The sequence below is a fragment of the Giraffa tippelskirchi genome, chromosome 8 (genome assembly GCF_054371585.1).
Source record: "Giraffa tippelskirchi isolate mGirTip1 chromosome 8, T2T-mGirTip1v1.2.pri, whole genome shotgun sequence".
Lineage (NCBI taxonomy): Eukaryota > Metazoa > Chordata > Mammalia > Artiodactyla > Giraffidae > Giraffa > Giraffa tippelskirchi.
Window position 1 is genome coordinate 14,970,105 of NC_137282.1, and position 72,089 is coordinate 15,042,193.

A 72,089-nucleotide genomic window follows, 5' to 3' on the forward strand; every position below is an offset into this window, starting at 1 on the left:
AGAAGGGTTAAAAGAAATCACACCCTTTTGGCTCATTCTTGAAACCCTATTGCATCCTCTTTTAGGATGTACATCCCCGATACCTTCTGCCTTTTTTGCCGACTAACATCGTTTAGAGGGACTCTGAGAAAAGAGAGGAGATCAGCATTGAGCTCAAGTCACTTCCACCGACAGAAAGGTCCTAATCTTCTCTTTATGGAAACTTGTTGGATGTGTAAGAACCTGGAAAGACATGAGACTCACTGTACATTCAAGGAACCAGAGCAAAGTTGCCTCAGCTGTGCTGGAGAAAACATGGAGTGGTAGAAAAGATCTGGCCTGGGAACTGAGAAGACTAGACCACCTCTATCATCATCGCGACGTCCTTGGCATTCACAGGACTTGGCAAATAGAGTGAGCTAACATGGTTATTTATTTATTTTTACTGATGTATAGCTGATTTACAATATTTTGTTAGTTTCAGGTATACAGCAAAGTGATTCAGTTTTATATACATATTTTTCTCAGATTCTTTTCCATTATAGGTTATTATAAGATATTGGATATAGTTCCCTGTGCTATACAGAAAAGGACTTCCCTGGTGGTTCAGTGGTAAAGAATCTGCCTGCCAATCCAGGAGATGCAAGTTTTGGCCCTGGTCAGGAAGATCCCCTGAAGAAGGAAATAGCACCCCACTCCAGTATTCTTGCCTGGAGAATCCCATGGACAGAGGAAGCTGGCAGGCTACAGTTCAGTTCAGTCGCTCAGTCATGTCCGACTCTTTGTGACCCCATGAATCGCAGCACGCCAGGCCTCTCTGTCCATCACCAACTCCCGGAGTCCACCCAAACCCATGTCCATCGAGTAGGTGATGCCATCCAACCATCTCATCCTCTATCGTCCCCTTCTCCTCCTGCCCCCAATCCTACCCAGCATTACGGTCTTTTCCAATGAGTCAACTCTTCGCATGAGGTGCCCAAAGTATTGGAGTTTCAGCTTCAACATCAGACCTTCCAATGAACACCCAGGATTGATCTCTTTTAGGATGGATTGATTGGATCTCCTTGCAGTCCAAGGGACTCTCAAGAGTCTTCTCCAACACCACAGTTCAAAAGCATCAATTCTTCGGCGCTCAGCTTTCTTCACCGTCCAACTCTCACATCCATACATGACCACTGGAAAAACCATAGCCTTGACTAGATGGACTTTTGTTGGCAAACAGTCCAGACACAATTTAGAGACTAAAATAACAACAGCTACACAGTAAATTCTTGTTGTTTATCTATTTTATATACAGTAGTTTGTTTTTGTTCATCTCATATTCATAATTTATCCCTCCATTCTGCGCTCCCTTTAGTGACCATAAGTTTGTTCTCTATATCTTGTCAATCTGTTTTCTGTTTTGTAAATATGTCCATTTGTATTATTTTTTTAGATTCCACATATAAGTGATACCATATGTTTGTCTTTGTCTTACTTCACTTAGTATGACACGGTTGCTTATTACTATCTTCAATGTAGTTAACATGTATTGAGTTCTTTCTATTTGCCAAGCACTGTGATTGTTGGATTGAAAGTTCCAACTCTCTCTTTGTGGATGGTTCCCATGGTGACCAGTCCTGCCCTGACATTTTTAGGAGATTTCTGAAAGTCACCTGATTAACAAAACTCAGTTGTGGTGGAAAGGGACTTGTTATGAATACAATGACACCCATTTTACCTTTTATGGCTCTGAAATGATTTCAGGAACTGAGAACAAGAGACCAAGTATTGTAAGAAAAGATTCTCCCACTACTTTCATGGTTGAGGACATGCCAAGGGTGTGAAGAGCTGTGAACCAGGAAGCATGTATTAAAGCTAAATATTCATTTCTTTAAATCATAAAATCACAGGGGCAGAGAAGTGCGAGGATGCTATTTTTGAGAAGCTGGCCCAAGATGGCATCTCAAAGGAAGAGTATTTGATTTAGGAACTGGATAAAATAAGAGCACCAGCAGCTCTCTGGGGAAAGAGTGTTATTGGGCAGCCAAGCGCATGTGAGGTGTGTTCAGGAAATATGGTGAGTCTGAAGCACTGTAAGGGGAGGGTAGAGGGAAAGTCGGCCAAGACTCTAAAGGGCCTTGAAGGCCAGCTAAGGACTTTGTCCTTGCCTAGGGCTTTATCATATATTTGTCACTTTATGGGGTATTGAGTTCTCTTATAAAATTAGGAAGCTATAAATGTACAAATGTCCTTTATAATTTTTATATCCCACACATCTACATTTAAGCACTTTGTCAAGCCCATGATAACCCTGCTTTCCAATACTTCTTTGAGAGCTTGGATGGCTTATGGGGAGGAAGACTTTTCAGTCAAGCTAAGTATATGAAAGTGTTAAAATACCCTAGTTTCCAAATATGCATGCATGCATGCTGAATTGCTAAGTCATGTCTGACTCTTTGTGAGCCTATGGACTGTATGTAGCCCACCAGGCTCCTCTGTCCATGGGATTTCCCAGGCAAGAATATTGGAGTGGGTTGTGTTTCCTTCTCCAGGGAGTATTCCCAACCCAGGGATGGAACCTGTGTCTCCTTTCTTTGGCAGGCAGGTTCTTTACTGCTGAGCCACCTAGGAAAGCCCCATTTCCCAAATGTAGGTAAAGTTAAAATGTAACATACACTGGCATGGCTGAGCCAAGATGGTACCCAGGATAGCACGCCCAGAACATGATGCTCCATAGGGACCTGTCCACTGTGGCCCCAGGTGAAGGCTGGAATTATCCCCCTTTTTCATATGTCATCAGGAATGACTGAGGACAGAGGGAGTTTGCCCCAAGCCTTAGGTTTGAAGAAGTTCTGCCAGCCACACCCAGAACTCAGAATTTACCTCTGACAATGTGCTTGTATGAGGAGTGGGAACAGAGTCTATGGTGGCAAGCAGCTGCCAACTTTGCAATGAAGCCCATCTTAGTCTCTGGCCTCTGGAGAACTGTTCTGATTGGTATTACAATCCAGACTGGCTCCTTTAAGTAATGAGAGTGAAAAAAAGGGTTATATGTCCTTCTAAGTTAGAAAGGGCAGATTGGACGAAGGTCAGCTTAGCAAAATGGAAGTAAGACAAGCATTTTTTCTTTAAAAAGGATTTATTTTTGCCCAGGCTGTGTCTTCTTTGGTGCTCTCAGGCTTTCTCTAGTTGCAGAGAGCGGAGGCTACTCTCTGGTTGCAATGGGTGGGTTTCTCATTGAGATGTCTTCTCTTGTTGGGGGGCACAGACTCTAGGGAGAGCGGGCTTCAGTATTTGTGGTGTGTATGCTCAGTAGTTGCGGCACATGGACTTAGTTGCTCCACAGACAGGTGGGATCTTCCAAAACCAAGGATTGAATCCACTTCCCCTGTATTGGCAGGTGGATTCTCAACCAGTGGACCACCAGGGAAGCCCAAGACATGCTTTAAATAACATCTAGGCTTGCCTTCTGGTTCTTCCACTCCCTCGATCTACCTGGAGGGCATCCCAACATCTTGGATATAAGGTCCATCATCTGTTACACCTTAGATAATGAGTCACCTTATATATAACTATTCTAAGTGTCACAATAAATACATGTAAAAATGTCTGATCCTTTAAAAATGGCAGATTCTGCTATTAATATCATTGGTGATGAAAATGATCAGTACTGTATCTTCCTATGGCTAACGAACAAATTTTAGACCCTGAGAAAAACCTCCTCTTTGAACTTAGCCTGCCCATGGCAACACAGCATGGGAGAATCTAGGGTCTCTACCATGGATGTGTATTCTTTTTCCTTTGGCTTGAAGTTTTAAGCTGCTTACAACATGTGGAATTCAAAGCTGCAGGCACACGACTGTCAGAACTGTCAGGAAGATTAACAACAGGTATTTGAAAAGAAAACAGTAGGCAGTTAAGGAGCTGTTCTTGGAGTATGATTTATGAAGGTTCTCATGACAAGACCATGGTTTTGATGAGAAAACAGCACACATTTCATGAAACTCAACTATATGGGTGTTTTGATAAACAAGTTGCATTTGACCAGTAGATGCTATTCATATACCTAAAGCATCCTTGAGAATAAACAGTCAAAGGAAATACCAAAGTGATAGAGAGGCAACCCTGAGGTCTAACAGGATAAGCTTTTTGTGTCCCCCATTTTATATGTCATCTGGACCACGGGTGATTACAGGGGTATCAAAAAAATCAGCCTGAAGCCATGCCTTGTAGAAAGTACCCACAGTTATTTTATTAAGCGTGGCTGTAAAATAACTGATATATTAAAGGTGAAAAAGCCTCATAAAACTGTATTTAATATATGAAGGCACAAGAAAAAGAAAGAGTTTAGCGTTATAGGTCACCATGATGATCATAAGGATTATTCATTCATTAAAAAGGCTTAGTCTCACAGGATTCCCCCTAGCGTATATTTCGTATGACATTGAACTTGGTGCCATTAGGAGGAATTATACACACAAATATATAACTTGAACAGTATCTGATGCTTTCACTTTGTTTTGCTTCTTCCTGAGAGCCTTATGGGTAATCAGCCAACCTGAACCAATTTTGGGATGGCATCTTGTGGCCAGAGGTTTCTCCATCATTGTTTCCCACCACATTGCCCTCCATGGCCATCAGGAGCTCTCTTACCCGAGCCTAAGGCTTCAGTTGGCCTCTGGTTCTGCCATATTATTCACCCGCTCCTTTCCACTCCAGAGAAGCAGTTACAACATAAACCAGGTGCACCCGCTGGAATAACTTGATTGAGAAGATTATATCTAAACAAGGATCAGCCATTAAGTATCATCAAGCCACATTTTTGCTCTATTTCACAGAAACAGCAGGTGAGTTAGACTGGTTGCTTGCTAAAGAAAATCACATTAAGAAGGTTTAAACCTCGAGCAGGCATGGGTAGAGAAGTGTCGTTGGTGATAAAAATCTAACCCATAGGACATTTCCTCAGCTATCATCTAGACGATTGAGATGAACATTACTGTTTTAGGTTTAACATAGAGGATTTCATGCCTCGAGGGGTGTTTTTGAATCCCCAAGCCAGGACCCAGCACCACTGAAAAATGTCTCTGCACGTTCTGTAGCTACATGGAATCTGATGAAAATATTTAGAGCATACGTCTTTGGCAATGGGTGCCTGGCTGCTGCAAATATATCAAAATGACTGTACTTGGGCAAAAGGGGAGAAAGGAAGGAAAGTGATAGTTTAAAGAAGATTAAAAAACCAACCAACTTTTAGGAAGATTAAAAAAGAGAGAGTCAGGAGGATCATTTATAAAAGGAAGGATGTAAATTCTTTACAACCTGATTGGTTTTCCCTGGAATTTTCTTGGTTTAATGAAACTGTTATTCCTGAAGGACTGAAAGCCCTTTTTTAATGTGAATAAAGCAGTACTAGGGGTTGACATATTGTTAGTCTTTGGCCTCAGGAGACTCTCTCTGAAGACCTAATTAGGTTACAAACATGTGAAATGAGTTTAGTAATCCCTGTGTGGGAGCTTTCAGGGTGGCTGATTTCTGAATGTTGGATGCTGAACGCTTCCCAGAGTATCCTTTGTGAACTCTATAAATCACTGCTTTTCTGACTTTCATACAACAACTAAGTCATCATCAAAGACTCATATTCATCAGATGACCTTTTCTACAGTGAAAAAATTAAAGATGTCTTGGGATTTTCATTGACTTCCTTTATGAGAGTGTCCCTGACAAAGCTTGCATATTACCTAAGGTTTTTCTTTTTTAATAATTTTTCTGCCAAATGGAATAGCGAGTTTGATTTATGATTTTTTAAATCAATCATTCCAAGGAATTAAAAAGCACACTCTTCAATTGAATGAAATGTGGTTTGAGCTTTAGGAGCTAAAGCTTTGCTGGCTAGCAGCCTCTAATAGTGAACTGAGGACAAAGTTTTATCAACTCAGGAAAGTCAGAGGAGGCAAGTGAGACAGAAAAGAGAATGACCTTTGGGGTCACAGGAGGGCAAACCACTCAAACTTGTTGAGCTTATAACTGTGCAATGGAAATAATGATATATACCTCATATTGTTTTTCTAATGAATGCGATAACATAAGAGAAAGCGTTTTTATCAAAGAGAAAGTATTGTACAAGTAGAGGATATCTTCACATATACAGAACCATACAAATTCCTCTATGGCCAGTATGTGTGTTCCTAGTAGTTAAATAATTCACGGAAGTATTGACTATGAGATAATAGATTTTATTACAAGTCGGCCAGTTATAGGCAGAAAGAGAGCATTAATATTGGCCACTCCAGTTAAAATACATGGCATTACCCACCAAAATACATGTCATTATTCACTAAGAAGTGAATAGTACCCACTACTGGAAATCCCTCTAGTAAAAGATGTGTGGTCTCATCATAGTCCAGTTGGTCAGATGATTCAGTATTAAAATTAAAAGAAGGACTTCCCTGGAGGTCCAGTGGTTAAGACTCCAAGTTTCCAGTGCAGCAGGCATGGGTTCAATTCTTGGTCAGGGAACTAAGATTCCACTTGCATACAACATGGCCTAAAATATAAGATATGTATATATGCACACATATGGGCTTCCCTGGTGGCTCAGACAGTAAAGAATCTGCATCAAATGCAGGGGACCTGCGTTCAATATCTGGGTTAGGAAGACCCTAAAGGAGGAAATGGCAATCCACTCTATCCTGGAAAAGCCCAGGATGGCGGGCTGCAGTCCATGGGGTCTCAAAGAGTCAGATACGACTGAAGCAACTTAGTGTACACACACGCATGTACACACAGACTCAATACCCTAACTAATATGAAAAGAAGTGATTAAAAAATAAAATAATATTATAAAAAAGGGGCAGTTGGTACCTAATATGCACTGAGGTTTTTAATCTCTAATAGGTTGTGTTAATAAGAAAATTAATCAAAAATGTTCACAGCGCCAACTGTGTACAAGACACTCCACTGAACCATATAAAGGCAAGTAGAAGATACAGCTCCTGCATTTGAAGGAGCTTAAAGATCCCATCGGATTGATATCTGTGCAGTGGCATTTCCTGATAATGTGTGCTGTGCTTAGTCACTTACTTGTGTCCAACTCTGTGACCCCATGGACCATCATCCACCAGGCCCCTCCATCCATGGGATTCTCCAGGCAAGAATACTGGAGTAGGTTGCCATGCCCTCCTCCAGGGGATCTTCCCAATGCAGGGATGGCACCCAGGTCTCCCACGTTGCAGACAGATTCTTTACCATCTGAGCCCCCAAGATGGTGTTTTAAAAAGTAGTTGGGCTCAGTTTGTCAGGTAAGACTTCAAGGTAGAAACGGAATTTCAGCTGCCTCTGAAGGATGTGAAACAGGAATGAAAAGTGCATTCTAGTAAAGATGAATATTATAAAGACAAAAAGAGTAGAAACATACAAGATGCATTTGGTAAAATACAACAACAATCACTAGAATAAAGGAGTATAAGACCATAGCAGGAGATAAGGCTAGAAAAAATAGTACTCTTCAAATAAAATAGTACTCTTTAATATTCTTTGAACTTGAAGCATTTAGGGGCTAGGCAGGGACAAATTTCTGAATAAAAAAAAATAAAGGGCTATGGAAGCCTGCAAAGAATCGGGCAGGACATTTTCAAATTAATAAACTTAATGAAAATGTTAAAATCTATTTTTTAAATTGCTGCACTGACCCCTAAAATTAGTTCTTCTCAACAGCCACCATTTTGCAACCAGTAAATAAAGAATAAGAAAAGTACATGAAAGTAATACTGGAATGGGGTAGCCATCCCCTTCTCCCAGGGATCTTCCAGACCCAGGGATTGAACCTGGGTCTCCTGCTTTATAGGCAGATTCTTTACTGTCTGAGCCACCAGGGAAGCCCACAAATAAGCACAGTTTGAAATAAATCAAGTAGAAACAATTAGCATAATTAGAGTCAATTGTATATATTTACATATACAGTTCCAAAGTTTTCCTGTTACCAGAAAGAAGTACAAATCAATTTTCCAAAGCTTAAGTTATTGTTTTAGGTAGATTGTTCCCTGGTCTCTAAAATTTGAGTAAGCTAGACAGCCTGGTTTACAAAGTTTAACATGCATGAGAATCACCAGGAAAGCCCAGTGAGAATCCATCCTCAGGGATTCTGATTCTGTAGATCTAGGGTGGGTCTGAGAATTTGGATTTGAAACTAGTTTCCAGCAGCTGCTGATACAGAGGCAACCCTTAGAGAACCAAAGGGTCCGAAACAAGCCCTATTACCTAGACACCACTGCTACCACAATTTTCCTTGTAAGGGACACCAGAAAAGACCATTTCTCAAACCGAACTGTTCTTTGAATGACTTCCAGATATTGTTGTTTTGTGCTTGAGTCACAACTTTGGTTAAACTTTTTTTATGTATGCAGATTGAAAATACATTCTAAGGAGAACCTAGACTTGACAAGTGGAAGTGGAAAGCCCTCTCTCCCAGGGCATTCTAGTAAATCCCACAATTTTCAAAATATAAAAATCTTACACCCAGCTTGGCTGCTGTTAAAACATATTGCTTAGATTTAATTGTAGTACAGGTGGCTGAGTGGTAAAGCATCTGCCTGCCAATGCAGGAGACGCAAGAGATGTATTATGTTCAATCCCTGGGTTGAGAAGATCCCCTGGAGAAGGAAATGGAAACCCTCTCCAGCATTGTTGCCTGGAAAATCCCGTGGACAGAGGAACCTGGTGGCTACAGTCCATGAAGTTTCAAAGAGTTGGGCATGACTGAACAGTTGAACAGGCACACACACACACACAGCTACACTCTAGGTATCTGCCAGATAGTTCAGTCTTAAAGTCACCCAATACTATTTTTAAAAAGCCAAAATAAATTTTATTTGTCAAGCACTGTCTGAAGGATACCAGTCTACACATTCCTCTCCAGGTAATTTGTGTGTTGGTGGCATAGCAGAATGTTGCTGTAAATTGTGGAATATATTCAGTTTAGTTCAGTTCAGTCACTCAGTCGTGTCTGACTCTTTGTGACCCCATGGACTGCAGCATGCCAGGCCTCCCTGACCATCACCAACTCCCGGACTTTACTCAAACTCATGTCCATTTAGTCGGTGATGCCATCCAACCATCTCATCCTCTGTCATCCCCTTCTCCTCCCATCTTCAATCTTTCCCAGCATTAGGGTCTTTTCAGATGAGTCAGCTCTTCGCATCAGATGGCCAAAGTATTGGAGTTTCAGCTTCAACATTAGTCCTTCCAATGAATATTCAGGACTGCTTTCCTTTAGGATGGACTGGTTGGATCTCCTTGAAGTCCAAGGGACTCTCAAGAATCTTCTCCAATACCACAGCTCAAAAGCATCAATTCTTCAGTGCTCAGATTTCTTTATAGTCCAACTCTCACATCCATACATGACTACTGGAAAAACCATAGCTTTGACTAGACAGACCTTTGTTAGCAAAGTAATGTCTCTGCTTTTTAATATGCTGTCTAGGTTGGTCATAACTTTTCTTCCAAGGAGTAAGTGTCTTTTAATTTCATGGCTGCAATCACCATCTGCGGTGATTTTGATGCCCAAAAAATAAAGCCAGCTATTGTTTCCACTGTTTCCCCATCTATTTGCCATGAAGTGATGGGACCGGATGCCATGATCTTAGTTTTCTGAATGTTGACCTTTAAGCCAACTTTTTCACTCTCCTCTTTCACTTTCATCAAGAGGCTCTTTAGTTTTTCTTCACTTTCTGCCATAAGGGTGGTGTAAAGCTATTTATTAATAATGAGAGTTAAGAGTGAAATTTGCAAATGATTTATTTAAAACAAATAATTAGATCAGATGTAGGGTTATCTCTGAAATGTTTTTTTTTTTTCCAAGTTGAGAGACAGAGCTTGGGGATTTCTGAAGTTTATCTTACATGTATCTTTAGCAGTGCATTCATCATGAAAGCATCATGTACCTAATATTAAAAAAATTGAAACTATCACTTAGGTGCTCTTAAATGTGACCCTCATTGGAATGACTTAGAATACACGTTAAAAATGCATATTTCAAGGTTCTCTCTGAGAATTCTTGAACAAGAATGTCTTGGGTAGGTAGGGGGTGAGTATCTGCACATTTTGAGCTATTCAGTTGTTCCTAATGCCAATCGAAGTATGAGGCCACTCCTTCCTGCCTCCCTCCCCAATTCTGGGCCCCTACACAGCTGCACAAGTGATATATTGTCCTACTTTGCAGGTATTTCAAAGAAATAATTAGCTGATCTAACACTGCATCCATTCTAAAGACGCTGAGGAGGAGTTCTGTGTTATATTAAATCACTTACGATGATCCCCAGAAAAAAAAATTCCACTTTCAGTATTAATGACTGTTCTTTTGCTTTGTTTTTGCTCAACTATCAATAGTATAAACCATAGTATAAGCGAAGTGTTCTCTTTATGGAGGATTATAATTGTTAGTAATTCAGTCGTGTCCGACTCTTTGTCACCACATGGACTGTAGCCCACAAGGCTCCTCTGACCTTGGGACTCTCTAGACAAGGATACTGGAGTGGGTTGCCATTCCCTTCTCAAGGGGATCTTCTAGATGCAGGGATCGAACCCAGGTCTCCCACATTGCAGGCCGATTCTTTACCATCTGAACCACCAGGGAAAGCGGCACGGTTTTTGTGTCCACCTTGGGTGAGGAGGATGCTGGTGGATATTTCTGTCTGAGCTTCCTTCCTGTCCCTACTTCACGTGTCCCTTGACTGATGTTTTGTTCATTGCTTTCCCTCTTTCACCTTCTACTTTCCGCCATGTCTTTTTATCTGATGTAGCTGTTGTATACCATCTTAGACATTTAGTAGAACAATGTGGTAAATAAACCTATGTGAATGTGTGTATAGTGGAATTTGGAAAATGGCATATTTTTCTCTTGAGAAACAAACAAAGGAGATTTGGAGCCTTGTCTGAAAAATGTTGTCATTTTAGGAATATATAATAAAATCCTCATCTGGTATTAATTCAGTAACATTTAGCCCAGCTTTTCTTGTAATTTACTTTTAAAACAATGTGTAAAAATGGTAAAGAATACTAGAAATTACCTGCTGAGATTCTTACCAGATCAGTGTGTGTGTGTGTCTGCTTTTGCCTTCCCCTAGATGTGTGTGTTTAGGTGCTGTGATCCTCTCCCTACATTCTGTAACTTTACTTTGAAAAATTTGAAAACAGAGTTTTAACTCAGAAAAATCTATAGCTAGAAAAACAAACTAAATGCTAAAAAATAATTTTTTTCTGGAAATATAATATGTGTTTACACATAACCATCACAGGATCTCTGAAGTTGATCTCCCCTTTCTTACCACCCACTTTCTGAATATGTACATGTGATATTGTGAGAAAAACTTAGCTATCATGGCCAAGCTTCCAGCTGCCTTAAACGAAAGGAACTGATTTGAGAAATTGTGTTTCTAGGAATTAGTAAAGGGCCAGTACTGCAGGGAATGGGCCAAGTCCTAACTGAGCCTTGATGCTTGGAGCAGAGAAAAGACAAAATTCCAAGAGGGAGACCACTTTTTCTGCCAAATGTTTGAATAAGGAAGATAAGTAGAAAAGAAGATGTAAGAACAAAGCTTTTGCAGGTAAAATAGAACCACCACAGCTCATATTCCTGGAGCGGTTTAAGGTGTGAAGACAGAATCAGTTAACAAGAGAAGTGAGTTTTAAAAAGCTACTGTCCAGGAAATTCCTGGTGGTCCAATGGTTAGGACTCAGTGCTTAAACAGCCATCAGCCTGAGTTCAATCCCTGGTTGGGGAACTAAGATCCCATCAGTCACATGGCAAGGCCAAAAAAAAAAAAAAAAAAAAATTTACTGTCCACTATTGTAATCTCACATGGGGGTAGTTTAGGATCAGTTCTGCTAAAGGCTCTTAGTTTGTAAGAAATAACAGTAAACAGTGGTCTCTGTTTCAAACTCAGTGATCTGATCCCAAAACACTCTTCCACATCAAGGCAGACAATTACTAGAAGTCATTGTACCCCAGATCTATTCCTAATCTGAGGAACTTTCACATCTCTGTCACATTTTTGTCTGTAAAAGAGAGCAAAGTAGTCACGAGATTTAGATTTGACCTATGTGTAATCAATATATAATTAAAAATTAGAACAAAAAGAGTGAAATCTTTAAAAAAAATCAAAGGATTAACAACAATTAGGCAAAAAAGAAATGGTGTTGACGTATATGATTAGGGTTTTTACATAGTTTAGGAAGTTGGGTAATTGAAAGGGGTTGCTCAAGTTTTTGACTGTTAGTGAGGATTAAAATATCCTTTAAATTGAAATTAAATATTGATTTGACTTAATAGTAATTGCTAAGTTCCCTACCTACTTCAATTTGACTTTATACAATTTATGATCACCATCTCTGTCTCAGCTTTCCTTCTAATGAAACAAAAGCAATAATTTATGTCACACACCTTTAAGGTTCCTCCTAAGCAGTGTGATCACATATATTTCAAGCTCAGGTACATGATTCTGTATGATGCATAAATAGAAATATTAAAATTTGGATACCCTGCTGTTAATATGCCAAGTCTGCATATTATTTACTTACATATTTATTATTTCTACTCCTCTCCCGTCAACACACACTAGAATGGATGCATCTATCAGATGAGGGACTTTAACCATCCTGTTCAACTGCTAAATCACCAGTGCCCAGAACAGTACCTGGGCATAAAAGATACTCCATAAATATTTCTTGAATAAATTAATAGGAAGCAGGCAGTTAGAGCATGTATAAATCAGATTGTACCACTGTTGACAGTGATTGAAATCCAGGAGATAAAAAACAAGTAAAGGGTGTGTGTGTGTGTGTGTGTGTGTGTGTGTGTGTGTGTGTGTGAGATCAGAAAAAGCTGAGGAAGGAATAAAAGAAGGCAAGCCAATCATGCCATATTACCCTATCAGGTTAAATTTATATGATCCTTCCCAAATTCTAGCCTCACTGTTTCTTACATTCTCTTTCTTAAATTCTCTCATCCCATAGTTTATCTTCAGGGACCTTCTCCTTTTAGACACTAAATTACATCCTATCTCTTCTGGACAAAGACACGACTCCAGCAAAAATGCCATCTCTCTTGCCTGAATCAGTTTTTCTCTGTTTACCAGATGATCATCATCAACATATTAATACACACCCCAAACTTTCTAAAAACCTACTCTTGGCTCCTGTTCTCTGTCCATCTGCTACCCGATTCCTCTGTTCTAATTTATAGCAAAACTGGTATTGAGTGGTCTCTACCTGAAATATTTGATTTTCCCCATTTTCTCTTTTCTTTAATCCAAACAGGTTTTCACCCATTCACTGAAAGTACTCACGTCAAGGTCACCAGATTGTTCAGTTCAATGCTCAAAATTCACTGTTGATCTAATTATACCTTCTAGAACATTTGACCCAAGTGATTATCCCCTCGTCCTTGAACATTTTCTTGTTGGCTTCCTGGACTACTTTTTTCTTGTTTCCCTCTCATCTGTTGCTCTTACAGTCAGTTCACTGATTCCTTCTCATAGTTCTGGCCTTTGGCTTAATCCCTAAACTCCTTCTCTTCTTTGCTTACAGCCCCTCCCTTGGCAACCCAATTCTGTCATGCATACTCTGATACCTCTCTAATTAATGTCTTGAGTCTAGACCTCTCTGCTAAGCTTCTGAACTTCAAATTCATGTATCTAAATCAACACCTCCAATAGGATATCTATTAAGTAAATTAACTTCAACATGTGCAAAAATGAAAAAATGAACCCCTGGCCTTTCTCACTAGCTTTTTAGAGTCCCTGCCAACTACACCCCCCTTATGTCAATGAATTGTAATTCTTCCGTTGCTTGGACCAAAACTCTTGCCACTGGCTTTACCTGCTCTCTTTCTCGCAACCCCACATCAAATCTGTCAGCCAATTCTCTTGCTTCTATTTTCAAAATATATCCTTGACCTGCTACTTCTCTGATCCAATCTACCACCATCTCTCACCTGGAATATACTGTGATGGCTTTCCAACTAGTCTCTTTGCTTCCATATTTATCTTCCTTTACTATCTGTTTTTATACAAAGGTGAAAAGAGTATTTTAAGACTTTGAATCAACACTCATTGCTCTAGTCTAATCTTCTCAATGATATCTTTTGTTACTCAGGGGAGGAAAAGGTATAGTGGTCAACTACCTCTGTTTTCTAGCTCTTCAATTATTCCATGCTTTTTTTTCCTGCTACTCTGCCCATCCATCATGCTATTCTAGCCACCAGCCTCTCTATGTGCTTCAAACAGACCAACTGTTCATCTACCTCATTATGTCTATCTGGAACACTCTACATAGAAGTCTTCTTTCAGATGAGATGCTTCAGTGAGACCTTCCCTGACCACTATGCTAAATATTGTCTTCATATCCTCGCCTACCTTCTATTGTTCTTCCCTGCTTTATTTTTCTGCATTTACTTACCACTTTCTAATATATAATATAACTTCTATATAATCTTGTTATTTGTCTCCTCTCTCTAGAAATCAGGCAGGAAGGATGTTCTTCCTCTTTAGTCTAACTTCAGAGTCAATGTGATGCTTAGCACATAGTAAATAATCAATGTTTGTTGAATATATGCACAAATGAATGAATAAGTGAATAAACAAATGAGTAAGTGAATAAGATATTCTTTAGAAGTTTCAACTCAGGAGCCTCAGTGTAAATGATAATTGATACCAAAGTGTATAGTGAGAGTCTATAAAGCAAACATCTCAAAGTAGATTCAAAGAATCAATAGGGAAACTCATGAACATCAAATGAGTAAAGGATGTTGGAAACGTCAGGAATTCACAAGAAGGATTTGGGGAGGGTGGGTGCTCTGTTACAAGTCCTGTCTCCTCAATCCAAATGGAGAAGAGGGAGGAGGGAACTGTGCTTCTGCTTTCACCTTAAGTCAAAAGAGAAGAACTTCATCAGGATCACTCATAGAAGTTGCTATACATTCTCCAAGTTTGAGAGTAAGTTGAATGAGTGAGTGAAAGTTGTTCAGTCGTGTCCGACTCTTTGTGATCCTATAGACTGTAGCCCACCAGGCTCCTCTGTCAATGGGATTCTCCAGGCAAGAATACTGGAGTGGGTAGCCATTCCCTTCTCCAGGGGATCTTAATGACCCAGGGATCAAACCTGGGTCTCCCACGTTGCAGGCAGATTCCTTACTATTTACAGGGAACTAATATTGTTCCTCGTAACTAATGTTTACAGGGAACTAATATTGGTTCCCTGTAACTAATGTTTACAGGGAACTAATATTGGTTCCCTGTAACTAATGTTTACAGGGAACTAATGAACAGATCCCTGTTCACTGATCAATATAAAGAGAAAAGATTCTAGCTATTTATCTAAGGAATGGTCTTCTAAGAGCATCTGTGTAAAGGGAGTTATCAAAAAACAAACAAGATTGGGACTTCCCTGGTGATCCAGTGGTTAAAACTCCATGCTTCTACCGCAGAGGGCACAGGTTTGTTCCCTGGTAGGGGAACTAAGCTCCTTCATGCTAAGTGCATGTCAAGTCTAAGGACAATGCGTTTACTGTTTCCCAAAGGAGCTTCCAAAAACCTACAGAAGCATCTAGCAGGGAGTCAAGGCTAAATACCTGACAGACCTAAAGAGCTGAAGCTCCCAACTCTATCCCATTCACCTCTCTTCTTTCTCTGACTCTAGACCTGACAGTGTTCTAAGCCACAGGGAGCAAGGTGTAGAAGGAGAAACACTGCAGGGAAAGAGAAGGGAAAGACACATAGACACACTCCAAGCAATGGTACAGCCCAGAGAAGAATGTAAGATCAAGTTCAGAGTCTGATTTGCCTTTGAGACAGGGAGAAACAAATTTATCAGTTAAAGCTATTCGTGACTTTGTGACCATAAGAGGGACTAGAAAATTCATGGCTACCTGATCTATGTTCTTTCAGAGACTGAGGCTAGAGAAAAAGAAGACCCACTCATTTGATTTAAATAAACAGTGGGAAATAAAAATAAATTTCTCTTAATGAGTAGACATGCATTAGACTTATTTCAACATTTATTACAGGAAGATGAAATGCAGGCATAACGTGTACTTCAGTACGGAATTATCCTTGAAAATGGCAAATATTCACCTTATAACCTTGACCTCCTAACAACCCTTGGACCCTCATAGCTCATTATCATGCTAGAAATGATGATTCTTTAAGAATACTAGAGTTCCTAGAAATATTATTATTCTTTAAAGTATTTACTTCTTTTCTCAAATCTTGTACTTTAAACTGCTATTTATTTCTTTAAGGTATGAGAATAGGGAATTAACGGTGTGTATGTACTTTTTGTGAAATAATTTAAAAAGTAATTAACTGATGGTATAAATAGTGGGAGGCTTCCCTGGTGGCTCAAGGGTAAAGAGTCTGCCTGCCAATGCAGGAGATGCAGGTCAATCCCTGAGTCGGGACGATCCCCCCGGAGAAAGAAATGGCAACTCATTCCAGTATTCTTACCTCGTAAATGCCACTGATGCCTGGCAGGTTACAGTCCATGGGGTCACAAAGAGCCAGACATGACTGAGCACACACATACATGCACTGACAGCATAGTTCTAGAATTCACAAGGTCATTCACGGGACCAAGTCTATACAGCAAAGACAATCTAAAGAATAAAATGGAGAACTTACAGAAGTTTGTATCAATAATTTTATAAAGTACAGTATTTGAAACAGTGTAACATTAGCACAAGGATAAAGAGAGCACTGGAAAACAAATAGGAGTCCAGAAAAATGTTGCACATATCTGGTCATCCGGCTTAGAATAAAAGTGGCATGCTGCAGCAATGAGAAAGGACAGTATTACAGTAAGTGACGCTGTATCAATTGGTTATCTACATGGGAAAAAATAAATCTTGATTCTTACCTTAGTCCATACACAAAATGAATTCCAAGTGAATTGCAAGTCTAAATATGAAAGGTAAAGTAATACATTTCAGTTCAGTTTAGTCGCTCAGTCGTGTCTGACTCTTTGCGACCCCATGAATTGTAGCACGCCAGGCCTCCCTGTCCATCACCAACTCCTGGAGTTTACCCAAACCCATGTCCATCGAGTCAGTGATGCCATCCAACCATCTCATCCTCTGTCGTCCCCTTCTCCTCCTGCCCCCAATCCTTCCCAGCATTAGGGTTTTTTCCAATGAGTCAGCTCTTCACATGAGGTGGCCAAAGTATTGGAGTTTCAGCTTCAACACCAGTCCTTCCAATGAACACCCAGGACTGATCTCCTTTAGGATGGATTGGTTGGATCTCCTTGCAGTCCAAGGGACTCTCAAGAGTCTTTTCCAACACCACAGTTCAAAAGCGTCAATTCTACGGCACTCAGCTTTCTTCACTGTCCAGCTCTCACATCCATACGTGACCACTGGAAAAACCATAGCCTTGACTAGACAGACCTTTGTTGGCAAAGTAATGTCTCTGCTTTTAAATATGCTATCTAGGTTGGCCACAACCTTCCTTCCAAGGAGTAAGCGTCTTCTAATTTCATGGCTGCATTCACCATCAGCAGTGATTTTGGAGCCCAAAAAATAACGTCTGACACTGTTTCCACAGTTTCCCCATCTATTTCCCATGAAGTGATGGGACCAGATGCCATGATCTTAGTTTTCTGAACGTTGAGCTTTAAGCCAACTTTTTCACTCTCCTCTTTCACCTTCATCAAGAGGCTCTTTAGTTCTTCTTCACTTTCTGCCATAAGGGTGGTGTCATATGCATATCTGAGGTTATTGATATTTCTCCCGGCAATCTTGATTCCAGCTTGTGTTTCTTCCAGCCCAGCGTTTCTCATGATGTACTCTGCATATAAGTTAAATAAGCAGGGTGACAATATACAGCCTTGACGTACTCCTTTTCCTATTTGGAACCAGTCTGTTGTTCCATGTCCAGTTCTAACTGTTGCTTCCTGACCTGCATACAGGTTTCTCAAGAGACAGGTCAGATGGTCTGGTATTCCCATCTCTTTCAGAATTTTCCACAGTTTATTGTGATCCACACAGTCAAAGGCTTTGGCATAGTCAATAAAGCAGAAATAGATGTTTTTCTGGAACTCTCTTGCTTTTTCAATGATCCAGCGGATGTTGGCAATTTGATCTCTGGTTCCTCTGCCTTTTCTAAAACCATCTTGAACATCTGGAAGTACACAGTTCACGTACTGCTGAAGCCTGGCTTGGAGAATTTTAAGCGTTACTTTACTAGCATGTGAGATGAGTGCAATTGTGCGATAGTTTGAGCATTCTTTGGCATTTAATACATTTACTAGAATATAGAAAAAGGATATCTTCATGTCCTTTATGTAGACAAAAATTTCTTAAATAATACACACAAAATATTAACTCTGGAGCAAATTATTGTTACATGAGGCTACATTAAAATAAAGGAATTCTGCTTTACAGAAGGCATCGCTGAGAGACTAAAAAGGTGAATCACATAGTGGGAAAAGACATTTGTAATATCTGACAGAGGATTCATTGTCAAAATATATAAAGAACTCCTACAAATCAATACAAGAAAGATACATAACAAAATAGAAAAAGTGGTGAAAGTGTTGATCGAGCCCTTCAGAAAACATCAAAATGATTAATTGCTGTTAAAAGATGTTGTCTCACTGATGATCAAGGAAATATAAACTAAAACCAAACAAAATTCCAGTTAAGTACTTAGCAGAAAAGTTTAAAAGCGAACAAACTACCAGTAAAAACAATGGGATGATATAAAACACTTGGAGCTTCAGTACTGGTAAGAGTATAATGTGGTGAATCACTTCAGAAATTGTTTTGAAGCATCCCTAAAGTATAACAAATGTATTGAGTTAGAAACCAGGATTGTACTTTTCAGTGGGTTGAGGAGGTGGGTGGTGATGGGTGGGGAGCACAAAGGGCTCTCCTGAATGCTGATAATGTGTTTAATCTCTTTGGCTTGGTAAGTGTTCATTTGTGTGAAATTGTGTCAAGCTATATATCTACAGTTTGGAAGATTTTTTGTGTTTATATAAGAATAAAATTATTTAAGTTAGAATGTTTATCTTACCACAAAGCAGAAACCTAAATAGTAAATGTAATAGACAAGAGACCAGAAAGTATATGTGTTGCCATACTAAAAACTTTAACTTGGCTGGCTTACCACTTTATGTTCTATTTTTGCTTTTGTTGTGTTTCAATCAGAAGAAAAATCCACCCAGCTTTGCTTCCATGTTTAATGTTCCATCAGTTTGTCATCCTACAGAGACTGTCATAAAAATATGACTTGACCTGATATTATCTACAACTATCTAGAACATAATTTTTCCAGTACTTGAATTTAAGCTTACTGTAGATGTAAGACATAATCTCAGATTCAGTGATTTGTAACTGATATCTAGTCAATAAAAGAAAAAACATCTATGTCATGAATAATGTTTATGTGAACCTAAGACGCTCCAAGATTTTTGGGAATCCAACTAAATTAGAAGTGCTATCAGTGACGTCATGGTTTTAGAAATCACTTACCCCTGTATTATTTTAAAAAGTTAATTATACAAAAGAATTTCAAACAATTCATGAGTTTATAAAGCAAAACATTGCATTTCTAAATGTATGTACTCCAAACATTTTTATCTCTAAACTTATTTTGCCTTGATTTATTTTTTATTTTTTATAAACAGATAAATTTATTTCTGTATACAGTTGTAAATACAGGTATTTATTTATTTATTTATTTTAAAAACCTTTACAGAAAGAAAATAAACTATAATCCTCACTTTGAAACTCAGTCACCTAGATATTTGGCTTCATGGTAGGCGTGGAATGGGATGGGATCCAGGCAACTTCCAAGGTCTCAGAATTATAGACATGAGGCAGAATAATGGAGCTCTGCTTTGCTTGTTTTGACCTAGTGACATTCTGCTAGAGTCAAGGCACTCTTCTATTACTTGTTTTGTCACTTAACAATATGGCTTAATGACTTTGTCAATACAGAACTCTACCTCATTCTTACCAACTGTTGCACCAAACTTCATAGACCCACTGGTTCAGGGCTTGTGCCTTTTAAGCTTCAGTGAAAAGTGAAGGTGAAGTCGCTCAGTCGTGTCCAACTCTTAGTGACCCCATGGACTGTAGCCTACCAGGCTCCTCCGTCCATGGGATTTTCCAGGCAAGAGTACTGGAGTGGGGTGCCATTTCTTTCTCCAAGGGATCTTCCTGATCCAGGGATCGAACCCGGGTCTCCCGCATTGTAGACAGACGCTTTACCATCTGAGCCACCAGGGAAGTTTAAGCTTCAGTAGATAACACCAAACTGTCCTCTGAAAGTAATCCCCTCATCAATTTTCCGACTAAGATTACGAGAATCTCTAAGATGGCTCTCCATGATCCTGATATTCTGATATTCACATACTTATGTAATTCTCTCCCCTTGATTAGGAGCTGGATGTACTGACTCACTTTTAACAAGTAGAATATTTCAGTGATGCGTGCTAAGTCGTTTCAGTAGTGTCCGACTCTTTGCGACCTGAGGAATATAGCCTGCCAGGCTCCTCTGTCTGTGGAATTTCCCATGCAAGAATACTGGAGTGGGTTTTCGTGCTCTCCTCCAGGGAGATCTTCCTGATCCAGGGATCAAACCTGCGTCTCTTATGTCTTGTAAATTGGCAGGCAGATGGCTACCGCTAGCGCCTCCTGGGAAACCCATTTCAGTGATGGGATGTTATAGACTGTGGCTTCCATCTGTCTGTCTGTCTGTCTCCTTCCTTTTTGTGCCGTGGCAGTCAAGATGCCATATTACCCCTTGGAGAAACCCATGTGCCCTGGCAAGGAACTGAGACCCTCAGTCCAGTCATTCACGATGAACTGAAGGATCTAAATGTGTGAGTGAGCTTAGAAGTGGACCCTTCAGTTCACTTGTTGAGTTTTGAGATTAACTGCAGCCCCAGCCAAGAGTTTGCAATCTCCCCAGAGTCCTCCAGCTAGAAACAATCAGTCAAGCACCTCCCAGATCCCTAACCACAGAAAATGTGAAGTAATAAGTATTTGTTGTTAAGAATTACTGTTTTAGTATGATTTGTTACATAGTAAGCTCTCATTATAACACCTTGCTGAGCCTTAATTTTCATTCATCTAGTTTTCTGCTAATTTAGTGTGAATACTAGTGATACTGATGTCTATATTTGTGTGTACAAGTATGTGTGTGTGTGAATTGCTTCTTCAAGTCCTTTGCTCATTTTTCTACTGGTCTGTTTGTCTTTTCTCATTGATCTGTAGAATTTCTAGTGTATTTAATGATTAATGCTTTGTTTGTCAGAGATGATGCATATATTTTTTATCCTTTTAACAATATATAATTTATAATTCATGTGCAGTCAGCATACAGATTATTTACCTTGTTGCTTTTAGGTTTGTATTAGAATTAGAAAATCATTGCAACTCTAATATTTTTAATATTTTCCTGCATTTTCTTCTGAGAGCTTTGGGATGTGTCTTCTATCTAGCTTTTGAACCCATCTGCAGAAAATTACATTTTAATGAGGTTATGGAAAGAGCTAAATTAAATTCCCCAATTGGATAACCAGTTGTCAAAGTGTCAATGTGAAACTTTTTATTGTTTATCTCCTACTTCATATGTCAAATTTTGGATAAGTTGAATCCTCATAAAAACAAACAATTCTGAATGTTATATTCTTTACCATCAATTTTATCATTACTTCCTGCAATAACCAAGCTGCTTAAATTGCTTTAATGCAATAATATACTTCGATATTTGTTAGGACTAGTCTCTAGTTGGTCTTCCTTTCAAATATTATCTTAACATTTTGTGCATGTTTTTCATAATAAGTTTAAAATCATCACAGATTTACATTTTCAGATTAACCTTAATATGAAGAATAATTGGTAGAGACATTACTTATTTCAAATACTGAGTTCTTCTTAGCCAGAGACATAAGGTAACTTTCCCCTTTCTTCAGGGTGTGCTTTATGACCTTCAGTGAATTTCTAGTTTTTTAAAAATAGGTTTTACAAGTTTCTTGCCACACCTAATCATAAGTATTTAATGAGCTTTGTGGCTATTCTAAATGGGACTCATTTTTCGATTACATTTTAAATTAGTCATTACTACTGTATAAGAAAGTTATTGATTTTTCAATATTGATTTTTTTTTTATCTAGCTACTTTCCTGGACTCTTACTGTTTCTGATGGTGGTTTTCCAATGATTCTTCATGATATTTTTTTTTGGTAGACAATCAGTTTGTTTTATATAGATGATAGACAGATATAGATATGTAGATAGATGATGTGTGTATGTGTATATACACACAGACATATGCTTTTACTTTCATTTTATTGTATGGTCTATTATCTTCAAAAATATCAATATTAGCATAATAACTGAGTTTCTGTTCTTTCTGACCTACTGCAGATTCTTTTTTGTATTAGTTTCCTTGGTGCTACTGTAACAAATGACCACAAACTTTGTGACTTAAATATCATATATTAATGCATGTATGTGGAATCTAGAAAAATGGTACAGGTGAATCTAGTTTCAGGGCAGGAATAGATACACAGACGTAAAGAATGGACATGTGAACACAGTGGAGGAAGGGGAAGGTAGGATGAATTGGGAGAGTAGGACAGGCATATATACACTTCTGTGTGTAAATAGATAGCTAGTGGGAAGCTGCAGCACAGGGAGCTCAGCTCACTACTTTATGATGACCTAGATGGGTGGGATGGGGAGAGGAAGGTCCATGAGGGAGGGGATGTATATATACATAGAGCTGACTCACTTTGTTGTACAGCAGAAACTATCACAACATTGTAAAGCAACTATACTTCAATTTTAAAAAGACAATGAAAAAAAGTCAATAGGAATACGAAATGTGATACATTAAAGCCCACATGATCTATTAAAATCGTTAATTCATAAAAAACATAAATACATTATTTTATAGTTCTGGAGGTCCTGAATGAACCTTGTGTGCATGTTCAGTTGCTCAGTCGTGTCCAACTCTTTGTGACCCGATGGACTATAGCCCACCAGGATCCTCTGTCTATGGGATTTTCCCAGGCAAAAACACTGGAGTGGATTCTCCGGGGGATCTTCCTGACCCAGGGATCGAACCTGTGTCTCCTGCATTGCAGGGGGACTCTTTACCACTGAGCCACCGGTAGGGTGGGGGCTACAATTAAGGTATTGGCAGAGCTGCTTCATACTGGAAGCCCCAAGGGAGAACATGCCCGTTGCCTCCACCAGCCTCTGCAGGCTGCCTGCCTTCCTTGGCACCACATTCCTTCTTCATATCACTCAAACCTCTTGCTTCCATCATCATGTTGCCTTCTTCTCTCTTTAACTCCTGTTACCCATATAACCCAAGATCATCTTCCCATCTCAAGATCCTTGACTTCATTACATCCGCAGAGTCACTTTAAGCATGTAAGATAATGTATTCACAGGTTGCAGAGATGAGAACCTTTTTTCAGAGGGAGGTATGTTATTTAACCTCTCACACTTAAAATACTTTACTATTATTTACGATGTTTTTTAAGGTTTCTGGTAGATTTTTTTAAAGCCATGTTTTAAAAGTTTCTTTCTATAACTAACTTACTAAGGTAGGTTTTTTCCAAGTCACTAACAAATATTATAATGAATCAAGTGATTTAATCATCCATATTGAAATGTTTATTCACTTTTCTCCTTTAATTTGTTAATGCACTAACTATATTAATGCACATGTCTCATAATCTAAAATATTTCTGTGTTCTCGGCATACACCTTTGGGGCATAATGTATTTGCAGTCTGCTAATGCATTCCTGAAATTAACTTGGTAATAGTTTATTTATGATTTTCATATCTGTATTCATGAATTTTCTGTTATGTGCTAGTTTTATTCAATTTTGACACTGGAGTTATATTACCTCTATAGAATGCTTTAAGAAAGATTCTATTCCTTTCTCTTAATCAAAAAACATATTACAAGGAAATTATTTCTTTTTCAGAGGTGCAATTAGCCTTACTGATAAAATACTCTGATTCTGCTATTGCCATGTCATGATAGATAAGCTTTTAATACTTTTCCCATGTACTAGCAACACTTTCTTACCATTCCTTAGATGAACTTTGGTAATTTTTTCACTACAAAAATGAATTTTTTTAAGGTGCTTAATTTTTAACATAATCTATACCAAACCAGTCAATCAAAGGAAATCAATCCTGGATATTCACTCAGGAAGGAAGGACTAATGCTGAAGCTAAAGCTCTAATACTTTGACCACGTGATGCAAAGAACCAACACACTGGAAAAGATTCTGATGCTAGGAGAATTGAAGGCAAAAGGAGAAGTGGGTGACAGAGGATGAGATGGTTGGATGGCATCACTGACTCAATGAACATGAGTTTGGGCAAATTCTGGGAGATAGTGAAGGACAGGGAAGTCTGGCATGCTGCAGTCCATGGGCTCACAAAGAGTCAGACATGACTCAGCAACTGAACAATAATAAATATTTAGAATGCCATTTATTTTCTCCTTCTTACTGTTATTTTTCTGTATTGGTGAAAGTTATCTGAGTTTGTCCATTTTACTGATAATTTGACAGAGTTTATTTTTCATTTTATGGATCACTTCCACTTTCTATTTCTGTTTTGCATTTATCTGTTTCTAGTTTTATCTCTATTATTTTTTTTAATAAATTTATTTATTTTAGTTGGGGGCTAATTACTTTACAATATTGTAGTAGTTTTTGCCATACACTGACATGAATCAGCCATGGGTTTACATGTGTTCCCCTTCCTGGACCCCCCACCCACCTCCCTCCCCATCCCATCCCTCTGGGTCATCCCATTGCCCCGGCCCTGAGCCTTTGTCTCATGCATCGAACATGGAATGGTGTTCTGTTTCACATATGATAATATACATGTTTCAATGCTATTCTCCCAGAACGTCCCACCCTCACCTTCTCCCTCAGAGTCCATAAAATTGTTCTATGCATCTGTGTCTCTTATTCTGTCTCGCAATATTATCTCTATTAATTCCTTTTATTTTCCCTCACTTTGCTTTTTCTCCCTGCTTCTCGCCCAGCTTCTTAATTTAATTTGTTTTAAAAGTTTATTCTATAATATATTCACTTTTATGCTCTGATTTTTCAGCTCAGTACAACTTTGGACAGATACTAGAGCTTTTGATTGGTGCTACTCTTAATGTCTTTAGTATCAACATAGTTAGCATCAAGATAGTTGTTAATTTTCGTTTAGGCCTTGTCGCACGCTAGTAAAGTAATGCTCAAAATTCTCCAAGCCAGGCTTCAGCAATATGTGAACCATGAACTTCCAGATGTTCAAGCTGGTTTTAGAAAAGGCAGAGGAACCAGAGATCAAATTGCCAACATCCATTGGATCATCAAAAAAGCAAGAGAGTTCCAGAAAACCATCTTTTTCTGCTTTATTGACTATGCCAAAGCCTTTGACTGTGTGGATCACAATAAACTGTGGAAAATTCTGAAAGAGATGGGAATACCAGACCATCTGACCTGTCTCTTGAGAAACCTGTATGCAGGTCAGGAAGCAACAGTTAGAACTGGACATGGAAAACAGACTGGTTCCAAATAGGAAAAGGAGTACATCAAGGCTGTATATTGTCACCCTGCTTATTTAACTTACATGCAGAGTACATCATGAGAAACGCTGGGCTGGAAGAAACACAAGATGGAATCAAGATTGCTGGGAGAAATATCAATAACCTCAGATATGCAGATGACACCACCCTTATGGCAGAAAGTGAAGAAGAACTAAAGAGTCTCTTGATGAAAGTGAAAGACGAGAATGAAAAAGTTGGCTTAAAAGTCAGCATTCAGAAAACTAAGATCATGACATCCAGTCTCGCCACTTCATGGCAAATAGATGGGGAAACAGTGGAAACAGTGGCTGACTTTATTTTTCTAGGCTCCAAAATCACTGCAGATGATGATTGCAGCCATGAAATTAAAAGATGCTTACTCCTTGGAAGGAAAGTTATGACCAACCTAGATAGCATATTGAAAAGAAGAGACATTACTTTGTCAATAAAGGTCCATCTATTCAAGGTTATGGTTTTTCCAGTGGTCATTTATGGATGTGAGAGTTGGACTATAAAGAAAGCTGAGCGCAGAAGAGCTGATGCTTTTGAACTGCAGTGTTGGAGAAGACTCTTGAGAGTCCATTGGACTGCAAGGAGATCCAACCAATCCATCCTAAAGGAAATCAGTCCTGGGTATTCATTGGAAGGACTGATGCTGAAGCTGAAACTTCAATACTTTGACCACCTGATGCAAAGAGCCGACTCATTGGAAAAGACCCTGATGCTGGGAAAGATTGAGGGCAGGAGGAGAAGGGGACGACAGAGGATGAGATGGTTGGATGGCATCACCGACTCAATGGACATGGGTTTGAGTGGACTCCAGGTGTTGGTGATGGCCAGGAATGCTGGGTGTGCTGTGGTTCGTGGGGTCGCAAAGAGTCGGACACGACTGAGCAACTGAACTGAACTGAACTATCTTTATTTCATAATTTATTTAGAAGGACATTTTTGAGGTTTTACCTGAATATGTCTTTCAACCTTCTGACTTTACGGCTTTATATTCAGGGACTATGGACTGTATTATTTTTGCTTTAGGAATTAATTGGAATTTCTCTTAAGGCATAATTCTTGACCTATTTTTATATGTCCTATTTGTTCTTGAACAGGTTACATGTTCCCTATTTCTTCAGTGCCAAGTTTCTCTTTCTTTCATCATATCTATTATATCATGCAAATTAATTGCATGCATAAATTTCAACATTAAACCTAAAACAACTATTAAAAGAAAAAAGCTCTCATGCTGAATAAAAATGCACATTGTCTACAAGAAATGTTGAATTAAAAGGAAATGAGAAAGAATGCCAGAAAGAGAGATCAAGAGAGTAGAATATACATTATTAATATCAAACATGTTATACTTAAGTTTAAAAAATAAATAAATAGGATTTAAAAGATTTAACTGAAAAAAATATATTTCACAGTAAAGATATAAACTTTATAGATATCTGTGCACCCAGAAGTATTTAAGCACATGTCAAAATGTTGTTAATATGAGGGAATTCGGAGACCTTAACACATATTTCTTATTTCTTGAAAAACCAAAAGGTCAATGAACTATAAAAACATATGTTGGGAAACTTCAACACTTCTTCAAAACAAACACACACAATCAGGAAGACAAGAAAATTTCCTCAACATGAAAAGTGCCGTGTAAAACAAAAACTACAGCTAACATCGTACTCAATTTTGAAAACAAATGAATCCTTAAGATTGGAAGTAAGGTACGGATATTCATGCTTAACACTTTTATTCAGTAGTGTGTTAAAGGTTGTACTCAGTTCAGTAAAGCAAGTTAAACAAACGAAAGCACCGAATTTGAAGGATGATGTAAGTAACCTAAAGAATGGTAAGACTTCCCTACAGCATTCAAGCTTAAAATGATGGCACCAATAGATGTTTATGGTGATGACATTGTTCTGTATCCTGATCGTGATGGCAGTTTTAAGAATTTACACATGTAATAAAATGGCAGAAAACCATACACAGACATTCCTGGTTTTGCTATTACACTATACTTACATAATCATAAGAAGGAAACTTGGTAATGAGACCCCTCTGTGTTATCTCAAACTACCGCACAATTGCATTCATCTCACACGCTGGTAAAGTAATGCTCAAAATTCTCCAAGCCAGGCTTCAGCAATACGTGAACTGTGAACTTCCAGATGTTCAAGATGGTTTTAGAAAAGGCAGAGGAACCAGAGATCAAATTGCCAACATCCGCTGGATCATTGAAAAAGCAAGAGAGTTCCAGAAAAACATCTATTTCTGCCTTATTGACTATGCCAAAGCTTTTGACTATGTGGATCACAATAAACTGTGGAAAATTCTGAAAGAGATGGGAATACCAGACCATCTGACCTGTCTCTTGAGAAACCTGTATGCAGGTCAGGAAGCAACAGTTAGAACTGGACATGGAACAACAGACTGGTTCCAAATAGGAAAAGGAGTACATCAAGGCTGTATATTGTCACCCTGCTTATTTAACTTATATGCAGAGTACATCATGAGAAATGCTGGGCTGGAAGAAACACAAGCTGGAATCAAGATTGCTGGGAGAAATATCAATAACCTCAGATATGCGGATGACACCACCCTTATGGCAGAAAGTGAAGAAGAATTAAAGAGCCTCTTGATGAAGGTGAAGGAGGAGAGTGAAAAAGTCGGCTTAAAGCTCAACGTTCAGAAAACTAAGATCATGGCATCTGGTCCCATCACTTCATGGGAAATAGATGGGGAAACAGTGGAAACAGTGTCAGACATTATTTTTTTGGGCTCCAAAATCACTGCTGATGGTGATTGCAGCCATGAAATTAAAAGACGCTTACTCCTTGGAAGGAAGGTTATGGCCAACCTAGATAGCATATTTAAAAGCAGAGACATTACTTTGCCAACAAAGGTCCATCTAGTCAAGGCTATGGTTTTTCCAGTGGTCATGTATGGATGTGAGAGTTGGACGGTGAAGAAAGCTGAGCGTCGAAGAATTGATGCTTTTGAACCGTGGTGTTGGAAAAGACTCTTGAGAGTCCCTTGGACTGCAAGAAGATCCAACCAATCCATCCTAAAGGAGATCAGTCCTGGGTGTTCATTGGAAGGACTGGTGTTGAAGCTGAAACTCCAGTACTTTGGCCACCTCATGCGAAGAGTTGACTCACTGGAAAAGACCCTGATGCTGGGAAGGATTAGGGGCAGGAGGAGAAGGGGACAGCAGAGGATGAGATGGTTGGATGGCATCACTGACTCGATGGACATGGGTTTGGGTAAACTCTGAGAGTTGGTGATGGACAGGGAGGCCTGGCTTGCTGCGATTCATGGGGTCATGAAAAGTTAGACACGACTGAGCAACTGAACTGAACTGAACTGTGTTATCCTTTCAATTTCCTGTAAATCCATGATTAGTTCAAAATTTAAAAGGTGATAAAAGAAAACCTAAGCCAACTTGCACTTAGAGAATAGACCTTAACCAGTCTTATGACAACCCACTACTTACATTCTGCATCCCTGCTGCATCACTAAGATTCAGTTGAGGTGCTGCAGAAAAATCTGCCTTGTTTAACTGCTAATGAAGATACATCCATATTTGTGGCTATGGAAACATCTAGTGCCTATTATCTCAATGCCTTGCTAAATAAATACAATGGAGAAAGAGAGGGAAAAAAACTTAGGAATGAGAAAATAAAATAAAGAAATCAGAAAATAGAAATAGCACAACTTAACACTAGAAGGACAACACAAGGATCAGTCAACATTTCGTGTAAATTTACTTACATTAATTTAGTTACAAATTTCATGAATCTGCAGCAGTGTGTTGCACTAAAATGGACTGTGAAATGGCCCTTTTTAAATATTGTAAATCCTGATACTTTATAGACTTTCATGTCACTGAAAACTGTAACTGCATTAAAAAACACAGGTAATGTATCTATTGATACAGTTCAGATCTGTGTCTGTTTTATCCCTCTTCATCTATTTATTTTCTTTACTCTCTGCCCCTTTCCTATCAAACAAACCTGGCCTTCCGCGTCTCAGTCCTTTTTGAGTCAATGGGGTCAGAATTGAGAGTAATTAAGAAGGTTTTTAAAAATAGATATTTTTAGACACTACTTCTGAAACCACAGAAATCTCCAGAACACAGGAATCAGAAATTTCTCCATCTCAAGTTGACTCCTCCCAGCTTTGAAATGCCCTGAATTCTCTGATTTCTTCCTTAGGTGGTGTTAGTCCCTTGAACACATATGAACAGAAAGACTTTGAAAAGAAAACCTAAAATTTTCTTAAAAGTGCCTGAGGATATATTTTGATATTCACAGAGACAGTCACTATGTAATTTCATATTTAAAAGTCTCTTGCTTGATTTCTTTTTTCACTTGTAAGAAAGGCGGGACCACGGTACAAGTTCAGGTCAGCTGATTCAGAGCTACAGCCTGTCTCTTGGAAGTATGGTGGTAGGAGCTCACTCTGAGGCACCGCATCTCAGGAGCTGTATTCGAAAAAGACTCTCAAGAAGATTAAGGAATGACATGAAAGGCATCTAATCCGCTCCCAACCAGTGTGTCTGTCTCAATAATGGCACCAACACCAACCTAGTTGTCCTAACAAAAACCTGGTTTTTCAATCACCAAGTTCTGTTGGTTCCATGTCTGACATATCCATCAATACATTTCTTCTCCCAACACCATTTCAAATGGCAGTCCTTTCTTGCTTACAACTCATCCTTATTGTGATCTCCACACCTCCATTTCACTACTTCACACCAATCCAGTCTTTGCTGCAGCTAGAGTAATCCTTCTGAAATGTGGACATTATCCCTCCACTGAAAATTCCCCAAGGTTCCCCTTTGCCAAAATTACAAAGACCAAACTCTTTTGCATATGCTTTAGCAATGTAGATATTTTCCTAAGGAGGGAAAATCAGTTAAACTTCTTGCTGAAATTTTACAGGAGGAGGAAAAAATAAGGACTGTGTAGTTCCATATCATTTTAACCTCCATGAAAGCCACTGATATCATGAGGTGGTGTATGCACAACTACGTGGATAAACCTCCAGGAAGTCCAGAAAACAAAGGAACAGATCCCACTGTCCAACATGATTTGAAAATGGAAACTAACTCCTCTTCCAGACATCAATAGAAGTGGGATCCTCCACGTTCTACATACATATTTCTTTCATCTGAATGACTACACCACACAAATCTCAGAATAGTAATATCTTTGAGTTGTATGCCAACAGAAACCATTTTCACTCCATGAGAAGAAATCCTCCCAAATTCTCAAGCTTCATCCAATGTTCAGTTTTTGCAAACTGCATGTTTACTACAGTCAGAAATTACGTGTAAGAAGTTATGCAATTGTGAATAAGTTGATACTACACCATTCACATACTGCCTCGTTCCTCTTTAAGTAATTGGAATTCAACAAGTAGAATATTTATTCCTATCTATGCAATCACCAAAGAGTAAAAAAGATAAAACTGTGCTTAAATGTCTGCAGTATAAAATTGTTGTTTGTATGTGCAGCTCTAAACATGCTCCCAGGATTCAAGCATAAGGACCCTGCTTGGTGAGTGGCTACAAAGGTGGAAGAATTTGTTTAGGATTCTTACTACTAATATGTAAATGGAAACTCCCCACCTAATAATTTAAATTTTCTCATTCAAAGACAGCAGTGTTCACCAAAACATACCTTACTCCCAAAGCACACGGCATCCCATTTTCCAGGACTAAGATGAGTAAAATCTTTCAAGTATCTGATGAGTAGACAGAAGGAAACCTCTCTTTCTCCTCTTGGTCAGTAAACAAACCCAGAGAGAATAGCTTTCCAGCATGTTGAAGATTCTCTGGCAGATCATTAATCCCAGAAAAATCTCTCCAAACTTACTGATGCGTGGATTCCATTTTCAAATTTCTCATTAGTTCCTCTTTATGGATTAAATGCTGATGTTCACGAATGAATGCACACAGCTTCAGCTGATGGATGTAATTGGATTGTAATGGATTTTAGCTGCTGTTCCTTCTGATCTAGCCAATTTGAAATGCAGTATCAATGTATTCTCTCCATCTCTCGGTAGGGAATGAGAAATTGAAACCTACAAGATGAAATTTATCAACTTTCATAAAGTCAGCTTCAACCATCATAAAACTGTTAAACTTCTCATTATCATTCTACCACAGTTATTTCTCGAACTCTGGTCTGGCAGTCAAAATATTAAAGTGTATTTGGAATAAGTAGAGTTGATCCTCCAATATTCTGCGTGTCCTCAACATTGATTTAGGTGCTGTAAATATTACCAAGTGAAGATGACATTAACACAGCAGAATTTAACACCAGAAACATAAAATGACAAGAAAAGATTTAAAGGTTGCAAAACCTTCTGCAATTTTATATTTTAAAACATGATTTGCAGCTACAGTAGGTTCAATAACAAAGATTACATGTCTCCAAGTCTCAAAATTTGCTACCGAGCTGTTCTTCTGGATTCCTGTGTCTCAGCGCTGGAACATCTAGTGATGAATGAGAGACACAGATCGGGGAGAACTTAAGTTGTTAGCTGTCTCAGTCCCTTCATTTTCTATCCTGCTGTACACTGTGTGTGTTTTTCAAGTCCCAACCAGTATTTTCCTGTAGTTATATATTCATGAGCTCTGTTAACAGTGAGGTCAAAATTCCACTGAGCTCAAACAGACTGAAATTTCCTCTTATCACCAATACTGTAAAATGGAACATAGAGTGAAATAGCTGTTCTATTAAGAAATGTCGGTGAAGACTATTATGGGAAAACAATCGTTTATTCCTCTCTTCCTTAAATGTTCCTTTTAAATTAATGCAGAAATTCAAGGTTCTCATATAATTCTAAAGTTTATTTAAATAACGCAAAGCACACTGTAAAACACGACTAGACGTTTACACACCACCTCTATTTTATTCTACAGAGAAAACTTATCACTGGTAAAACCAGAGGACATAGACTAGATGGAGAGAGAGGGGAAAAATATTACCTAGTTGTTATATGTCTCTAGATTTACACGACACTTTGTACTGTGCATCTTAGAAAACTACAAAAATGCGCTATTCTTTGGATTCATAAAACTTAGCCAGATAAAGCAACATACCTGGGAGGAAATAGAAACCACTAATGACTTATTTGCTTTTCATAAATAATAATTAACACATACATTTCACTTAGCATCTTCAAAACACTTGACAAACATTAAGTAATTAATTAATTAAAGAGAAGACCATGATGAGTTTAATTGGAATCTCCCCAAGGACACTCAATACTTCTTGGTTCAAACAGGTTTTGAAATAACAAGAATAACCTTTCTTGTGATATTTGACTGCCAGTTTGAGCCCGGAAAGTACCTGAGTGCATGACAATTAGATGTTTTTAAAAAGGTCAATTGGATTTTGTGCAACCTCTAAAATGAGAGGTTGCATTTTTTCTGATTTTTTTTTCTCTCTCTCTCTCTCCCTTTCCCTCCTTAAACACATGCACATACACATATACACACAAGTGACTTAATCTGACAAATAAAATCCTCCCTCCCACTCAAAAGACCATACCCAAAACCAAATTTATGACTATGATGTTATATTAAAATCCAACCAAAACTACATAGAAAAGGCATCATTTTAAAGAACAAATGGATTCACTCCTGTAAATTAATATTAAAATCAGCCATTCTCCATGAAGACAATCCCTTCCTTTTCTCTCCATAGGAGAAAAGTGAACTCAGATCAGTAATCTGTTTCTGCAAAGGAGAGACCTTCCTATTGATAAAAAGTAGAATTTAATCTCTTAATCATTCATTGTTTCATTTGTACCTGAGTTAAAGGTTTCAAATGGAATCATCTTTCTTATGGAGCAGAATCTCATTTCAAACATGATAAAATTTCAGAGAAAAGATGATATATGAATTTTCATAGCCATTCCATCAACTTTAAGTTACTGAACTGCCTTACTGTCATGGAAACTGAAGCAGTGGAACAAGGAAGGTGAATCCAGCAACACCATCTTCTCTTCATTCTAGAACATCTCCTTTTATCAACAAAAAACTTTCAAAGAGAGTAAAGTAGGTCTATGATGCATGTAACAAGTATTCTTTAGTCCAATTGTAACTAGAGCAAAACTTGCAATTGCCTTTGTAGGCAGTATTTGTACTACTAAAAAAATCTGATCCAATGCTAAATAGTCACCAATTATATTTTATTAAAAATAATATAAGCTAGTCTGACCACCTATCCATTATTTACACTTGATGAAATTGGTTTTGACCAGTTTTGACAACCAGCTCCCCCACTTGGAAGGTGAAGGTGTGCTATAACTAGATTAAAACAGTTAACAAGCTCTATGTCCACATATATCCCCTCCTTGGTGGACCTCCCTCTCACCCCCCTATCCCACCCACCTAGGTCATCACAGAGCACAAAGCTGAACTCCCCGTGCTATACAGCAGCTTCCCACTAGCTATTTTACACATGGTAGTATATATATATATATATGTGTGTGTGTGTGTATCAATTCATCTCACACCCTCTTCCCCACCCCATGATCACACGTCTGTTGTCCACATCTGGGTCTCTATCCCTGGGTCTCTATTCCTCTATTTTTTGGAATAAATAAATAAAAATACAATGTATATAAGAAAAATGTGCCCAGTGCACAGAGAACAATTCCAAAAGAGTATTTCAAAAACAAAACAATTTGTTTTGGGGTAACTTTATTCAAAAGGGGTCTAAATCATTTAGGGAGGTTTTGTAATGCTTACTGTCATATACTTTTACTTCTCAAGCTGATAATTTATAGTTTGCACGTCTTTTCCATCATATATGAGTCTCAGTTTCACCTCTGAGAGATCAAGGCTTGTTTTACACCTACTGGCTCCACATACAAGCTGCTGCTGCTCAGCTGCTCAGTTGTGTCCAAGTCTTTGTGACTCCAAGGACTATAGCCAGTCGGGCTCCCCTGTCTATAGAATTCTCCAGGCAAGAATACTGGCATGGGTTGCCATTTCCTTCTCCAGGGGATGTTCCTGACCCATATCTCTTGTGTCTGCTACATAGACAGGCAGATTCTTTACCACTGTGCCACCTGGGAAGTCCATTCCATATACAAGGCTGGATGCCAACTAAGGGATCATTTACCTTAAGTCTCATCACCATGATGCCTGCGCCATTTAGATGAGGTGAGGAGAGACTCAACACCTTTCTTTTGGAGCTTTAAAAACAAAGCTAATTTACTGAGTTCATTTATTAGATTTTTCTATATTTAAAAATAGACCTGGGGTGGTTTGTTTAGGATTCTAGAATGCTTTCTGCACCCTTTAGTACATTTTCCCCCGAACTTTTATTGTTCTTCTGTTTTCTGAAGGTAGGTTGTTTCATGTTGGCTGTGTGTGTGCTTTATAACCACTCTTCCTCTGTTAATCCAGACTCCATCTTCGCACTGCAGTGTTTAGCATTTCTTGAGTATCCGTGTACACTCATCAATTTATATAGATTACATTATTAGCTTGTGTTGCTAGGCATCAGGTCCTCATTTTTCTCCTGCTCCTAAATATGTAACTGAAGAAATCCTAAGCTAATTATCTAATTTCAGCCAATACAGAGTCTACATTTCATAGCTTTATTATCTTTCTTATAAAGCTCTTCACTTCCACGTCAAAGGCAGTTAGAAGATTGGTATCAATACCTAATTGTATGGCAAGGACACTGCACTAAACTCTTTTCCTGCTCCTCAGCCCTGAAGGAGATTTTATCTGTCCAGATTATGCAAAATTAAGCAGTTTTTGAGATAACACTGAGATGTTGTTCCCTTCAGTTAAGAAGGATGATTCAAAGGAAGAGAACTGATCTTTTCCTGTATTTATAGAGTAAAAATGTAAGAACCCAGAGGGGCAGCAGAATCTCTCTTTCTATTTGATTTATGGACAATCTCTAAGTTCTTCTGGTGAGGGAAAAAAAACCTTTTACAGAAAGAAACAAACAGAATCTCTTTCAGTTTTCAAGAAACTTCTCAAATACAGCACCCATGGTGAGAAGACCCTTTGGTAACTATGTTGGGCAATTCACTTGCTCACATCATGTTCACCACCACTTAAGTGCCTGTGCCCAATAAATATACATTTTATTAACATTTGACCAAAGCCAGCCTCTCACACACTTTCCAATGACTGTCACCATTTTCAATCTTTCTCTCTTTTACACACACACTCACAAACCCACACTCACACACACACGTGTGTTGTGTATTCCATTATTCTTCATGTTCACCTGCAAAGCTTATTCCCTGAACTACTTAGGTAGATAGATAATTAGATAGATAGATAGTGGAGTAGGCAATGGCAACCCACTCCAGTAGTCTTCCCTGGAAAATCCCATGGACAGAGAAGCCTGGCAGGCTACAGTCCATGGGGTCTCAAAGAATGGGGTACAAGTAAGCAACTGAGAACATAGATAGATCAATAGATAGGTAGATAAATAGATAGTGTGATTAGAGAAAGAAAGGATAACTCACAAGCAAAAGTGCTTGGTCATTATTATTTTCATTGTATCTTATTAATCTAATTGTCTACGTTACTCTTGATGACTTAAGATACAACTGGCTTTAGGCATGTGTGAGAATAAAGCTTATACAGAGGAGATCTTGCTTATGGCCCTGACTTCAGGGTGTCATCCATTTTTAACTAGTGCATTAATGACTCCAGACAATCAAAAGGCAACAGAATGCCATGAAATGAGCACATGGTTCTGTATCAGACGAACTGTTTTGAATTTGACTCCATCACTTACTAGATGCAAAAGTGTGTTAGTCACTCAGTTATGTCTGACTGTTTGCGGATCTCATGGACTATAGCCTGCCAGGCTCCTCTGTCCATGGGATTCTCCAGGCAAGAATACTGGAGTCAGTTGCTGTTTCCTCCTCCAGGGGATTTTCTTGTCCAGGAATTGAACCCAGGTCTCCTGCATTGCAAGCAGATTCTTTACCATCTGAGCCAAAGGTCTTGCAGTACAAGATGCAGAACTATAGGTTAATTTTTTAACTTGGTGTCAACCTAATTTAGCAAACACATTGATTGTTACTAGACAATTTATTAGTAATATAATGGGAACCACTCCCTACTCACCCCACACCACCCAAAAAAAAGGAAATAATTGGAGCTTTAAGCCTCAAGCAAGCAGTTTATAGTCTAAATGGGGAGTTGGCAAACTTTTTCCGTAAAGGATCAGACAGTAAATATTTTAGGCTTGGTTCGCCATTTGGTCTCTGTTGGAACTACCTAACTCGGCCCCTGTAGCACAAAAGCAACCAGAGACAATGGGAAACGAATGGGCATCGCTGTCTTCCAATAAAATTTAATATATAAAGGCAGGCAGTGGCCAGATTCTGCCCACACTCTGTAGTTTTAAACCTGTGATCTATAGTAGCTGTCCCCAACTTTTTTGGCACAAGGGACAGGTTTCATGGAAGACAAATTTTCCATGAACCTGGGGCAGGTTTTGGGATGATTCAAGTGCATTACATTTATTGTGCACTTTATTTCTAATCTAATGCCTCCACTGATCTGACGGGGAGTACCAGTCCACAACCTGAAGGCTAGAGACCCCGATCTAGAGCATCATTATCTGAAACATTCCTGTGATGATAGAAGTGTTCTATATCTGCTTTATCTAATACAGCAGCCAATAGCCTTATGCAGCTCTTTAACTCATGTGACTAGTTGACTAAGGAACTACATTCTAAAAGTTATTTAATTTTAATTTACAGAGCCACATGACACTCATGTTTACAGTATTGAACAGTGCTGGTCTCAAGGAAAAGATAAGCATAGGAAAATGTGAAGACTATTAAAAATGACAGACATCATACAGATACAAGGAAGAAGTAAGTAGTATTAACTAGGAATTTAATAGAAGGTTTCATATACTAAGTGGCACTGGAAATGGGTCTTGAGAAATGAGTAGACTTTTAGTATATATTATATATTTTTTTATTTTATGTTGAATTGTAGCCAATTAACAATGCTGTGATCCTTTCAGGCGCCCAGCAAAGCTACTCTGCCATACATATACATGACTAGATTTTTTGGTAGTCTTTCTAACCTTGCTTGCAAAACCAAAATAGAAATAGCCAAAACTGCCATTGGGACACTTTATAACATAATTCTGCTTGTAGTGACAGAACTTCATAATTGACAATGTTTTCTACTTAGAGACATTTGTTAGACACGCTCTAGTTTTCCAAGATTACTGTGGTACAGGGGGAAATGTACAGGCTTTAGGACTGAGAAGAACAAATTTAAAGCTTTGTTCTCAATCTTACTTATCATATGAGTTTAGATAAGCCCCTTTATCTCTCTAAGCAATAGTTTTCTCATCTTTAAGATGGAAAGGTACTGTTGACTCTTAGGTCATTTGTGAAAATTAAAAGATGATTCAATTAGGGACTTCCCCATGTGGTCTAGTAGTTAAAATTTCACCTTCCAATTCAGGGGGCATGGGTTCAACCCCTGGTCGGGGAGCTAGGATCCCGTATGCCTCGAGGCTAAAAAACCAAAATCTAAAACACAAGTAATATTGTAACAAATTCCATAAAGACTTTAAAAATCATCCACATCAAACAAAAAATAAAATAAAATCTTTAAAAAAAAGTGATTCAATTATAGTACTTAAGATGATGCTAAGAACTTGGAGTTTGGTTCCTGAGTTATTATTTAATTACTGCTACTACTGCTACTGCTAAGTCGCTTCAGTCGTGTCCGACTCTGTGCAACCCCATAGACGGCAGCCCACCAGGCTCCCCCGTCCCTGAGATTCTCCAGGCAAGAACACTGGAGTGGGTTGCCATTTCCTTCTCCAATGCATGAAGGTGAAAAGTGAAAGTGAAGTCACTCAGTTGTGTCCGACTCTTAGTGACCCCATGGACTGCAGCCTACCAGGCTCCTCTGTCCATGGGATTTCCCAGGCAAGAGTACTGGAGTGGGTACTATTATGTCACAAATATAATTTCAGTCAATTCTCACATTCTTTGTGAGTAAAGAAGAGTAGGCATTAGCATCTTCTTTTTTTTTTTGTAGGAGAATTATCTGTGTATGACATGTATCTTGCCCAAGACCACATATCTTGTAAACAGTAGAATCAAATTCAGGAGGTTCAGAACTCCTCATATAGATTCCAAGGCCTTTTCCACAACCTGTTATTGACTTCCTTGTTAAGACAAACTAATGAAATATTTGGAATATCAGTTCTAGATTGAATCTTCTATCTCAGGGGTTTTTATTTTTTATAGTTTAGATTTTTTTGATGTGGACTATTTCTAAAGTCCTTATTGAATTTGTTACAATATTATTTTTGTCTTTTGTTTGTTTGACCACAAGGCATGTGGGAATCTTAGCCCCTCAACCAGAGATCTAACTTGCATCCTCTGCATTGGAAGGCAAAATCTTAATCCCTGGACCACCAGGTAAGTCCCTGTTAATGGGTTTTAGAAGATTTTCAGGCTGATGGGGTTTAATTGAACTAGTCACTCATGTTTACTGGTTACATTTCTTTTCTTTTCTTTTTTTTTATTTATTTATTTTAGTTGGGGGCTAATTCTTGTTTTGACATGAACTCTATGCAGACTTCATTATTTAAATACTTTTACAAGATATTAATATCTCCATCTTTACAACTGTTCATCAGTGCTACAGTCTAGAGCAATGAATCTTGATATTCCGAAGCACTGACACAAACCAAACATGCTAATACCTAGGGCTTTATATCTTAAGCCTTTCTTGACATGGGTTTGTGCTATGTCCTGTCTATTCTATCTTTGTCTTTAATTTATGTTTAAACAGCTTATGTTTAATTTATTTGTTTTCAAAGTGAAGCCACAAATTGTCTAAAATACGTGGAATTTCATTCCCTGCTATCTCTAACCCAACTTGTGTTCTAATACTCATAAGCACAGGCATTGAGCAACACAAAATCTTTCATATTTCCAAGTAGAAAAGTAATAATTTGACATAAGTAAGTGGAAGTGTGTGTTTTTTTCCCTTACATCTCAAGCAGAACTTAGATTAATAACAATAAGCACTATGGAAAGTCCCTATGTTGAAAAGCAGAAAGTTTTTGTATTGAACTTGTTCTGTCCCTTCATTGTACCCATTTTTTAAAAATCCCCTCTGTCAAATAGGATTTTCCAGCTCTATCTTATCCTTGTGCATTGCTCTGAGTGTGTATGAAAGGAAACTAGCTGGTAGTCTTTAAAGTATTTACCTAAGTCCTAACTGAAATAGTGACTTGGCAAGCAAAAGGAAACACTGCCTAGCTCAGGAATCAAACTAATTGAATGACGCTTCTCTTTCCAAACCGAACATCAGAATCCTTCCATCATTTTCTTTATTGTAACCAGACAAGACGTGGCTAAATGTTCTTGCATCTGTCAGATGTTAGCTTGGCCTCTCTTTATGGGATCTGAAGTTAGGACCCAACCCACCATGCCATTGGAGGAAAGACTAACAAGGAGAAGAAATAAGAAAAGAAGGATGTCAATTTCTTGGTTCCTTTGTAGTTCCTTTCACTCTTCCTTTGAACTGGATACGTTTTATGTGTCCCCAACTCAACCTAAACCCATAATGAGCTTTCCCACATTCCAAATTAATATAACTTGTACAGCTCTACACTTTTTTCCAAATCAATTCAAAGAGAATTTTAGAAGTATAGAGCAGGAAAGGAGCATTGAAGCAGTTGGGAAAGCTTACTTATGTACATGTTTACTTATTTTATTCAGTTTCTTCTTTATTATAGAAGGCCAAATGGAGGTCCAGAGAGGTGACATTTCTTACCAGAAGTGTGATATTCGTTAACAGCAGAACTGTGTTTAGCATTCATGTCTTAAAATTTTCGTTGCAACTTATTCTATTGCATATGATGCTCCTCATATATAGGCATCTCTGTGAATATCACGATGGTGTGAACACCAACCTAGATCCAGACATCCTGGAATGTGAAGTCAAGTTGGCCTTAGAAAGCATCACTATGAACAAAGCTAGTGGAAGTGATGGAATTCCAGTTGAGCTGTTTCAAATCCTCAAAGATGATGCTGTGAAAGTGCTGCAGTCAATATGCCAGCAAATTTGGAAAAGTCACCAGTGGCCACAGGACTGGAAAAGGTCAGTTTTCATTCCAATCCCAAAGAAAGGCAATGCCAAAGAATGCTCAAACTACCGCACAATTGCACTCATCTCACACGCTAGTAAAGTACTGCTCGAAATTCTCCAAGCCAGGCTTCAACAGTATGTGAACCGTGAACTTTCAGATGTTCAAGCTGGATCTAGAAAAGACAGAGGAACCAGAGATCAAATTGCCAACATCTGTTAGATCATCGAAAAAGCGAGAGAGTTCCAGAAAAACATCTACTTTGCTTTATTGCCTTTGACTGTGTGGACCACAACAACCTGTGGAAAATTCTTTAAGAGATGGGAGTTAGAACTGGACATGGAACAACAGACTGGTTCCAAATAGGGAAAGGATTATGTCAAGGCTGTATATTATCACCCTGCTTATTTAACTTATATGCAGAATACATCATGAGAAATGCTGGGCTGGATGCAGCACAAACGTGAATCAAGATTGCCGGGAGAAATATCAATAACCTCAGATATGCAGATGACACGACTCTTATGGCAGAAAGTGAAGAACCAAAGAGCTTTTGAATGAAAGTGTAAGAGGAGAGTGAAACAGTTGGCTTAAAACTCAACATTCAGAAAACTAAGATCGTGGCATCTGGTCCTATCACTTCATGTCAAATAGATGGGGAAACAGTGGAAACTGTGACAGACTTTATTTTTGGGGTCTCCAAAATCACTGCAGATGGTGATTGCAGCCATGAAATTAAAAGACGCTTGCTCCTTGGAAGGAAAGTTATGACCAACCTAGACAGCATATTAAAAAGCAGAGACATTACTTTGCCACAAAGGTCTGTCTACTCAAAGCTATGGCTTTTCCAGTGGTCATGTATGGATGTGAGAGTTGGACTATAAAGAAAGCTGAGCACCAAAGAATTGATGCTTTTGAACTGTGGTGTTGGAGAAGACTCTTGAGAATCCCTTGGACAGCAAGGAGATCCAACCAGTCCATCCTAATGGAGATCAGTCCTGAATATTCATTGGAAGGACTGATGCTGAAGCCAAAACTCCAATCCTTTGGCCACATGATGCGAAGAACCAACTCATTGGAAAAGACCCTGATGCTGGGAAAGATTGAGGGCAGGAGAAGGGGACGACAGAGGATGAGATGGTTGGATGACATCACCAACTCAATGGACATGAGTTTGAGTAAACTCCAGAGCTGGCGATAGACAGGGAGGCCTGGCGTGCTGCAGTCTATGGGGTCGCAAATAGTCGGATACGACTGAGCGACTGAACTGAACTGTGAATATGCCATCTCTTTGTTTGTTTTTTATTTTTAATAAGAAACATAATGGTCTAGTGTCTTTCAGTATAAAATTCTCTTCCTATAAGCAAGCCCATACATTTTAAGAAGTTAAACACATTAGGACTTCCCTGGCAGTCCAGTGGTTAAAACTTCACCTTCCAGTGCAGGGGGTGAGGATTTGATCCCTGGTCGGGGAGCTAAGATCCCACATGCCTTGGGGCCAAAAAACCAAAACCTAAAAAACAGAATGAAGATTGTAACAAATTCAATAAAGACTTTAAACATGGCCCACATCCAGAAAATAATCTTTAAAAAAGGAAGGTAAATACATAGACTTCATAAATTTCACGATATTGTGAAATAACAGAATGTTCATTTTTGCCTTGTTGATTCTCATATAGCCACTTTCCTATGTACTTTCCTACCTCTTTCACAAATTCAAATTTGTTAACTCTTCCCAGCCCACCTCCATAAAGACTTCCCTGAAGAGTCCAACCTTCACTGATTCCCCCTTGGACTCAATCCTGCACGTGTCAGCCCTAGACGACGCCCTCATATTGCATGTGTCAGTGGCATGGCTCCCAGCTAGACTGCATCCGACATCCACCTAGGAGGCAGCATGTGTCCATGACACATAGATTCTTCTGGTGCCATGTTAGGCATAACTCCTTCTCAGTTATATACGAATTTCAAAGACTGAATTAGTGCTTTGATGACTTTAAAGAGTGGCTATGACTTCCCAAATTACTATGAATTGCTCCTTGTTCCTGGGTTATTAACGAGATGGACGAGCCTCAGAATCTAGTCTAAGTTTGAATGTTCTTACTGCATTACTATTCTTACCCCGAAAGACCTCGGTACGTTTAACTGAGCCAACAGTCTTCACAACCATTGATGTTTCATTCATCTCATAGTTTAGGAAGCTTTGTTTTCCTCTTAATGGCTGAGAATAAAACTTTGAAGGAAAACATCTCCACGGGAAGTCTAGCATCGCTTAGGAATGGATCATCTGTGGCTGCCAGAAAACATTGTTTGATTATCAGTTCGAATTTTCCCTTGCTTCTTAATTTCATCCCGTTAAGTATTTCTTTTATTCCCTTGGAGCACCCCAAACTATTGTTCTCCCTCCGGCTGTTTCTATAGCTTTCAAGTATTTGGCAAGCTTCAGATTTTGATTGATCCTCTTTTTTTTTTTCTTCTCCTCAAGTGCTAACCTCTATCTTCAATGGACTCCTGTCTGTTGTTCTTTGAGATTAAAAATCAATGAAAATTACAAAAGCTGAAGAATTCTTTAACAAGCTTCTTTGGCCCTCCCTTTCACCTTCTCACAAAGAATTTTTTTTTTCCCATTTTATCACTTCCCTTCCAAAAGTACCATACACCTTAATTAAATTATTACAATTCTTTTGAGGATTATGAATAAATCTTCATTTGTTTTCTTTATTAGCATTCGATCTGCTTTTGTTAATTGTGTAAATGTTCCCCGTAGGCAGAAAAGCAATATAACTCAAATGAAGCAGGGCTTTTTGTTAAGGATAGTCAATTTGATTAACATCACCGTCAGTATGATGAATGGAAGCATTTTGGAACAAGTTGCCCAGTAACTGGAAATTGACAATATAATGTGTGTGTCATTAGAACTAAAACAATAAATTCAACAATGTGTCATAACATTGATCTGGAATGCTCCTTGGTTTGGGATAAAATAATGATTCTGTGCATTTACATAATATCATTCATTCTTGGATTCAATGCTTATAAATAGACTTTATCATCTTGAGGCTTAAATGACGTGGAAACAAGTGAACCTCATCAGTGCTGAAGGAGTAACATGGTAACTCAGAGATCTAGATTCAGTACTTGGAGTGATAGAAATTGATTTCCCCTGTATGGCTAACATGATATAGTTAATAAAGAAGGCTTTACAGCAAATATAAGTAAATGTTCATAGGAACCACTGAAAATGCAAACCAAGAAACTGCAAACTTCCAACTATAGACTTTCTCTGGGTCAACCAAATGTTTGCCCATATTCAACAGTGGATAAATATCTGATTAACAAGTTTTCTTGAAAAAAGAGAAGTAGGTGAAAAAATAGAAGTAGGTAGAAGAAAATACACCTAAGGATTGCACTAAGGGTGCCATAAGAATAAATTTTCTTCAAGGATTCTGAATCTTAATAATGGATCCCTTATTTCCATAAACTAAGGCTTCTGAGCTTAGGAAAGCCGAAAATAGAGAGAATAGTTCTTGGATTTTTTCCAGTGTTATTTTGTGATTGTTGTTTTGTTTTGTATGTTGCTTTTTTAAAAGCAAACTTAGGATAATTTTATTTCCTGGGAAAAAGAAGGTAATTTCTAAGGATAAAACCCCATCAAGTGAAACGTCAATAAAAGGGACAGAGACAGAGATAAGAGATTTTTGTGAATCACTTGTTTACTTGGCACAAAAATGAAATCACTATAACATGAAACATAAGCTGTGACTAAATTTGTCCTATATGGAAGAAAAAACATTAATTTAAATATATGTTTGTACTTTATTTGTGAAATCTATGTCATTGCCAGATTTTCTACGAATGAGCAAACCAATTCTTAAAATTAACAAGTTCATATAAATTGGCATCAAATTATTATGAACCGATAGCTATTCTTCATCCAAGCTCTCTTGGCTTCATCAATAATTGTTAAAATACACAGATTTCTCTATTGTCAGTTTAATTTCACCACATTCTATGTATCACCTCTAAGACTTACTATAAGACTCTTTCAAGAAACAATCATGTGTTTCTATTTTGATAAACTATCATATGCAAACAAAACATAGACAATTTACTTTTTAAGAAACCTAGAATTAATGTAAGTTCAAAAAGAAGAAATTCTATTGTAGACTAAGAAATTGGTTCCAGGCTATAAATCCTTGAATGTAAATGCAGCTTTTAGTACAAAGATAAATTATATACAAATGCAGAACAAGCATCTTCTGGGAAAAGAGTTTAAAAGTACTTTAGAGGGAAAAAAAAATTAAAGCAACCTAAATCAAAATCTCCTAATAGTCTTTTTTCTAATCACAGTTTTTCTCAACAGTTGCTTTATTTTCCCTCTGTTTCTTCAATGGAGTAAAAAAAAAAATATGCTAAAGGTTTAGCAAAACAAACTTGAATGAATATAACAAACAGAAAGGGACTCAGAGATACAAAGAACAAACTAGTGGTTACCAGAGGGGGGAGGGGTGGAGGGAGGGGCAAAATAAGGAGAGGGATTAAGAAGTACAAACCACTAGGTATAAAATAAACAAGATACCCAAATGTAATGAATATGTATATAATGCATAGGGAATACAACTAATATTTTATAACTTTAAATGGAGAACAACCTATAAAAACATTGAATCACTATGTTGCACAACTGAAACTAATATAGTATTTTAATCAGCTGTACTTCGATTAAAAATGTGAGGAAAAGTGTTTTTAAAAAGAAAAAAGAGAAGCTTATCAAGAAAGAAAAACAATACAAGCTGAATAGTAGACAAAAGAAGTGACCAAACTTGAAATGCATGAACAAAACTCCAAGCAAATTAGAAATGATCACCAATATAAGTCAAAAAGGAAACAGTAGAGACTTCCCTGGTGGTCCAGTGGCTAAGACTCCACACTCCCAATGCAGTGGGTCTGGGTTCAATCCCTGGTCAGGGAACTAGATCCCACATATCAAACTAAAGATCCCACATGATGCAATTAAGATGTGGCACAGTCAAATAAATTTAAAAAATAAACAAATTTTTTTAAAAAGGAAACAGTAAAACTGTGATTAGAAACAGTCCAACATTGAGATGTCAGTAACCATATTTCCTTATATCTTGTCTAAATTACATCAAATAAGAAGGCAACAGATACAGTCAATATATTTTATGTTATTTTTTAAAATGTTGTCTTTTTTAATCTACCTGTTTTATACATTCTTCCAGGGTATGAGAGACCTGTGTGATTTTCTTTTTTAATTTAGAAACACATGAAAATACAAAAGCGTATGCCCTCTTTTCGTTTGCTTAACACTAGACATGGAAAGCATGAATCTTCCAAAGATGATAACCATGACATCGTGTACCTGGCATTGCATCTTTATTTTACCCAGAGGAATCAGGAAAAAAAATAAAGGCTGTGATTTAACTGGTATGAGATTCAAAGAGCATCTTTGTTGAGGTTAGTGCCACAAACTGAATTAGGACTTTTTGTGCACTGTTTCAACATGTTTATATTTCTTGAATGAACTTGGGGTGCTATTGTCTATGGCCATACCTCCCTGAACATGCCCAATCTTGTCTGAACTTGAGGTGCTATCAGTTTTTTACCAATGCACACATTTAACATCATACTTGTACAGAACATTGAGAATTCTTAAGAACAAACAAATAATGAGCTACCCCTAGAAAGGGAGGGAGAAGAGATGTTTATCCTGGCTTCTGTGCTTCTTTTATCACATCCCTCTCCCTTGGCACTGGCCATTATCCTCCAGGCTCACGTCAGTGAACAGACCCAGTGCTAAATCCAGATATTTTATTATCCCACCCTATCCTTGTCCCTTTGCCCCAAACCTCCACCCCCAGGAAGGATTCCAGGCCAATGACCTTTCCTTTGTTTCTTTTTCAGAAGTGTCTTGCTGTCAGCACACTTGCTCATTTCTTTAGTCCAAATGTGCCCCTTACAAAAATATCTGCTCACCCTGACCTTTGAAAAGGGCAAAAAGAAGTTTTAGCTAGCGATAACAGGGGAGAGATGAAACCTTGACAGTCTCCATGGGACTCAAGGATACTACAATTTCGCAAGGTGCAGCCCCTCTCTCACCATTTGCCAAATCACTGTGCTTTTTGAACAACTAGAGTGAGTAAATCTGAAGCAAAGATAAGGAAGGAAAATAGTTCTCAAAGGGTAAATTATAGCCTATAAAAGGGGAAGGAAAACTTGTCATCTTTCAACCTAACTTTCCTTGACAGAAGTAGCCTTTAAGAATTCCCTTTAAATGAGTTCTCGACTTCTGGCGGGCTTCTGACGATGCAGTTCCCTTTGTTTAGAAATGATTATTTAAGCTTCCCAGTTTAGCCTCACAGCACAGATTTCAGGGAATATTTTTTTATTTTCTGTGTTCTTTCTTTTTATCCCTGAGACAAATATTTCTGCCCAGTACAACATCAATTTCCAAAGAACTGAACTACCTCTGATAACGTGTTTATGACTTCCTTGATGCCTAAACTATTTATCATCACACACACACAGACCCACACGAAGAAGTCATATACCAATTAAAGAGTGTGTTTCACAGCACATTTCCTTTCAAATTCATGCATGACTTTGGGTGCAATATTTAAGTAGCAGCAATACAGCAAAAGATGGCTGATTTTTAGAAACTAGAAACCCACATACAGGCAGAGTCTCCTTCCCCCCCTCATTATCTTGCATGTGCGTGCTTTTAATTAAATATCCCCGGGTTTTGGTGATCCTGTAGATGTTTGACACAATACTCGTTCATTAGAAACGTTTTATACTTATCACATCTTAAAGATGGACTTATCAGCTCTTTCTTTCAAATGCGTGCCTCAGATTAATATGCATTGTGAGAGGACTTATTTGACAGGTTCAGAAGGGTTGAGCCGCAAGGAGATAACATTACGAATCCCCCTAGATTAGTAGAAAGAGGTAGAGTGGCTGTGCAAAGTCATAGTCAATAGTTCATTTTGAATGAGTACATGTGCTATTATCTCATGAGCACATAAAAGAAGCGGGAGAGCGATAAGAGCTGTATTTTCCACCTGCTGGCACATCGATGGGTTTGTTCTAATCCCCATATCTCTCCATGCCCTTCACGAGAGCTTATTCATTTAGCTCCGATGGGCCCACCAAACGTGGGCATTATCGGTGACTGCTAATGAGACAGCAATTCTCTCATTTCAGGCTCATAACAACCTCAGGTCACAGAATATCACAGAAGCCCCATTTCCTTTTATAAATTAATTTTTATTAGAGGATAGTTGATTTACAATGTTGTGTTAGTTTCTGCTGTACAGCAAAGTGAGTCAGTTATACATATATATATCTCCACTCTTCTTAAGATTCTTTTCCCATTTAGGCCATTATAGAGAATTGAGTAGCGTTCCCTGTTCTATACAGTGGGATTTTATTAGTTATCTATTTTCTATGTAGTAGTGAGTATACATCAATCCCTAATTCCCAATTTATCTCCCCCCTCCCCTTTCTCCCTTGGTAGCTGTAAGTTTGTTTTCTACATCTCTGACTCTGTTTTGTAAAGAAGTTCATTTGTGCCATTTTTTTAGATTCCACATATAAGCAATATCACATGGTATTTGTCTTTCTCTGTCTTACCTCACTCAGTATGACAGTCTCTAGATTCATCCAAGTGGCTGCAAATGGCAGTATTTCATTCCTTTTTATGGATGAGTAAGGCTATGGTTATTCCAGTGGTCATGTATGGATGTGAGAGCTGGAGTATAAAGAAAGCTGAACGCCAAAGAATTGATGCTTTTGAACTGTGGTGCTGGAGAAGACTCTCGAGAGTCCCTTGGACTGCAAGGAGATCCAACCAGTCCAACCTAAAGGAGATCAGTCCTGGGTGTTCATTGGAAGGACTGATGTTGAAGCTGAAACTCCAATCCTTTGGCCACATGATGCGAAGAGTTGACTCATTGGAAAAGACCCTGATGCTGGGAAAGATTGAGGGCAGGAGGAAAAGGGGACGACAGAGGATGAGATGGCTCGATGGACATGGGTTTGGGTGGACTCCGGGAGTTGGTGATGGACAAGGAGGCCTGGCATGCTGCAGTCCATGGGGTCACAAAGAGTTGGACACGACTGAGCGACTGAACTGAACTGAGCTGAATATTCCATTGTATATATGATGCCCCATTTCATTCATATTGGACAGGGGGCAAACCATTTTCCCTTTGGATCTGTGTTGTCTTTCTCCTTTGACATCTCCATCTGCCCCGGCTATAAACCTGTCTGTGTGATGGCAGCATTGCCAAGTAGAGCAAAGAGCTGAAGCGGCTTCCACCCAATCACACCTTGAGTGCTGTCCTCCTCTTCCTCTCCCACCCATGGTCTCTGGGCAGGGGACATCTTCTGAGTCCACCTCCCACCCACACCACCTTCCCACCATTGCTTCTTCAGGTGTCTACACTGTGCCCCACTGTGTTCAGAGACATTAGTGGAAGGGTTGAGGCAATGATATAAGAATAAAGCAGACAGTAATGACAGCCTTAGTCCTCTACAGCCACTCAGCATCCTTTGCAAAATTTTATTTTCCTCCAAAACATTCTGGCTTTGGTGCTTGCCAAAGAGAGATGCTTTTTTTTTTTTTTTGGTTTGGTTTGTTTTTATGAAAGTGTCAACGTAACAGAAATGTTTATAGGAACAGGAATGTGGTACATTTGGCCCTAGGGAAGGAAGAACATTGGCCACCTGCTGTATATACTTGATCTATAACTTTATGATGAATTTACTTTGATTTTAAATAGTTGATGGGACTGAAAGCAGGTTACCCCAAAATGTGCCATATTAGCATATTAATTATTTGTTATTTAAGGAACAGCCAGCTCAAAGAGAACGTTCTACCCACCTTTGTCCCCCTGAAGACAGGAATTAAACCCCCAAGTGAAAAGTACCCTCCTTGTACTGGGAAGTAGAAATAGATCCTATCACCAGAGTCAGAGAATTTAAAGCCCGGAAGGTTGCATGAACAAACCTTGTTACTTCTTCACTAACTTCACGAGTCTGCAAATTTATTATTATTTTATCTAAAAGGTATAAAAGCTGATAGCTTTGGTCATTTCTTTGGATCTCATATCTTTGTATATATAAAATTAAATTAAATCTTATGTCCTTCTGTTAATTTCTCTTTTAATACAGGGAGTGTCTAGACCAAGAACCTGGAAGGGTAGAGGGGAAATTATTTTTCTTTCTCTACAGGATCAGTGTTTCATCTTGATATTCACCCAGGTCTATTTCTAGATTGTGACTTCTACTATTAGTTTCCTTCATGTTCCATTTTTTTTTTCTCATTAAAAGAAAGCTATTTTTATGTAAATAAAGGAATGCCACCATCTACTTTTTGTCAACATGCTAAGATAATGAACATGAAGAGGTCAGAAAAAGAAAAGGAAGAAGTCTCCTATGAACCATTTCAAATGAGAAGTAGTTTCTTTTCTCCCTCAAATTTCTGGTTTCCGTTGACTTTTTATGGACATGTGAATTGTCTATCGTGATATGCTTGCATTGCAAATACAAAGACTGCCCTTGACTTGTCCTTGACATTTTGTTGACAAGATATGCTGAGGCCAGGTCCTTAGGACTCCTGCTGAGTAATTTTTATGTTTTCCAGAGAATACAAGGAGATCTTTGGAACTGAATGAGTTGTGTGTGTCCTGGGAGATCAAGTCATATGCAGGGTTTGTTTGAGCCCTTAATGGAAACAGTTGCATTCCAGTTGAGAGAACACTTCACTTCGATGAATGTCACAGAAACCCACAGGACTGATGAACAAGGTTTTCAGTATCAGAAAACTCCCCATGATGTGGAAAGAGAGGAGTCATAGAAGATGAGCAAGCAGACAGTATCAAAAGAACAAATGGAAAAAAACAAGAACAAATGATCCCATTTTGGAGAACAAGGGTGAGATGGAAAAAGTGCATGGGTACTTTTGACCCACCCTTATACACTGATATTCTCACTCAGCTCACTTTTGGGGGCAATGCCATCCATTCTCATGGCTCCTCTGTCACGGCCATTACCTAGCCATTGTCTGAACTGGAATGCACAAGGTTTTGTAGACATCTGGTCCTGTCCAAAACATCCTTAAGACATTTGGTCTACACCAAAGTCTTTGACATTTGGTCGTATCCAAATCCATTTGGCATGGACTAAATATGCTCATGGATGTTTTGGGTAGGACCAGTTTCAAGGACATTTTGGCAAGGACCAAATGACTGAAGGACAGGAGATGGAAGCAGAATCCCATCTTGAATGATGGGTAATGTGCAAATCGCCATACACTTGGAGAAGCAATCAGCAGTGGAAGCCATGGACAGCTTTCCTTAAACGAAAGTGTAAACATTTCAGTGGTATCCACTGCTATGTCAGTTATGACTTAAGAGTTAAAAGAGAAATAATGCCTACTTGACCATTTTATTTTTATTTTGAAAGTGAGTATGACGGCCCCTGTGACCACAAAATATCCAGATGGTTTCTCTAGCTCAGTCAAGAGACTTTCCATCATGGGAAAGAGGAAAGTTGACTGGAGAGTTGAGGAGACTATTACACAAAGATCCACCTGGGAAGAATTTATCCAGAAATGGCAGGTTGTGTGAAGATGATGTGAGATTGTCAGACACTTTTATGATCCTTCCCTTCAGTCTGGCTTATGTAGCTTTTGAAGGAGCACGCGGCCTGATAGGGAGGCAGCCTTGAAATCAATTGACAGAGCAGAGAAAACATTAATAGCATCTGCAGCCACAGGACACTCTGCTACAGTGAGATTTGTTGTAGGACAAAAATGACAGCTCTATAACAACATCTTATTGATATGGGCTTCCAGAGCATGGGCAGAAAAAAAAAAAGAATGGATTCTCTGGCAGAAAGTGTTTGCAACATGACTTAGGGGCTTTGATGAAACAAACTAGGCTACCATCAAGTACTACAAGAAGAAAAACAAAGATGCTGCAGCAGTGAAGAAAGACCACAGGGCAAATATCACACCTTGGAGTATGCATTGCATCTACACTTTTAGCAACAGAACACTGCAACCACAGCTTAGACTTCTGGTTTTACCATTTGAAGCATCAATAGATATCACATATAGGATGAATTTACAGAGACGATATAATAACAGCTTAATATGAGACAAAAAATCTATCTGATTGCACAGGTGGAATTCATAGAAACAAATGACACCCTCTTTTCATGTTGCTTATAATAAGTTTATAATGATATTAGCTAAAAAATCAATTTCAAAGTTATGGTCAAAATTCATTGATTTGTTATTTTTGAGTGTACAGACAGATTTTCAGTTGAATTGCTGAATTTATCTTAAGCCCCAAGTTCACACATCTTGAAATATTGATTTGATTGTTTGAAAAAGGGGAAACTTTATATAGCACCATCAGGTCAAACTACATAAGTCAATGCAGGGTAGTTTTTCTAACATGTTATAATCACTATTCAGAATAGCTTTGATTTGGTGCATTCCTGTATTTTTTTTTTTCGCCTCTAGGGACAGTTTGGATGCTAATCCAAATTTTTCAAGGAAGGAAATGAGGTGTCTGGTCTGGTAAAGAAAGTCGTTCATCAGAGTTACAATTCTTCCTGGTTGGGGATGTAAACGGAAACAACTAAATAGTCTAAGAAAGCTGATCATATGACATCCCTGGAAAAGATGTCATAACATGAGCGTAAACCATCATTCACTCTCCACTTCCCAGGACCTAAGTACTTCAAGGTTAGAGATAGCTAAATAGGTTCTAGTTTTATGAAAAGATGTAAAACATTAATGTTTCTTCTATTCTAATTCCTAATGATGCCTGTGTGATTACCTTCTTTGGAGAGAGGGAAAGAACTCATTAGGAAAAAAAGGTGGTATCTGATTCCACTTCTTTCTTGATTGTTCCTTCTTGAATTTGAAGGGTTTTTTTTTTCCCCCTTTCTGAATGCAGTTATATCCCATATGGACAGCTCTGAAGAGTGTTTCATTTTTAAACTAGGTTTCATTTTTGTGACATCACACTTATTGCTAAACCTTGTGCACTTCAGACAAGATAATTCTAGATACTATGGGAGACAAAAAGAATTATGAGATTTCCTTGACTATATTCAAGAAACTTGTTCTACAGTTCAAGAGAAAATATATATCATTCTTTTACCTCTTATTTTGGGGTTTTGACGTAAATAAAAATAAATGTAGCTTATGCACTCTAAAACAAGACACTCCAGTCTGTTATTTAGTATTGGGTGACCTTGGTCTCATGCCTTAGTTAAATGATGTACAATACGAGCTTCCCAGGTGGTGCTAGTGGTAAAGAAGCCACCTGCCAATGCAGGAGATGCAAGAGATGTAGGTTTGATCCCTGAGTTGGGAAGATCCCCTGGAAAAGGAAATGGCAACCCACTCTAGTATTCTTGCCTGGAGAATCCCATGAACAGAGGAGCCTGGTGGGCCACAGTCCATAGGGTTGCAAAGAGTCAGACACTACTGAAGCAACTTCACACACACACACAGACAGTAAAATATATGTCATAAGGTTTTGGTAAGTGTTAAATTACCAAATATACATCAAGCGATGAGAATGGCACTTACGGACATATTAAACATATGTTTATGTCCCTTTAAACATTATGATTCATTTGTTTATTCCTCATATATGTGTAAGTACCAGTGTGTGTTGAGCGTGTGAGAATGACTAACACAAGTTGCCCTCCCTTATGGAAATTGAAAGCTTGCGGAGACAGATTCAGTAAAAATACATGAACAAGGAAGTGTCGGGGTAGTGAGTGCCATGAAACAAGTGAGATAATGGGATCAAAAGAGATTGAGAGAAGACTTGCATTAGATTCACTGGGAAGCCCTCCCTGAGGAAGCGATATTTGGACTGAAACCCAAATGACAGACAAGCCAGCCGTGTGATCCGTATGTAAGGTAGGTACTCGAAAGGGTACCACTGAGATACTCAAAAGGGTATCACTCAAAAGGAAACCACTAAGGCCTGGCATGATTGGCTGAGATTTCATGGAGGAAGTGGGTTTCCTCCATGTTTAGAGGGATATTTAAAGTAGCTGAGACACCTTTCCTGCAGGCAGAGGAATTGCAACAAATATGAAGGTTCAGAGGTGGGAAACTCTAGACCCAAGGCATACCCAGTGGTCTCACTGTATCCCTCTGTCTTGAATGACTGGTGTGTGCAGAAGAGTAGGAGGTAAGGGGAGGAGACAAGTTGAACCAGATGGTAGGAGACACTTCACCTCAGAATCTTACTTATTTATTTGGCTGTGCTGGGTCTTCGTTGCAGCACAAGGGCTATTCTCTAGTTGTGGCAAGCAGGGACTACTTTCTAGCTGTGGTGCTTGGTCTTCTCACTGTGATGGTTTTTCTTGCTTTGGGACACGTTCTCCAGGGCACTCTGGCTGCAGTAGCTGTGGCTCCCAGCTCCAGAACACAGGCTCAGTAGCTGTCATGCATGGGCTTTGTTGCTCCACAGCATGTGGGATCTTCCTGGACCAGGGATTGAACCTGTGTCTCCTGTGTTTACTGGTGGATTCTTTACCACTGAGCTACCAGAGAAGCCCCTCAGAATCTTCTTAAAATGTCACTCTGTATAAAAATGGCCTGATGGATGGTTTCTGAGATGGAGAAAGAAATCATTCTATGACTGTGGTTAAGTTGATCCCCACCTCAGTGACTACCTCCCTGGAGTTAGGGGGATGGTGCTCTTGATAAATATTTATTAACTGAGTGATTGATGGCTTAATTGATTGGTTAGTTCATTTATTGCACATGCCCTGGAAAACTGCTGAATAAACTTTTAGGGAAAAAAAAAAGGAGGAATGATAGGTTACAGTAGTGATAATATTGGTGTAAAATTTTGGAGGTAAGAAAATAGAGGAAGAATTCAGTCCCCTATTAGTGTAGAAGTCATCCAAGATGACATGTCAAAGACGAATGAGTTGTCAAGCCCTGAATGACAAGTACACAGTAACAGGAAAACACTAAGGGGCACTTGATTTGAAGGGAAGAAGATAATGACACTCTTTTATATGTATGAACATCTGAAATGTGGATATACTTTGTGGTGTGCAATGTGATGGAAAATTTGTGTTGGTGAGTTGTCTCTAAATAATAGGAGAAACATGGAAATAAGGTTAGCAATAGAATCAAAATATATAGCTTTGTTTAATCAAATAAGTGGTTATTCGTCTCTCTTCATTTCTTTCATCTTCATAGATCTGTTATCCATTATCATGATTTTTAAAGTTATTGAATTTACTATTGGTGGCTCAGTGGTAAAGAATCCACCTGCAATGCAGGAGATGTGGGCTCGATCCCTGTGTTGGAAAGATCCCCTGGAGAAGGAAATGGCAATTCACTCCAGTATTCTTGCCTGGGAAATCCCTTGGACAGAGGAGCCCAGCAGTCTACAGTCCATGGGGTCACAAAGAATAGGACACAACTTAGCAACTAAACAACAACAATATTAGTTGAATTGCCACTAAACACCAGGCTAAGATGCACAGAGCATAGTTTCTGCACTTCCCTGGAGTGGATAAAGAGAATGGGGAACAAACACACACAGACACAGACACACACACACACACACAGGGATGGTGAGTTGATTAAAGGGGATCCAGAAAAATCTGATACAATGAGAGTGAAAATTTTTAAGAAGAGCTTTCTCAATCATTTAGTAAAACATTTCAAGGAGAACAAAAGCTAAGAAACAGCCTTTAGATTTGTCAACTAGAAGATCATCGTTGATCTTTGAAGGGGCAAATTCAGTAGAATATTAGGAGTAGAAGCCAAGGTGCATCTTTTATCCTCTCATGCTTCATCCCCTTGAGTTTTCAAGAAAAGTCTTCAGTTCAGCTACTCAGTGGTGTCCGACTCTTTGCAGCCCCGTGGACTGCTGCACGCCAGGCTTCCCCATCCATCACCAACTCCCAGAGCTTGCTTGGTTGTCAAAAAAAATGTTAATTCTTTCTATAGATGCTGACATTAAATGACTAAACCATATTCATAGTTATTAAATTGCCATATTACAGTTTAAAAAAAAATTAGACACCTAGAAACATTGAGAAGACAATCAGACAGTTATAGGTTCATCTCCCCCCAAATGAAATAATGTCACCAAAATAAAGCTTATAAGTTTTTGTAATAATATGTAATTAAAACTGTAAGACAATTGCATTTTCTGACATCTCATGCCAATGGAGTTGCTATCTTGAAGACTGTCTCCAAATCACAGAATGAGTAAATGAGCGTGGGGGAGTTTTTAAGGATAATTTTTATTTACTTTGTCTTAAGAGGCAAATTTCAAAATAAATAAGAAAGAAAAGGGCAAAGGTTTTGAAGGTCAAGTTAAGCATTTTTCTTTAACAAGGTTATTTTGACATTACTAAATGGATCAGCCACAGAACTTTGAGCAGCCCTATTAGATTAATGATAGCATCAATGATACGAACAAGTACTATTTGTTAAGCACCTTTCCTCCTCAAGACTTTAATTCTGCTTGGGATAGAGAAAATGGAGATAGAAAGAAAGCCTAATCTAATCCTGGTCACTATATATTTTCTTTTCCTCCTTTTTCTATTTTTTTAATTGCATGAGAAGGAATCTACAACAAAAAATAGCCTTCTCCAGACAGTATCACAAAAATCAATAATCAATTTTGCCAGAAGAAATTCAACAACATTTTCAGTGCTGTTACAGATTAGACAGACTGTATTCATAATAAAAAGCCATATGCCCAGCCTTTTATAGACTCTGAAAGGAAGTATCTTTATTATTGCTTAAAGCTTCTTGACCTACTCACACCCCTCAGCCAAGAATAATCTCTCCCTCCACTGACTTCTATAGAATTTTACATTTCTGGTATAAAGTGAGAACCTCTGGTTAAACGTGGAGGATTAAATACCTGAGGGCTTTTTCTTTGCTCTTTCCAGAAATCCCATTCGAATGAGAGTAAAGACAAACCCACAACACAAAGAGCGGGGGATGGAGCCATCAGGGGATAAAGAGATGTCAACAAGTGAATCATGCAACAGAGGCTTCTAAAGGCTTATATATTGAGATATTATGTGTGTGCTTAGTCGCTTCAGTTGTGTCCTACTCATTGTGACCCTATGGACCTTAGCCCACCAGGCTCCTCTGTCCATGGGATTCTCCAGGCAAGAATACTGTCATGCCCTCCTCCAGGGGACCTTTCTGACCCAGGGATCGCACCCACATCTCTGACATCCCCTGCATTGGAGGGCAGCTTCTTTACCACAACAGCACCTGGGAAGATTCTAGGGTTGGCCAAAAAGTTTGTTCAGGTTTTTCTGTACCAGCACATGAGGAATCCTAATTAACTTTTTGGCCAACCCAATAGATTTTAAGGAAGGCTACAGTGAGGCGTGAGACTGAAAGCTAAGACCACCTGAATATCCTTGTGGGGAATATTTAAATACTTGGTCCCTTCCCAGAAACTGGGGGCTTATTTTGTGGAGGAATAAAATCAAAAATTGCCCAGATTTTAGCACATCTGGCACAGAGGTAAGGTGAGGAAGAGACATTTGGCTTGAAAGTTACAGTTTGATGATACCCCTCAGACCTACTTAATTTTGCTTCGCTGCAAGAATATCCTGTTTTGGCCAAAATAGGTAGGAGTTTGGAATAATCATCCCTGGAAAAATTCAACATACCCAAAAAAGACTTATAAATACTGACCTTTGGTGGTCCCTCAAAAAGAAAAAAAAAAAAGCACAGCTGGGTCTCTACCCAGTATTACTGCAGTGAGGCCCACTGATCTTAAAGACCTATCCACATATACGGAAAAATAGAGGATCAGTGCAGGAGATCCACGCTTCTTGCATATTAATCACTCTCTCATAGTCTGTTTTCCAAGGAGCCAAATCTGGGGTACAATGATTCAAGAAAATTTTCCAGAAGATAATGATATTATTTTCCAGACTAAAATAGTTTAAGTCTCAGTGTAATGAATGATAAATTTCCTAAAGTGCATCAGCATGCAAATTCAGAAAGCAAGAGAAGAAAGAATATCCAAAGACCTTTGAAAAAAAGAAATAAATCAGCATAAAAAAAAGCATCAAAAACTCTAAAGACATTGGACTTCTCAGCAACAACCCTCATATCTAAAAGATGATAAAGCAATTCCTTCAACATTCTGAGGGTAGATGGTTTTCAAACTGCAATTATAAATGCTGCCAACTTGTCAATTAGGTGTGGGAGCAGAATAAAACACTTTCAGATATACAAGTTTGAAACAATATCTCCCTTCCTACTTTTTTTCATGAAAATGCTGGTGTGTGTGTGCTGTCAAAACAAGACAGTAAGTGATGACATAGGAAGACACTGAACTCAGTAAAGGGGATGCAACCAAGGATGGGGGTGACGTCACAGGGGAAGGACTGTGTGTCAGGCTTTAGCATAAGTCCAACAGGGGCTTCCCCAATGGCTCAGTGGATTAAGAATTCACATGCAGCGCAGGAGATGCAAGAGAGTCTGGTTTAATCCCTGGGTTAGGAAGATCCCCTGAAGGAGGAAATAGCAACCCACTCCAGTATTCTTGCCAGAAAAGCAGGACACCTCTGAGTGACTGAGCACAACAACAGGAAGAAAGGGAACGAGTTATCTGAGAGGTTTCCTGGAAAATTGTACAACAGTTGCGATAACTAAGGTGTTCTGGGGTTCAGAGAGGGCATGTTGGTTTGCTAGGGCTGGCATGACAAAGTACCAAAGACTGGATGGCTGAAAAGAAATGTACTTTCTGAGCATTATGGAAGCTGAAGTCCAAGATCAAGTTGTCGGCAGGTTGGTTTCTCCAGAGGCCTCTGCCTTCAGGCTGCAGATGGCTGCCCTCTTGCTGCCTCTTCCCAAGGTCCTCTCTCTGTTCAACTCTGTCTCTTTTCTTATAAGGGCAACAGTCATATTATATTAGGGTCCTATCCTGATGGCCCCGTTTTAACTCAGTCACCTCTTTAAACATCTTTTCTCCAAATACGGTTACATTCGAGAGCGAGAGGTTGGGATTTCAACATACAAATTTTAGAAGGACAGGACTCAGCTCATAATGGAAAGGGTATAATTCCATTGGGAAATGTGGAAAAGAAATATAATCAAGGTATAATAGATCAGCCAGGTACAACAAGATAAGATAAAACCTGAATATCAGTTGAAATAATATCATCATAGAACCATAAAAAGGAAGCAGAGGAGGATAACTTTGAAAGAGATGGCTCGTAGAAGACTGTTACAAGTAAGGAGGGGTGGGTCAGGGGAACGTTGTTAGTTTGTACTTAGCCTTGTAGTTCTAATTGATTATAAAATTAAATTAATATCGCATTATTAAATAATTATTAAATTCTGCAAATGCATTTTATTGACAAACAGTGATGAGGTTGCTCATCATGAAGGGGGCAATGGAGGTGGATATGAACTTGGAAAGTATTTGTGAGCTGAAGATGCTTCTTTTGTGGCTGCAGAATAAAGGGAACTGGATAAGTAGTAAAGCAGCCACATGTGGACTGAAGACACTTTCAGTACTTGAAAGAAGGAAGGAAGAAAGAAATGAAGATGCAAGGGAAGGGAGAAAGAAGAAGACAAAACAGAATCTTGGCGATGAAAGAAACATCTAAAAAGTTGAACAGAGAACAACTCAGAGTTAGACTAGCAGCATGAGGATGGCCTGGTGGTGAGTACAGAACATTTTACTAAGGAGCAGAAAGGGGCTGGCTCTAGCAATGGAGCAAGATGGGCGGCAAAACCTGGTAAACAGGCAGGATTTATTACCACAAAGTTAAATTGCAAACTTCCCTCTCAGTTTGAGAAGTTAGCTTCTAAATTCATTTTTATTTAGAAGTAAAGATTTTTTGGATGCAGACCATTTTTAAAGCTTTCACTGAATTTGTTAGAATATTGCTTCTATTTTACGTTTTGACTTTTTGGCCACAAGGCATATGGGATCTTAACTCTCTGACCAGGGATCAGACCAGCACGCCTTGGATTGGAGGCGAAGCCTCACTCACTGGGCTGCCAGGGGCTCCCTGAAGGAAAATTTTTAAAAACTCTCTTTTTGCAGAGAAATGTTGAAAACTGGAAAGACCATAGTATCCATCAAGTTGAGGAACATATTATTAACCAGAATATACTTAAAAATAAAAATAGTGTATTAGAGAAAATGCAAGCTTCTCATATACATAGAACACGGGCATTTTAAAGCTATGGAATTAAAGCCATTCTCTAATAATTGGTGTCAAATTAGTTTTTACCATTATGTTATTAGCCTAAGTGTTCCAATTCATCTACAAAATGAAGGGATATCTTTCCCCAAGTAACTGCAAGTCAATCTTCTTTCCTTAAGTTGATTATACAACTGGAAGTGATTTAGCCGTGATCTCACCACAGCTTAAATCTATTCCAATATATGGCATGCATGAACATTAGAAGATTGACATATTCATTAAAATGAGGAGCATTAATTCCTTAATATTTATTTAAGTAGGAAAAAAAACTTAGTGGTACAAACGCAGATTAGTTCAAATAGGAAATTATGTCTAAAAAGGCAATGCATATTCTTTCTGAAGATATCAGACCAAGGATTCCAACTCAAACACCATTTATTTTCTTTGTCAGAAATTACAAAATGTGCATTCTTTAGCAGATACTAATTGCACCAGTGGGATTTGCCCAGGCTACTCTCATGAGGGAAGTGGTTAATTCTTACTACATCAGCACATCTATTCTTTCTCTGAGGCTTAACTAGAAAAGCATATAATAAACTTTATGCCCACCCTTACACAAAGGGAAGCTAAAAATACACAGCGTGTTTCATTTTGTTGGGATCTCTCAAGGACAAACCATGTTACACTGTGCTATTTAAACAGTGTGGGCAGGTGCCACTTGGTTGAGAAAATAACTTAAACACACATGAAACAATTTAAGTTTCAAATCAGATGACAATAGAATATCATTTGGGGCCTTATATACTGACAATCAGGGAACAAGAAAGCACTCAATAAGTTATCAACTGTATGATAAATTCAAAACATTTAGAATGAGTTAGAGAAGGGAGAGACAAAGGCAAGTAAGGTTTCATGTTCTTGGTTTAATGACCCTTGTTAAGAAAACCCAAGGATGCTCTCTGCTCACCAACTCCTGTCTATTTATCTGGACCATACATCCTTCAACAATATTACTGACTCCATAGATTTACATCCCATTTTACACTTTTCAAAGAACTTTCGTATGTGAATGATAGGTCAGGGCGTGAATTATTGTGACTACTGTCCAAATACAGGAACAAGACGTAGCAGCATAAGGTGATGGTATTGGCACAAAAGCAAAATGTAAGGCCTTCTAGAATCCAGCCATGACTTGACATGACTGCATCATGACGGGTGGCCTAACAAAAGGGCACAAGAGCAATAGAGAAAGGAGGAAGGCAGCAGAGATGATTTTACAGCATCCAATTGCCAAATGGGCTCCTGAGACAATGGTTAAAAAGCACTTTGATTAGATTATCCAGCATTTGTTTTGCTGAGTTAACAAGGAACGGACAAGGGAAAGGGCCATGTGGTCCGTTATTATGAGAGAGAGCTTCCCTCCTGGTCCAATAAAAAGTGGCCTGTTTTAAATGCCATGCATTTTCCCTAGGCAGGTACCCATCTGTGTGGTGTGGAAAGGGAGGCCCTCACTCCCCACTGCACATGCAAAATCGAAGGAAAAGCTGTAAACAAAAACGGTCAGTGGAGGTGTTAACAACTTGCTTGCATTTATAGTGAAAATATGAAAAGCCAGTTGCCACTTAGGGAATAGTCCAACCGTATGGATAAAAATATATTCTGGGTATACTTCACAGAGTAGTCACACACAAGTAGATTGCTCCCTCTAGACCAGACTTTTGTCCTAAGTCAAACTGTCAAATAATTTTCATTCATCCCCTTTGTCAGAGGAAATCAGCCAGACTCATAGGGGGAAGAGTTTCTTTGTCAATGAATAAAACCCCCATTCCAAGACAGACATGTATTTTAGACAATTTAGTCATTACGGTGGGCCTCTGGGCATCTCTCCTGCCTTAAATTGTCTGTGTACCCTTCCTGCTGCATTCCACTTGCTGCCAAACAGGGTAAATCCATAAAGAATGCACATCCGCTGGGAAGAATTCACTAGTTCTCCCTCAGGTAGCTTTATTGGATCAATGGGCTCCACTGAGAGATGAAATGTATTTTTTTCATTAGCGAAAAGCAAAGTCGCTCAGTTGTGTCTGACTCTTTGCAACCCCATGGCCTATACAGTCCATGGAATGTTCCAGGTCAGAATACTGGAGTGGGTATCCTTTTCCTTCTCCAGGGGATCTTCCCAACCCAGGGATCAAACCCAGGTCTCTCACATTGCAGGCAGATTCTTTACCAGCTGAGCCACCAGGGAAACCCAAGAATACTGGAGTGGGTTGCCTATCCCTTCTCCAGCAGATCTTCCAGACCCAGGAATCGAACTGGGGTCCCCTGCATTGCAGGCAGATTCTTTACCAACTGAGCTATCAGGGAAGCCCATTAGTAAAAGTCATGAAATGTGACTTGAATCCACATGTCCATTCTCTACATCTGTGTCTCTCTTCCTTCTCTGAAAATAGGTTCATCAGTACCATTTTTCTAGATTCTATTAATATGTATATATGCATTAATACATGATATTTGTTTTTCTCTTTCTGACTCACTTCACTCTGTATTACAAACTCTAGGTTCATCCACATCGCTGCAGATGGAGGGAAGGAGAGGGTGAGATGGACTCACAGAGTAGCATTGACATATGTACACTGTGCTGTCTGCGCTGTGCTCAGTCATTTCAATCGTGTCTGACTTTGCGACCCCATGGACTGTAGCCCCCCAGGCTCCTCTGTGCATGAGTTATCCCAGCAAGAATACCAGAGTGGGTTGCCATGTTCTCCTCCAGGGGGTCTCCCCAACCCAGGGACAGAACCCAAGTCTCCTGAAGCTCCTGCATTAGCAGGCAGATTCTTGACCACTGATCCACCTGGGAAGTCCCATATAAACACTATCAAGTTTAAAATAGCTAGCTTGTGGGAACCTGCTGTATAGCACAAGGAACACAGCTCAATGTTGTGTAATGACCTGGGGGGGTGGGGTGGGGGTGGAGGCTGGGGAGGGAGGGAGGCTCAAGGGGGAGGGGATATAGGTATACTTATGGCTGATTCACTTCATTGTTCAGCAGAAACTAACACAATATTGTAAAGCAATTATAGTCCAATTGTTAAAAATTAATTAAAAATAGGAAAAAAACAATGAAAGTGCACCGGGAACAAATATTCGTGGTAAGAGCTAGAGTGTTTATTAGTATTAGGTCACTTTCTGACCACAGCTAACCTTCCTAGGAGAAGGGAAACCCTGGGAAACTCAAGGAAACAACCGAGGTGACAGAATCCACTCATTAGAATACACAGCATGTCATTTCAGTGCTGTTTGCCACACTCCACGGTGGTAATGCTTTTGCTTGCACTGAACAGATCCATCTCCAGAGCCCTCTTGGAACTGTCAATATAGTCATTATCAATTATGTAATGCAGGGGGGAGCAAAGATTAATAATTCAGGGCTAAGACATCACCATGATTTATAATCTTGCATGTAACTGTCTACAGCTAGCATTGGGAACCTGTCATTAAAAGGCATTAACTTGAGAAAATTAGAGTTCCGTATTGATCACCAAACACACACAATTTACTGTGAAGTGATGCTTTAATTTATATTCCAAGCAAGGCTCGAGGCGAATATCATTTGCATAAGGAAGACCGCATCCTGAAGCCATCTGGTCCCCCAATATGACAGTAGCTGCAGGTAAGCATCCTCTCTAAATAAGTGCATTCTAGTTGCAGTAGGCAAAGATTGAACCCAACCCATTCATGCATGTGGCATATTGTTAAGGCACAATTGCTAATCAAAGAGATAAAATGTTGATTTGTCTCCAATATGCAGAACTTGAGCTAGTCAATGACTTGATGGATGATCTAAAGGGAATATTACTTCTCCACATTTCTGATTTCAGGATAAGTGAACTGCCCCTCTGCTCATTTGCCGCCCCCACCTCTCTAGAAATTTTCCTCCCTTCATATAATTAGAAGAAAGTTATTAACTTACTTTGCCCAATCTTTGAGTTTCTGCAAGTGAATATTAGAGGATTGTAACTGTGTAGGATTGTAACTCTCTCCCTGGGAGATTTGGATGTGAGACTGCATTAACTCAGATAATCAGACTGTCAGCACCAACCTTTACAGAATACATCTGAGAGACTTGAACTGAACTTCAGAGAAAGTAAAAGGCCGCCCCCCTTTTTTTAAAGCAAACACTGTCTAATAATAAAGATGAGCAAAAATCTCACAGCAAACTATTGGGTTAACAATAGTTTTCAAAACTTAGCTGCATAGTATAATTATCTGCGGGAATTTTACATAAAATACTGATGTCTGAGCCTCATCTGGAGATTCTAATTTAATTGGTCTGGGATGGAAAACCAGGCAGTGGAAATGTTTTTTAAGTTCCCTAAGTGACTCCAATGTGCAAGCAATTTTAAGAAGTGCTGGTTATGGAGTGTTGAAGTATAAATGAGTAAGTTTAGGATAGAAAGAAGGGAACACATTGAAATGGTTAAGATTTGGTATGAACATCAGTGTATGGGGAAAATTGAGCAGCAACTAGAAAATTAGTATATAACACAGAAATATGGGTACCAAGTGTTGGCTTGTCCATCTTGGCTGGGCAGAAGAGTCTTAGAGGGGATGTCATGGTATAAGAAAGCAATAGCATGCCTGCTCTACGTATACCATATTTTGACACCCAACAGCTAAGGTAGGTGGTGGACATGGGCTGAACACGGTGAATATTAGACATGCCCTTCCTGACTATGAAATATAGGGAAGGGTAGAAGATAAATGTGGGATCAGAAAACTGGATTTTGCCACCTGGAGGTTAGAATTGGAAAATCATGCCTCTAAAATATCTTTGAGAAGTTGGTGAATGTCTCATGCATGTTTCACAGGGGCAGCAGAGGAAATCTTCACTGTGTCCCAGTCATCTTTTATCTGCATGCTCAGATCTGGTTGTAAACAAAAAGGAGACGATGATATTAGGAGAGCCTGTAGCCAGATACAGTGCAATTCGATAAAGGGAGATTAAAAGAGGGTTTTTAACGGCTTAAAACCTCAAAGATAAGCATCTGACAAAGAGCATTCAAGGCAAAGAACAATAGATTAGAGAAATAGCTTTGATAAGTTTTTGTGCTGAGAAAACAAGAAGAATAAAGACAGAAACCTAGAATGAGTCCAAAGACCTATCTGCTTATGCATTATTAATAACTAAAGAGGAATAAAAAAGAACTAATCTTGACAAATAGAATGATGACAGCTTTGATGTTTCTGTGCTCGTCAAGGATGAATGAAGAATATGTATCTTCTACATACAAAGACATGCTTAAGTTTTGGATAAAATTACATTATTCAAGGCATATTACTGTCTCTAGATCTAAATGGAGTCTAGTTTAAATGTTAGTAAACAATTCTAGGTAGATTTCAGGATGTCTCTGAGCACTGTTTGTAGTTTAGGGGATAGTATTGTACAGATTTGTTCCCAAATACGACCAGTCTGATGGAACCTACTAAAAGGTTGAAATTTTCACTTTCCAACCCCATGAGGACTTTTAGCACTTGCTGAACCATTGGAAGCAAACAGCAAACTTTTTTTCACCTCCTCCTTTTGTGATAGTAATCTTGTGTTTTTTTAATCCAGAAGTCTGTGGAGCCTTATTATCTGGGGGAAAATGTAATGGAAGAAAAGACATGTCAACACGACCCCATCAAATAAGTATTGGCCATCATTTCTCGCCATTCGATTAAAGAAATCTCAGGGCACCTCAAAGCAATTTATAGAAAAACACATTCCTATTTACCTGGGGAAAAGTGACTCAGATAACAACTCCCAGATTCTACTTTTACTGCCTTAAATTTGATTAATGGGGCATATTGTTTGGTATTAAGCTACATCAAGCTAGGTGTAATGAGAGGTGGTATTGACAGGGACTTTCTGATTTTGGCTGGACCATTCAGAGGAGAGCACTTGTCTGAAAGGCAATGTACTTGGTCTAAATTCCCTTCTAATCCCTTTCCTTAGATTCGGATGTTTATATTCTTAAGACCTACTTCCATTTTGTGTGTACATCTATTTGTCTTCATTGTCAAACACCATTCTAAGTGGTCACCCATCCATCAATCCAAGGAGAGAAGAACTCCATCTGGATTCTATTATCATTTTGGACCACCAAGGAAGTTGCCCTCTTTTCTCTTGATTCCTTTCATGCAAGGTACAAACACACACAAGTTTCTCAGACCTCAGAATAGACCTCAAAGGTGCATCCTTCTGCTACCTACTACTATCCTTGAAAATGATGATCTGTAATCTTTCTCCCTTTTCATCAGTTCTCATTCATTCCATAGACCTTATGAATTCGGTCCACCTCCTTTACTTCATGGACCAAAAGCAGCAGCTGAATGAAGAGCACAGACTTAGCATTCAAACAGGAATCCTTAGACAAGCACATCCCAATCTTGAGCTATATGACCTTGGGAAAGATATTTAGCATTTCTAAACTTGAGTGTATACATCTATAAAATAGGGGCAATGATAATAATACCTGCCTATCGCGGTATTAAAAGGGAATAGGAAATATTAAAAGAGACATTACCTACAGAGCAAAGCACAGAACTTCACACAAGACAGGGGTAGGCGTATTAAGATGTGACTTATAAAGCACAGGGAGCTCAGCTTGGTGATCTGTGATGACCTAGAGAGGGGAGGTTGGAGTGCGGTGGGAGGGAGTTCCAAGAGAGAGGGATATATTTATACGTCTAGTTGATTCACTTCACTGTACAGCAGACACTAACACAAAACACTGTAAAACCATTATATTCCAATTTTTTAAAGGACATGATTTAAATCATTATTTAAGCTACCCCAGCAAAAGGCACTTGTTCGCAGCTGATTTTCAAACCCAATGGGATGTTTTCAAACCCAATGGGATGTTTTCAAACATGGTCTTTTTATAACTTCCTTTTGATGTTTGATACTCTTCTCATCTTGAAGTTTTCTACTGCCTTGACCTCCGTACACCACGTTATCCTGGTTCTGATTCTCTGTATCTCATTGTCATTCTTCTTCATCACTATTCCTCCTTGGTACGCTTTGCTAATTCGTCTTCCTCTACTTCCTCTTGTTCTCTCAGAACACTTCTTTATTATTCTAGGCCTCCCTCTGGTCATTCACACAACCTTGATTGTCATCTATACATTAAATAGTTTCAAAAGTAACTTTCTACTGATGCTTGTTCTGTGAGCTCAAGATGCATTGAACATGTACTCGGCTATTAGCAGGATTTCTTCACCTTCATGTCCTATAGAAACTTCCATGTCAACACTGATAAACTGTTTTTCTTCCTTTGGTTCCTACTTCATTTTCCATTACCAAGATCTGTCTGATTTTTCAAGAAAAATTATTGGCAATATCTTAGTCTGCTTGCCAGGCAGATGAAGGATAAGACAAAGGACAAGATAAGGACAAGACCAAAGGATAAGATAGGACAAGACCAAATCACTTGTCTTCAGTACACTTTGACTCAGGTTGCTGAAATTAGCACCTTTTAGCATGTTCTTTAGCCAAGTAAGTAATAGCTTAATATTATTACCCTTCAATAGTAATCAATTTGTTGTTATTGTTTAGTCACTAAATAGTGTCCGACTATTGCAACCCCTGGGCTATAGCCCACCAGGCTCCTCTGTCCATGGGATTTCCCAGGGAAGAATACTGAAGTGGGTTGCCATTCCTACTCCAGGGAATCTTCCTGATCCAGGGATTGAACCCATGTCTCCTGAATTTGCAGGAAGAGTCTTTACCACTGAGTCACCAGGGAAGCCCAGGAATCAATTTAGGACATAATAAATCAAGTACGAGAAGGAAAAAATGTCACAGAACTGTGATTTATTAGTTTTTAAGTTTTCCTATCACCTAGATCTCAAGATAGTAGTTGAATTTGTTTCCCAATCTAAGAAGCCCCAAATTCTTGGATTACAGACCCTTGCCAGCCCCTACGTTGACTGAGATGGTTGACATTTGTTTCTGAGCTGGATGGGAGAGTTGTGGCACCAGTGCAGTGGGAGGCTGATGAAGAAAAGGAGTGGAAGAGAGAAAAGAAGAAAAATGCTTTTCAACTTTATGTGTCAACTTGACTAGATTATGGTAGCCAGTCAAACACCAGTCTGGATGTCGCTGTGAAAGTACTTTTCAGATGTGATTAACATCCCTGGTGAGCTTCCCTGGTGGCTCAGATGGTAAAGAATCCACCTGCAATGGATTCAGTCCCTTGGTTGGAAAGATCCCCTGCAGAAAGGAAAGGCTACTCACTCCAGTATTCTGGCCTGGAGAATTCCATAGACAGAGGAGTCTGGCAGGCTACAGTCCATGCGGTCTCAAAGAGTCAGACACAAGTGAGCGACTTTCACTTTCAACATTTAAATTGGGCTTCCCCGGTAGCTCAGTTCAGTTCAGTTGAGTTCAGTCACTTAGTTGTGTCTGACTCTTTGTGACCCCATGGACTGCAGCACACCAGGCCTCCCTGTCCATCACCAATTCCCAGAGCTTACTCAAACTCATGAACATTGAGTCGGTGATGCCATACAACCATTGCGTTCTCTGTGGTTCCCTTCTCCTCCTCTGGTAGCTCAGTGATAAGGAATCCACCTGCCATTGCAGGAGATGCAAAAGACATGGATTTGATCCCTGGGTCAGGAAGATACCCTAAAGGAGGAAATGGCAACCCTCTCCAGTATTCTTGCCTGGAGATTGCCATGGTTAGAGGAGCCTAGTGGGTTGCAGTCTGTAGGGTTGCAAAAGAATCAGAAACAACTTAACGACTAAGCAACAATTTAAATCAGTAGTTTGCAGTACTCAAGCTTCAACAACAACTCTTCCCTGGATCTAGAGCCTGCTAACCTGCCCCAGAGATCTCAGATATGTGAGCCCCTACAGTAGTGTGAGCCAACACTTTAAATACATCAGTTTCTCTCTTTCTCTCATTGGTGATGTTTCCCTGGGGAATCCTGATCGATGATGCATACCCAATATTTTTGCCTCTATTATTAGAAACATATCTTTATCACTCTGCCAGCTTAACTTCCGGAGAAGGCAATGGCACCCCACTCCAGTACTCTTGCCTGGAAAATCCCATGGACGGAGGAACCTGGTAGGCTGCAGTCCATGGAGTCGCTGACAGTCAGACATGACTGAATGACTTCACTTTCACTTTTCACTTTCATGCCTTGGAGAAGGAAATGGCAACCCACTCCAGTGTTCTTGCCTGGAGAATCCCAGGGACGGGGGAGCCTGGTGGGCTGCCGTCTATGGGGTCGCACAGAGTCGGACACGACTGAAGCAACTTAGCAGCAGCAGCAGCTTAACTTCTCTTTTGCACACTTGTATTATTTACTTTTACATAAATAGATGTCTTGTATGCAATTGATAAACTACTGTATTTTTAGAAATGGTGTCAGTAGGTTCTTCAGTCTTAAGAAGAAAAGGCAGCTTTCCTCTTTGCTCGCTTTCACTCACTTCCTTTCATCTGCTTCCCACTGCACTAGCCCTGTCACTCTCCCATCCAGCTCATAAACAAATGTCAACCATCTCGGTCAACGTAGTAGTTGGCAAGGATTTGTAACCCAAGAATTTGGGGCTTCTTAGATCAGAAAACAAATTCAATTACTATCTTGAGATCCAGGTGGTGAAAACTTAAAAACTAATAAATCACTGTTCTGTGTCTTTTTTTCTTCTCATACTTCTACCTGATTATTATGTCCTAAATTGATTAATTTGCCATCTATCATTGTTCTCAAGTTATAAATTGAGGACAGCAAAAGCTTTGCAAGTTGCCAGCTCTTCAGCTTCTCAGAAACAAAGGACACAAATCTGATTTGAAGAGAAATCTCTAAGGGATTAATTAACTCAGCAAAGACATTTACAGCACTGGGTAAAATTTGGATGATGGACTGAAGGTTGGGTTCATTCCTTATGTGCCTCTGGCTACAAAAATGCAGTTAATCTAGGATATTAAGCAAGTATTTAGGATGTAAAAAGAAGACAAAAGTGTTTTGTTTGTTCATTTGTTTTACCAACCAAAAGTTCAACTTCTGTTTCTTCTCCTTTCTGAATAAAAAGGTGGTATCCAAGAAGAGCTTTAAAAGAACTGGGTTAGTGTTCCTGTTAAGTTTGGTGACTTGAGATGTTATTCATTGATTCTACTCACACTTGCTGAGTTGCCAAAACTTTTAGCACACACATATGCTTTTGGACTTCTAGTTTCTGGCTTCTGAGGATTACAACATTTTCCTAGTTTAGCCAGCCTTCTATCTTGGGCAAGGCTATATGACTATTCACTCAAGTAAACTATCTCAGGGGTTATAAATATTTCCCCAAATTTCCTGCCGTATCCTCTGCATGTCTGGATTGTAGAAATTAATATTCAGAAGGAAGTAGAAGAAATTTTCATATAAAAAAGGTAAATAATATGATATCACCCTTATGTCTAGTGAGAGAAATGAAAATTTGGTTTCAAAGAGGCCATCTCTTCTTTTCCTTTTCTCTATGTGTTATTTTTCAAAGAAGGTACCTTTAGTTAGTCATCATTTGATAATGGTAAATATTTTATTTTACCTCCCTACCTATTTCCTTCTTTCAATAATATTTTTGATGATCAACAAGATATCAATAAAAAAATATAAAAATAAAATAAAACCTTAACATTTCTGAAAAGCCCTATGATTGAGTGGAATGTCCATCTCTGGCCTGCGTATATTGGTACAGAGTCTTGTTTTAGACAAAAGGTTCATTTATTTTTACTGGAGACATATCTCTCTAACTTAAAATACATAATATGCATGATATCTGTGCAAATAACATGTGTCATTTAAAGGAAACATAAAAACAAGTAAATCCATGGAGCTCCTTTAAAAATATTCATGGGATGATTTTAGAAGTGGCTTAGTCTAAAGCCAGAAGAATGGAGGAAATAACCTTTTAATCTACCCTCCTTATTCTAGAATTGTAAGAGAGAAGAAAATATACTCTGACCATAAAAACAGCATTTTCTTGAGTAGAATACTTGCCAAAGGGAAGAAAGACACGTCCTGATGTTGTTGCAGTAAAATATCATGCTTTGATCTCACTTTAAAATCCTAAAGTATATTTCATTAAGATTATGCTTTAATTATTCATTACATATAATAAACTTACGATTTCAATAATTAACTGCTCCAGCAAGAGGAGAGAAGAATTCAGTGTGTTTGTTTATCTCCGCCCTTTAAAATATCTAATTGTTATTGCTGTCTTCCACATCTACTTCAGAATGTCCCAGTGACTAGAAAACATCAGAAATTATTTAAGAACTGAGCTTTAAGATGAAGATTTCTTCTTTCCGTTAAATTGCCCCTTGAAGGCCATCAAGAATTGCATTTCTGTTCAGTCTCTGTATCTCTCTGTCTCTCTCTATATCCCTCTGTCTCCCTCTCTCTTTCCCTCCCTCTGTCCTTCCATCTCTAACCTCCTTCTCTCTCCCCACAGGGTATAGAGAGATTCAGAAAATTCAAGACAGATTAAACAGCATGATAGGATGAAAGGATAAATTGGGAGACTGGGAATGACATATACACACTACTATATATAAAATAGGTAACTAGTAACAACCTACCGTATAGCACAAGAAACTCTACTCAATACCCTGTAATGACCTATATGGGCAAGGAATCTTAAAAAGAGGGGATATATGTCTTAGTATAACTGATTCACTTTGCTATACACCCGAAACTCGCACAAGATTGTAAATCAACTATACTCCAATAAAAATTGAAGAAAAAAATAAATAGTATGATAATACAAAATACTAATAATAAAACATGGGTATGTTTTCCTTATAAATTGTTTTGCAGTTGATCCTAGTTGGTTATCTATCTTAAATATAGCAGTGGGTATGTGGCAATCCCCAAATCCCAATCCTAATAGTTTAATATACTTAAAACCTTGAAAAATTCCTACACATACGTGTGTGTGTGCACATGGTCTATGTTATCAAGTAATAACTCAACAGCTGAACAAAGTTTCCAGAGCCAATAAAAAAAAGCTGTTTTTAATAATAGAAGAAGTTTCCTGCATATTTCTGTAGCTCACTGGTCTTCACGTGGGGCCTTCCACGGTAAATATGATTCAAGAGCTCAATCATTAATT

At 38.8% G+C, this 72,089-nt stretch overlaps 2 long non-coding RNA genes across 2 annotated transcripts; both read left to right on the top strand.

Annotated features, from left to right (window-relative positions):
• Nucleotides 1-1,574: 1,574 nt before the first annotated feature.
• LOC145518652 (uncharacterized) lies at nt 1,575-52,971 on the top strand. Its single transcript, XR_014063082.1, has 7 exons — nt 1,575-1,751; nt 1,872-2,038; nt 4,681-4,808; nt 37,341-37,457; nt 38,950-39,035; nt 46,049-46,192; nt 52,269-52,971. It is a non-coding gene; the product is annotated as an uncharacterized LOC145518652 (long non-coding RNA).
• Nucleotides 42,089-43,663, top strand: LOC145518653 (uncharacterized). Its single transcript, XR_014063083.1, has 2 exons — nt 42,089-43,073; nt 43,161-43,663. It is a non-coding gene; the product is annotated as an uncharacterized LOC145518653 (long non-coding RNA).
• Nucleotides 52,972-72,089: the final 19,118 nt, after the last annotated feature.